Raw genomic sequence first — 72,089 nt, forward strand, 5'->3', positions numbered from 1 at the left:
TTATAGGTCTCCTGTTTGTTATACTGAGGTGGGCGAGACAACCGCCTTAGGACCCGACATAGTACTGAGACTACTGAGAAGATTAAGCTGATCAGACAGAGGTTGCTCACAGCTTAGAGCCGACAGAAGAGTTATGCGGATAGACGGCAACGACCATTATCCTTTGAGGTGGGAGACCACATTTTTCTTCTGGTTTCTCCACGGAAGGGGTTGATAAGGTTCGGGAAAAGTGGAAAGTTATCGCTACGATTCATTGGACCTTTTGAGATCTTGGACCGTGTAGGAGAGGTTGCCTAAAGACTTGTTTTGCCACCGTAAATGGACAAAATCCATAATGTCTTTCATGTATCGATGCTATAGAAGTACGAGTCGGATCCATCTCATATTGTGAGTTGGGTTGATGTAGACATTGATGAGGATGTTTTTTACGAGGAGGGATTAGTTCAGATCCTTAACACATAGCAAAAGGTGTTGAGGAATAAGACGATACCATTGGTGAAAGTTCTCTGGAGGCATCATAGGGTTGAGGAGGCTACTTGGGAGCTTCAACAGGAGGTTCGCTCCAAGTATCTAGAGTTATTTTCTCCCTCAGGTATGGCTTGATTTCGGGGACGAAATCTTTTAAAGTTGAGGAGAATGTAATGTTAAGATTTATTTTATATATATATATATATATATATATATATATATATATATATATATGTATTAAATGGAAAAATGGTGGGACCCACCACTTTATACATTTATGGCTAAAAGGCATTTTGGCCTCACCTTTCTCTTTCTAATTCTCTCTCTCCCCGGCAGTTTTCTCTTTTCCTCTCTTTATTTTCATTTTTGTTTTCTTTTTCATTCAAATCTTCAACTCTTGATTAATCTTCAACCGGTGAGAATTTTTGGGTGCCGTTTGTGGCAAATCGAAGAGCTCGGCGAGATCTTCAAGTGGGTGTAAGCAATTTCAGTTTTGGTACATCCTAGGATTTGTGAAATTAGGGCACAAAATTAGGGGTTTTGCATCTAAGTGAGGTAAGGGTCTCTAATCCACATATTATTGGGCTTTTATGAATTAATTTTAAAAAAATTTGTGTTTTAGTATGCTTAAATTGTGAAATTTCATGTAAATTTTACTTACTTGCTATGTAAAAAGGTGTGGCTATGTGTTATGTGATATATGATAGTGAAAGCATGCTTAATTGATGAATTTTCATGTTCATGGTATTAAATTGTTATGTTTATGTGATAATAAAACATGAATTAAAAAAAAAAAATTTCTTACGAAGCATGTTAATTGTTGATTAATTCAAGCCCTTTGTGCCTTGAGTGCTAGTTTGGTGATTAAAAAGCATAAAATATAATTTTAGAAATTTTTATGTTGTAAAGCATGTCTAAGTATTAAATTTCCATGCCTGTGGTGTTTATTAACTTGTTGGAAATTGCTATAAGAAAGCTGTTAATTTGTATAGTATAAATTCTTCATTTTCATAGTATTGGCAAAGCATGTGATATTCATGCATAACATTGGGCATGGAAAGGGGAAAATTATTTTGAAATGAAAAAGAGGAATTCTTGGAATAAAGTTTTGATTAAAGAGTTTTGTGAAAAACCCGGACACCAAAGGGGTACTGAGAGTCCGTGGCATTAATGTAGTATAGAGGGAACTAGGAAAATTGCCTTAGCGTGGTTGAGCTATCTGGTCCCAAATGACGCCGCGGGGTTACCAAGGGTCAGGGACAGTAGCCAATTATTCTCTCGTGTCGCCAAGGGGTCACCGAGGGACGGGTTACGTTAACGGTTTGAAAAGTGAAGAAATGGAAGAGATTTTGAAAATGGGGAGCGACATAGCATGTCATAGCATTCCATAGCATCACATTGTCCATTTTGGCCATGTAAATGTTGTATTTTCTCCTGACATAATATAATCCCGTTTTCTATATTTCTATTCATTGTTTAGATTTACAGGGTCACAAAAGGTGTGTCTTAGGAACCACCTACTGAGCTTTATGCTCACCCTATTATTTAACATTTTTTTGGGAACACGGGAAAGAAGTGGCGGACGACGTTCCACCACAGGCCTAATTTGGATTAGAAGATTATTTTGCTATTTTTGTATCTAAGTTCCATCTTTTTTTTTGTAAAACTTTAGTTTGTTATATTCGGTATAGAGACTTATGAATTCTTGCTATTGTAATTTTACTTCATGGACTGTAAGTTGATGTAATTGGAGTAAAATTCTAGTATGTGAGCATAGGACTATGTATAAGACAGGTACTCCTTTGTCCTAGATGAATGGGATGATCATGATGGGCTATTTTGAGGAGGTTATTGATGTTGTTGTTTTGAGAATGTTTTATATTATTTGCATTGTGTGTTGGGACAGGTTAGATAAATTTTGAAGGTCCAAGAGAGGCTATTACATTTTTATGCATTGAAGCAGGTTGTCGTAGGACCCTTTTTAGTAGAGGTCATGCCGATTTTTTTTTATATAATTCGTATCATTTTAGGGTCGTTACAAGCCTATTATCTACATTTTTCCTTGAGAGTAATTTTATATATTGAGTTTATGAGCAACTAGACTTGTATATACTTGGACCTAGTCTTCCTGTGGTCGTGCACATGGAGGAGACACCGTTGCGAGCTGATTGGGTTGTATCTTGGAGTTGACTAGTCTTACCAATACCTGCATGAAGGGGAGGAGTATTAGCTTTAGGTCAGTGTGTTTATCACGTGCCTCTCTATATTAGGCTAGCACTTTCTTACCTATTTTAATGTTGTTTTCCTTTCATAATTTCTATTATTATTATATTAATTTTTTATTACAGAATTATTATATTGTTAAATCCTTATTCATCTTTATATCCATGTTATTCAAATGATGTATTATTTAGTTTAATAAAAGAATCGTTATTTTTGTTATTGTTCATTATCTTGTGTATGAATATTCTACTTTATATATTTCTATAATTATGAGGAATTTCCACAACATTTTGTTCTTACAAAACTGAAAACAGGAAACTGTAAACAAAAAACTCTATTTCGTTTAGTTTTATGAAAACATAGTTACAAAAATGTATGTTTTCAGATAATTATAAAGATTATTCTCTAAGAACTGTTTTTATTTTTTGAGTTCTTGAGAACTGTTTTTAGATTTACAAATCAAGCAAGCCCATAGTGTAACGTCCCGAACCCATAGGTCCGAACCGCTAACTGAGTCCTTACCCGAACCCGAGGTTACCTAAGTAAATGCCATCAAGTGTAATGTCAATACATCACTCTTACATCATAATTATACTTCATAAAAACCCTAGACAAGATTCCAAGGCTTACGGTTAATTATATCAGAAGAAGGAATGAAATTCACAAAACAATGGCATTTCGGTCGGCTGGAATGGAACCTCGGCAGGCCGAAATAACCCCTATACCGGTAGACCGAAATGGCCATTCCAGTGGGCCGGTTGTGACCCCAATAGTGACTGAAGCTACTGGAATAATCGGTCGACTGAAATGGCTCTGCGAGCTGCTAAAACTACAATGAGCTGTTATGTACATGGAAGTGAAAAAAATGTCTCAATAGAGACCTTGAAACTAGTCCAAACCCATCCTAAAGCACTGCAAAATGGTGTGCCACATTCTATACATTCAAAATATAAAATTTACATATCCTTTACAAAATTCCAAAATCATTTACATGAATTATACCATAAATACGTCGAGTTTACAGTTCATGAAACAAAATACAAGTACTAGAATCCACAAGTCCCATTACTAAATACAACAAGTTGGAGTTCACTAGGTTCTTGTGAATTAGATACAAAACAACAAAGTGTTCCCATAGTCCAAGCTAGGCCTGTGGTGGAACATCATCTGCCATTTCTTTTCCCAAACCTGAAAAATGTTAAATAATAGGGTGAGCGAAACGCTCAGTAGGAAGTGTCTAAGACACACATCTTATAACCCCGTGAATCCACATAGAGAATAGAAAGCAAGAGAACAGGATCATATATCGAGAGCCAAGTAAAACCATTATATCATCAACAAACATACGTATATCAACCAACTACCAAATGCACAAAGCATGCCAATAATGTGCCATGCCATGTAATGTCACTCCCCATTTCCGAAAACTGTTGGTGTAATCCGACCCAAGGCGCCTCCAAGGCATCACGAAAGGAGGATTGGCTAACCATCCACGACCACAAGGCACCTCCAAGGTGTCGTATCCGACCTAGTTAGCTCAACCACACTAGGGTCTCTCCCTAGTCCCATCTAGACTACACCAACACCACGAACCACTAGGAGCCTCCTAAGCGTCCGGTTTTCGTAAACCCAATTCAAAATCATTTCCCAAAGAAAACAAGTTCCCATTTTTACTCTTCAAAACATTTTCCCCTTTCTTTTCCAATGGAATGCATGAATGTATCATGCCTAATACAATCATGCCAATGTATATAATTTCCATACTATACAAGTCAACAACCACATACAACAAGCCTTAGGGGAAATCTCAGAAAAATAACATGCTTCTATATCATAAAATATAGTAATTTTCACATGATAGGCATGTAATACAACCACTTATGTAGTGACCCGGTCATTTTCCTTCATTTCCTTTTCTCAGATTTTCACGGATATTTTTTTCCCGTTGTTCTTTTCCTTTCTGAGCTTAGTTTTTCATCGCATAGTGTCATCTTGAGTGCTCAGAAATAGTTTCTGAGACTCTTTTCTTTGGATTGACAACTTCCTTTGAGGATTGAGTCATTTCCACATTTTCATTTTTTGGACACTATTCACTTTTCGTCCTTTTCCCTATTTTGTCTTTTCCCTGTTTGTCACTTTGTTGGCTTAAACACACTTATTGTGTTCAGAGTTGGTTTTTGACTTCATGTATCTTCATTCTAAGTGGTTTCCATGAAGTACGTATCTTTACTTTTGTAGAAAAGTACTCTGGTTGCTCCCGGTGTCCCTACACGGATGCAAAGTTCTTTGAAAACTTATTCTTTTCTTGGGGTGTTTTTCATAAATATCTTTTGAGGATATTTTATTTTAGGGGTTTCTAAGAAAACATTTTTAGAAGATATTTTCATTTTGGGCTAGTTGTGCAGTTTTTACTTTTTGGAGGGACCATTATGCAATTAATGAAAGTTATTGCTAAATGCCTTGTTTTGAGCCTGGATCCTCGAAAGGGATTCATTTTCACATTTTGTCGAGTCGTGTACTCTTAGAAATTCGTTCTAGTCATTTTTCTCTAATTTCAGAGTTTCTAGCCCGATTGCCGCTGAACTTGTTCGGGGCATATCTCTCTGCTCGGGACTCGGTTTCTTCCGTTGTTCATCTTTTCTCATTTTGGTTCTTTTTCGTTCACGGAGTTTTGCTGTTTGAGCGCGTCTGCTCAAATTCCACTTTTCCAGACTCGGCAGGGCCCGTTCGGGGCACTTTTTGAGATTTTCTATAAATAGGGGGCCTTAGAAAGAAAAATCAAATTTTTCTCTCTCTCTCCTCTCTCTTGGCCGGATCTCATAGCAGCCATGGCTGCCATCTGCCATCTTCTCTCTCTTCTTTTGAGCTTTTTCCCTTCAATGAAAAGTCATGGTGCCTTAGTGTTTTATGTTCGTCTTGGCGAGGCCTTTAATTCCACCGATTGGAATCTCATTTTGGCCATTTCTTGAGTTCGGGTTTGAAGTCAAGTTGTGATTTTCATTGGGCTTCCTTGGGGTTTTATTCACCGTGTTGTCCCCGACAGAACCTAGAAGTTTCGTCGGATTTAGAGCCGTTTCATTTCGGTGGGGATTTGAGATTTCATCTCAAATGGAGGTAGGGGATGTTTTAGGATTTTGTATGTGTTGTAATGGGTGTTTTCCATGATTATACAACTTGTTTGCATGACTTGTATCAAATCTAGGAAATTAGTAATATTTAATTCTTTGTATAAGATTAAATTTACAATGATGTATATAGCTTAGAATTGAAAAGTGGCATAATGATAAATTATGTTTTGATATGTGTGTTAACATATATTAAATTGGAATTATTTGAATAAGAATTGTATTTTTTATTTAATAATTATCTTTTGTGGAAGTTTAACTTTCATTGGTGTACCTTGCATGAAATTAAGTTGTGATATGCTTTTAAATTAAGTCTTGGCATGCTTGTTAACATACTTTAATTTGAGAGCATTTGAACAAATATGAAAATCTAGAGATTTTAAATTAAATGATTAATTAAAATCTGTTTAATGGTTCCCTTGGCCTAATTAAGTTTTTAACTTGATAATCATGATGACTAGGACTTGTATACTAGTATATATTAAATAGGGACCATTTGAAGTTGCTTTGAAATTTAGAAGTTTAATTATCATGATATAATTAAATTCTACCTTGTTGTACCACTGGCCTACTTGAGATTTTTGTGAATGTGTGTGGATACGATGCTATGTTGGTTAACATGTATGAATTGCGGGCCATTTGATTGAGACTTGAAACCTAGGGAAATTAATTAGTTATTTGATTAGTTTCCATTTCTATTGCATTATTGATTAAATCATGTATTTGACATTGATAATATGTTTAAAGCATGATTTTAGACTTATAATGGATTTATGAATTATGTTTCAATATTGGATTATATTGTTATAGCGTGTAACGAATGGCACACTGAAGATTCGACATGTGATGTTATTATAGCGCGTAACGAATCGCGCTCTGAAGATTCGACATTTGTCATCCTATAGTAGTTGTGGATTTAGAGCATGTGTTGTGTGGCTTCAACCTACTTGTGAAGGTAGTTTCGTGTACTATTTAATGCGTATATAAGTTGTTAACTTATTTATTTTGGAGTCTTGGGACATTGTTACTGTGATATGGCTAAAGTTTGGCTCTAGTGCGGGAGATATGAGTTCTCCCCATTGAGATAGTGTGCACTAGGGTGGTCTTCCCAATGGGTTAATACCCGGAATAACCATTTTGTTCTTAGTTTAGTCCGAGACGTGATGTCCAAGTCTTCCACTATTTGTTTTCGCATTCAATTCCAAGTTGACAACCAATGTTTAATTGTGACTTGTGGTTTTGGTTATTGGCGATTTAATGTTGTTAAGTACATTTACGCATTATGGTTTTGAATGAATCATAGCATGCTTTTAATGTTGTTAAGTACATTCATGTTTTTTTGATTTTTGATAAATCAATGTAAACCTTGATGTTGTTAAGCACATTATATTGTATTGTCCAAATGTAGCTTAGGAATGATCCTATAAATTCATTTGGAACGTAAACGTTAGGTGGCATGATCCACTTTTGTCATCTTTGTATTTTAGATTTCAAGTTGATAACTTTAAGAATCTATGTCTTGTTGTTTTATATAGCATGCATCTATGTTGGTTAAATTGCATAGATATGGTGAATTATGCTATATTGTTCAAATGTAGCTTAGGAATGATCCTATAGATTCATTTGGAACATAGACGTTAAGTGGCATGACCCACTTTGGTTGTTTTCGCATTTTAGATTTCAAGTTGATAACTTTGAGAATCTATACCTTGTTGTTTTGTATAACATACTCCTACGTGGTTTGAATTGCATGAATGGTGTGATTTGTGCTATAAATGATCTAGGGTAGCTTAGGATGCTCCCTAAGTCTCATCTTGACATAAACGTTAGGTGGCATGAGCCCCTTTAACATGTTTCACCTTAAGGTGATAAAATTGTAAAATGCTAGGTCGATGCATGCTCATTTCCTATGAGTAGCTTTATGTTACTCACCCACGTAGTGGGGACATTTTTCAGGTACAGGAATCAAGGTTGAGTTTCTCATTATGCTTGGATGATTTGTGGACTTGAAGGTTCCATTCTCGTAAAGGTTGGCTAGAAATGCCACTTGTAGCCTTATGTGTAAAATGTGTATTTTTTATTCTAAATATGTAATATGTACAAGAGTATACTCTTTTCAATGTAATCGACATGTATGAGATGAGGCCGGAGGCAATGACATGTATTTTGTATCCTATGTAATTTATGACTTCATGAAATATATGAGAATATTAAAAAATGCCAAGTTATTGTTTCACTATGTTTGCATCGGGTGTGGGAATTTCATTTTCATTCTTTCATAGGGTCTTACTAATCATGCATGAAGTGTGGCCAAGGGCTAAACTACATTTCAAAACCATTTCATAATTTTGAGTTCCAAGCTTTATTTTTGTCATTTTGGCCGTTAGGAGGTCATATTTTGCATCGGTGGTATTCTTAAACTGTGGATCATTGTAGCGCATCCTAATAGGTAAGTTACGTCTGTGTACATGGTCGTTTTTGGGAAAAACTCTTTCGTTGGCGAAATGAGCCTCTTATGGATTCATTTCACACTTTTGTTGAAAAATCTTGTTTAAGGGCATTTTGGGGATTTTCTTTGGGAAATAAATTCTGTTCTCGACTCTATCACATAGAAAATGTGATTTTAGGGGGAGTTTCTTCACGACATTTTTCCAAAAAATGTCATATTGATCTCGAAAACCGCGCTTCAAACTCATTTTTCTGCTAAAACACTGTTTCTGCTGTTTAAGTTCAACTCTGGTCAAGTTGAACCAGTTCAAGAATAGTTGAACCGGTTCAAGGTGTCATTTTGGTTCAGCTTAGGCATACTGCCAATGTTGAACCGGTTCAAGAATGTTGAACCGGTTCAAGTCTTCCAGAGTTTTCAGTTTTGGACTTCCAACTTTGAATTGTTGTAACTTCTTCGTTTCAACTCCGAATTGGTCCCTTCTTGAGTCTAAATTGACCGCGTCGAAATAAGCTTTCTAATGGTACTAATTTCAGATTTGGATTTTTCTCCTATCTCAAGATATCCTCGTTTTAATGAGAGGGTGTCGGATTTAGTTCGAACCGAGAGAGGGTTCATCTGGGATTTTAGTTCCTTTGGACTTGGGACTTCAGGTGAAGTTACCAAAGGATGTTTTTGGACATTTTTTTATCTCATTTGACTTGTTGAAAGTCAAATTCCTTCCTCTTAGGGTAAAATGACCATTTTACCTTTGGTCCTTCTTTTGGTAGGGTTTTGATACCCTTGTCTTCTTTTTGCTTCTGCTAAGTCTCAAAATTCCTCAAAGGGCCATTCTTTTGTCTTAGGAATGATGTACATCTCTAAGGACTTGGTTTCGTTTTGCTTCCGCATTTTGGATCCGCTTCAGGTCATCACAGAACACACTGGGTTGAAAAATCCAGGGTCGTCACAACTTAAGCATGATATTCCATATAACATGAACTAACACATATAGTGACATGCTTCAATTACAACAATTAAGTCATTTTAAAAGGAATCAACACAAATGATCATGCTAGACAACAAATTCATGAAGAGAAATTCACATAAAGCCTAAGAAGTCATGAATTAGAAACCCCTACCTCAATGGAGAGGAAAACCCCTAAAATCAAGCCCAATTTTGAAAATTCAAAGGATGATATGTAATGACCCGAACCCGGGGTCCGAATCGTTTACCGGGTCCTTACCCGAACCCGAAGTCATCTAAGGCATTACCTGTCACGACCCAAAAATTCTAATAAAATGCTTTGTTAAATCAAAACCAATATCTCTTAGTGGGGCCCAAAAAAAAAAAAAAAAAAAACACTACCATATTTCTTTCTTTCCACCCATTTTGGCTCATTGTGCCTTGTCCCTATCTGATGCCACAATGTTATATATATAATATGCAACAACAAAATAAACCCATCATTAGTCCAAATGATACACAACAACCACTTGAATTGCACCAAATAAAATAATAAAAGAATTAATCTTTCACTCTAAATAAATCTCATCCAATGCAAAATAATTGACGGAACCAAAATAAATAATCTTTCCCAATTTCTTAAAAATAAAAAACCAGCCATAAAAATTTGGGTTGTCACATGATAAAATAGTGCTTGGCTCCTATCAAAATAACGGCCTCGTCGAGCTCTCCGATTTTGCCTAAGGGAGTACTATCAAATTCCCACAATTGTTAGGTTTAATCAAGCTTTAAAATTGAAGAAGAAAAGAAAAAGAAAAAGAAAAAGAAATATAGAGGAAGAGAGAGCCTACTGGGGAGAAAGAGAAACATAGAGAGAAAATGAGACCAAAAATGGCCTCTTGGCCACTAATGAAAGTGAGTAGGGAGTGGACCCCACCACTATGCAAAATACCACTTTTCTTTTCTATATATATATATGTATAAATAATCCCAACCACACCTTTTTAACCCACAACAATACAATTAGGCACAAAATAAATATGCATGGAATGCAAATAGGCCCATGACATAACCCCCGTGCACAACAATTCTGGCAGTAGGTCCTACCCGGGACCTTCCTGCCTGAAAAATGAAAAAATGCCAAAAATGACAACCATTACATTTCTAAGAGTTCTAAACTCAAGGAAATGCCCAAACCAACTCTTGGACACTCCCGGCACACCCTACGGTGTCCGTAGGGGTGGCAATTTGTGTTGGCATGTTGTGTTTGTGTCGACACGATCACGACACAGACACGATTATGGTTGACACGAACACGACACAACACGCATAACCTATTTGATAAATGAGTCAAGACTTGACACGACACAAAAAGACACCTTTAAGTCATTTTTGACACGAATACGACATATTTATTCTACACGTTTTGCTAAGTGGGTCATTTTTGAAATGAACATGACACGTTTATTTGACACGTTTAGTTAATCGGGTTAATCGTGTCATAATCGTGTTTATAGGTTAAATACGAACACGACGCGTTTAGTTAGCAGGTCAATCCGTGTCGACACGATTATGACACTAACACGATTAGCTCAAACCCAAACCTGCTTATCTCGTGTCGTGTCAAATATTACCACCCCTAGGTGTCCGGCACACAAAACAAGAAAAAACGAAAATGCCCTTGCAAAAAAAAAAAAAAATTTTGCAAAATGAAAAATGGTGAAAATTGGAAACATTACACGTAGTTTCCGGGAGAATCATGCTCATGACTTACTAAATGGACATTTTCTAACCATTAGTTGCTACTACATTCTGTTTTACAACATTTAAAATACTTTAGGTCTTCATATATACACAGTGTAACAGAGGTTATACGACAAGATGAATAAAAAGGTGTTTTTTTTTTTTTCTTTTTTTTCATTTGCCCTTTTATTATATTTTATTTTATTTTTTTGCTAATTAATTATAAGCCAATTTCACATGGTTAATCACAAAAATTCCTAAGTCTCTAAAATTATTGATTAATCAATATAAGTAGAGGGTTGTAATAAATATATATGTATATAGAGAGTAATATGCAGAGAAAGAGAGATGAAAGAGCAAAGGAGCTTTTATTAATGTATTTTTGTGAAGTATTTAATAGAGCAATAGTTACACTAGTATTTATAGGTGCAAACAGAAGCTTTCAAAGTAAGCTCAAAGTGCAGCCTTCCTCCACACGCCAAGATATAAAGATTACTTTGGAAGTCATCATTTACTTTATTGTGGACCCCAAGGGGGAGTATAATATATATATATATATATATATATAATACTCCCCCTTGGGGTCCACAATACTACACTAAGAATATGCCTCGTTAAAACCTTGCTAAGGAAAACCCAGTGGGACAAAACCCTAGCGAAGGGAAAAGAGTACAGTATTCTTATGTATCTGAAAATGGTATTGTATAGATTAAAAACTACCTCATTAAAACCTTGCCAGGAAAACCCAGTGGGATAAAACCTGGACGAAGGAAAAAGAGTACAATATGCTAATACCTTTTCGATCAATCGCTCCCCCTCATTAGTTCAACCTTGAAGATCCTTTAGTTGACGCATTCCAATGTTGTACACCAGCTTCTTGAATGTTGTAGTTGGAAGCGTTTTAGTGAATAGATCTGCTAGATTTTCACATGAACGTATCTTCTGAATATCAATATCACCATTTTTTTAGAGTTTATGTGCATAAAAGAATTTTGGTGAGATATGCTTGGTCCTGTCACTTTTAATATACCCTTCTTTCATCTGTGCAATGTATGCTACATTATCTTCATATAATACTGTTGGGCTATCTTTTATTGATGAGAGACTACATGTTGTTTGAATATGTTGGATTATTGATCTCAACCAAAAACATTCCCTACTTGCCTCATGAATTGCGAGTATCTCAAAATGATTTGAAGAAGTGGCAATTATTATTTGTTTCATAAATCGCCATGATATAGCAGTGCCACCCACAGATAAACACATATCCAGTTTATGAATAGGTTTTATGTGGGTCAGAGAGATAGCCGGCATCTGCATATCCAACTAATTGAGAATTTGATGCTTTTGAATAAAACAATCCCGTATCAATTATGCCACATAGATATCGTAATGTGTTTGATTCCATTCCAGTGTTCGCGGGTTGGTGCAGAACTGTACCTTCAAATAAATTGACTGAAAAAATTATGTCAGGTCTTGTGCAATTTGCAAGATACAAAAGAGCACCAATTGCACTGAGATAAGGTAATTCAAGACCAAGGAGTTCTTCACCATCCTCTGAAGGACAAAAATGATCTTTCTTGATGTCAAGTGATTGGACAACCAATAGAGAGCTCAATGAATAGGCTTTATCCATATCAAAAAATTTTAGAATCTTTTCTATATATGTTGATTGATGGATGAGAATACCGCTCAAAAAATGTTCAACCTGCAGCCCAAGGCAAAATTTTGTCTTTTCGAGATCTTTCATTTCGAATTCTTTCTTTAAATAAGTGGCCGTTTTTTCAATCTCGTCTAATGTTCCCACAAGATTTAGATCATCAACATATACTGTAATAATAACAAAACCAAATTCTGATTTGTTAATAAAAATGCATGGACAAATATGATTGTTTACATACCCTTCTTTGAGTAAGTAATCGCTAAGGCGATTGTACCACATTCGTCCAGATTGCTTCAATCCATATAAGGATCGCTGTAATTTTATCGAGTACATATTACATGGTTTTGTTTTAGGCATTTTAAATCCTTCTGCAATTTTCATATAAATATCACTATCTAGTAATCCATACAATTATGCTGTAACCACGTCTATGAGATACATATGTAATCTTTCAATAACTGCCAAATGTATTATGAATCTAAATGTGGGTGCATCAATCACAGGGGAGTATGTTTCCTCATAATCAATACCAGGTCCCTGTGAGAAATATTGAGTTACCAGTCAGGCTTTGTATCTCACGATTTCATTTTTCTCATTATGCTTTCGTACAAATACCCATTTATACCCAACAGGATTAACACCCTCAAGGGTCTGGACTGGACCAAATACTTCACGTTTAGCAAATGAATTTAGCTCTGTTTGTATTGCTTCTTTCCATTTTGGCCAATCATTTCTTCGTCGACATTCTTCGACATTTTGAGGTTCCGGATCCTCATTATCAATATCAAGAGCAACGACATATGAGAATATGTTGTCGACAACAATTTCATTTTTATTCCATCTCATTCCATAATTTAATGAGATCTCATCATTTTCAGGTACCTGTGCCTCATCAAGGGCATGTGCCTCATCAAGGGCCATATCATCATCTGTTGCCTTTGTCTCGTCAATATTTATTATTTCATCATTTTTAGGTACCTGAGACTCATCAAGAGCCTTTACTTTATCAGGGGCTATTATCTCAGATTGATCAATAATATCTGTTGTTCTTTTTGTGGCCTCTTCAGGAGTGTCAGCTTTTCTTTGTGATTTCCTTTTACGAGGAACAATATCTTTTGCACCAACTGGTCTACCACGCTTCAGGTATATTTTAGATACATTTGCTGTATTACTGACAGAAGGTCCCTCAGGGACAGTAATTCATGTTGGTACATTTGCAACTGGTATATGCGATTTTATTACTTTTTTTGTATTAGTAAATGCATCAGGTAATTGATTTGCAACATTTTGTAAGTGAATGATACTCTGAATTTCTCATTCACATTGATTTGTACGAGGATCAAAATGAGACAATTCCAGGGCATTCCAAGTAAAATCACGTTGTTGTTGTGACTTTTCTCCCCTTAATGGTGGAAAAACAGTCTCATCAAAATGACAGTCAGCAAATCGTGCTTTAAAGACATCACCTGTCAGAGGTTCAAGATATCTAATAATAGATGGAGAATCAAAACCAACATAAATTCCAAGTCTACGTTGAGGACCCATTTTAGTGCGTTGGGGTGGTGCAATTGGAACATATACAGCACAACCAAAAACTCGAATATGGGAGATATTTAGTTGTTGACCAAAAACAAGTTGTAATGGTGAGTACTTATGATAAGCAGTTGGTCATATATGAACTAATGATGTAGCATGTAATATAGCATGACCCCAGGTAGAAATAGGTAATTTTGTTTGCATAAGCAAAAGACGACCAATTAACTGAAGTCTTTCAATAAAAGATTCGGCCATACCATTTTTAGTATGAGTGTGTGCAATAGGATGTTCAACTTTAATTCTAACTGACATGCAATAATCATCAAAAGCTTGAGAAGAAAATTCAGCGGTATTATCAAGGCGGATTGTTTTAATTAGGTAATCAGGAAAATGTGCCTTTAATTTGATGATTTGAGCAAGTAGTCTAGCAAATGCAACATTACGAGTAGCAAGCAGACAAACATGTGACCATCATGTTGAGGCATCAATTAAGACCATAAAATAACAAATGGTCCACAGGGTGGATGAATTAGCCCATATATATCTTCGTGAATTCGTTGCAAAAATGAGGGAGATTCAACAATGGCTTTTGAAGGGGATGGTCTGATAATCAACTTACCTTGTGAGCAAGCGGTGCATAGATGATTATTTGGTAAGATGATTTTTCGATCCATTAGTGGGTGTCCATGTGAATTTTCAATAATTCGACTCATCATTGTACTCCCTAGGTGACCAAGTTGATCATGCCAAAGCATAAAAAGTTTTGGGTCACACGATTTTTTATGTAACACAACATTTGACTCAATTGTCCTAATGGTTGTATAGTATAATCCAGAAGAGAAAACATGAAGTTTTTCTAATATCTGTTTCTTGCATGAGGTAATGGAAGTAATGTAGAGATATTCTATATTTCTTTCATTTACGGTCTTAATATGATACCCATTATGACGCAAGTCTTTAAAACTCAACAAATTTCTCTGAGATCTTGTAGAATATAAGGCATCATTGATTTGTAATCTTGTTCCATGTGGTAAAATGACGTTGGCTCGTCCGGAGCCTTCAATCAAGTCAGTGGGACCTAATATTGTACTGATAATAGCGTCTGTCAGAGTTAAGTGGGAAAAATATTTTTGATCTTGAAGGATTGTATGTGTTGTCCCACTATCTGTAAGACATATGTCTTCACCATTTATTTTGGAACTAGTTAGATCCATTCCTATTCATGCAAATTTCTTTATCAGAAAAGAAATATTTATAACAAAAGAAACTTTAATACAAATTAGAAGATAAAAACTTTAATACAAGGAAAACAAAAACATAGTAGACAGAATATGAAAGAAAATAGGATTAATTGGTGTGGACATTTCCATCACCAATCAGGAAGTCTATCTTTCCATCACGGTCCTCAAAAAAATCTGATACATCCAGATTTGTGATGTCAACTGGTTTATCATGATTAATAAAATTCATTTCCAGATTTGTGATGTCAATTGGCTCATCATGATCTATAAAATTCATTTCTTTTTGTTTCCCCTTTTCTTTCATTGAGGCTTGGTAAAGTTCAGCTAGATGCTTAGGTGTACGACAAATACTTTGCTAATGCCCTGTCATGCCACACCGATAACAAGTATTATCATGTGCCTTGGAAGGTTGAGCCACATCTTTCCCTTTTACTTGTTTCATTTCATTATAATCTATCTTTTGGGGATATGGTGTGGATCTCAGATTGCATAAATGTGAGGATTGATATCCTTCACGGTAATAAGAATGAGTTCTACCACGACCATAATCATTATTATGGTAATTATTTTTACCACAACCATATTCATTTGGACGTCCACAACCACGTCCACTTCCACATCCACGACCACGGGATGAGGCAACATATGTTTTAGGGATCGGTGTCGATCTAGTTGGACGGGACTGGTGGTTTCTTAACAAAAGGTCATTATTTTGCTCTGCCACTGTAACGACCCAAACCCGTGGGTCCGGACTGTTACCAGGGTCCTTGCCCTGACCTGAGGTTAACTGAGTCCTACCACTTAGTTCCAGTATCCATGCCAGCCATAAGAATCAATTTGAGTTTCCAAAGTATAGTAGAATACAGCCTTACAAAGATGATCAAATAATACAGGTCAAAGGGATGATTAGCCGGCTGATGGGCTTTTATCGGCCGGCTGACCTACATGGTTGGTCAGCCGAAACGGTGATGAAGTTTATAGGCTCTCGAGACTTTCACTATAGGCATTTCGGTCGGCTGACGATGGAAGTTCGATCGACCGAACCTGGGGTTTCGGTCGGCTGATGGTGAGGATCAGTGGGCTGAAACATGACTTTGGACCCTGTACCTCACTGGAATGATCACTAAGTGTGTCTACTACCTCTTTAGCTCAAACTAAACCTGTCTTGCAACCTCTTCTCAAATTCACGGCATCAATATACGATAATACACAGTTAAAGGACCACAACAACAGATTAAAATATGATTACCCTTCCCATTCATCAGCAAGTGTTCACATGCTATCAAATTTACATCCATAAATCATTAAGTATCTTAATTATATTACATGACTATGATTTACCAAAATAATTACACTTTTCAAAAACATAGGGCTTTACAAAAATGGGAAATATACAAAAGTTACAAAATAACTCCTATTCATCCTTATGCTTATGGAAGGTCGGCGTCCACTACCTCTTTTCCGAGTCCTTAAAAATGTTAAATAATGGGGTGAGCGTAAAACTCAGTAGGTGGTGCCTAAGACACACCTCTTGTAGCCCCATGAATCCAAATAGTGAATAGATCAATAGAAATGGGGTCATACAAAATAGGGTAAAAATACCATATCAATCCCAAATTCAGAATAATTAAATGTCATGCCGTGAATGCAATGTTATGCATGTCACTCCCCATTTTTAGGAAAATCTATCACTTCACAAACTATTAATATAACTCACCCTTTGGCAACTCCGTAGAGACATGAGAGAAGGATTGGCTACTGTCCCTAACCTTTGGTACCCCCGCAGCGTCATTTTGGGCCCAGATAGCTCAACCACGCTAGGGCAATTTCCTTAGTTCCCTCTAGGCTATAGTAACACACCGGCCCTTTGGTGACTCCACGGCGACCGAGTTTTCTCAAAAACCATTTATCCAAAATTCTTCCCCAAAATACCTTTTTCATCTTTTTCAAATCATTTCACCATTTTCATGCCCCTTGCTTTGAATGCATGTTACCTGCCCTTTTTAATACCATAAAATTTAGGGAAAATTAATGATACATAACTAGCATGCTTCCTCATAACCATCTTTAACAATTTAATGAACACAACAAGCATCGAAGATCAACAATTAGGCATACTTTCCATGTAAGGCAACAATTACACATAATAGCATGCTTCACATACACAATTAAAATCATTTAAGAGATAATCAATTCAAATATAGCATGATTGGCAACAATTAAAGTAGGGAAACTCACAAAGGAACAAGACTTTGAGTATTAGAGACCCATACCTTAAAATTGTGCAAAACCCCCAATTTGCTCTCAAACCCTAAAATTTGAGATCCTCTAAATGATGGCCAAAAAGAGATTGGCTCCGATCAATTTGAAGCCCTCGATGCACTCTTTAATTTGCCACAAATGGCACTTGAAAATACTAAGAAATGAAGGAGAGATCTTGGATTGAAGATTGAACTCAAAAGAAAAAAGAAAAGTCAAGAAAGAGAGGGGAGAGGGTGCACCAGCGAGAGAGAGATAGAAAGTTGAGAAATGAGACCAAAAAAAAAATTGATCTCTAATCTCTTTTTGTGATAATGGTGGGTCCTAACTTTTTCTTTTTATTTTCTCTTTTTCTTTTGTCTTCATTTCACACCACACACCAGATATATACACGTGATAATTCACATCCACATAAAATACATCAATAAAAATGTGTATGATGCAAATGAACTCAACTAAAATCCCCGTACTGGACAAACCAGGTAGCGGGTCCCACACGGGACCGTCCGGCCTGAAAAATTGAAAAATGGCAAAATGATTACTCTTGCATTTCAAAGAGTCCTAAACTCAATGAAATGTCCCAAACAACTCTAGGACATAACCGGCATACTCCGTAGTGTCCGGTTCACAAAATGGCAAAAGGCGAAAATGCCCTTGCAACAACAAAATTCTAGAAAAATGAAAAATGCCGAAAATTGGAAACATCACAATCTCCCCAACTTAAAAGGATTTCGTCCCCAAAATCAATCCATACCTAGGGAAGGAAACAACACTGGATACTTGGAGTGAACGTCCTGCTTGAGCTCCCAAGTAGCCTCCTCGACTTCGTGGTGTCTCGAAAGAACTTTCACTAAAGGTATCATCTTATCCCGTAACACCTTCTGCCATGTGTCAAGGATCCGAACTGGTCCCTCTTCATAGGAGACATCCTCATCAACATTTATATCAACCCAATCCAAACATAAGATAGATCTGGTTCATAATTCCGTAACATCGACATATGAAAAACATTGTGCGCCCTGTCCATCTGTGGTGGCAAAGCAAGTTTGTAGGCAACCTCTCCTACTCGATCCAAAATCTCAAATGGTTCGACGAACCGTGGCAACAACTTACCATTTTTCCCGAATCTCATCAATCATTTTCGTGGAGAAACCCGTAGAAAGACATGGTGTCCCACCTCAAAAGATAACGGCCGTCTCTGCTTATCTGCATAGCTCTTCTGTAGGCTCTGAGCTATGAGCAACCTCTGTCTGATCAGCTTAATCTTCTCAACAGTCTCGAGTACAATGTCGGGTCCTAAGGCGGCTGTCTCACCCACCTTAGTCCAGCAAACTGGAGATCTATATGGCCTGCCATACAACACCTCAAATGGAGCCATCTCAATGCTTGCCTGATAACTATTATTGTAGGCAAACTCAATAAGCGGTAGATGATCTTCCCAACTACCACCCAAGTCAAGCACACATGCCCGAAGCATATCTTCCAAGATCTGGACAGTACGCTTCGACTGGCTATCTGTCTATGGATGGAATGTCGTACTATAATGCAACGCTAAACCAAATGCTGCTTGAAGTCCCTCCTAGAACTTCGAAGTGAACTTAGCATCCCGATCTGAGACAATGGTTACTGGAACCCCATGTAACCTTACAATCTCTTTCACATAAAGTACACTAAGTGCCTCTGCATCATTTGTTGCTGTAATAGGCAAAAAGTGAGCCGTCTTGGTCAATCTATCAATAATGATCCATACGGCCTCATTGCCTCTCCGTGACCTTGGACGGCCTGTCACAAAATCCATAGCAATATATTCCCATTTCCACTACGCTATAGGCAATGGTTGTAACAATCCTGCTGGTCTCTGATGTTCAACCTTCACCTGTTGATAGGTAAGGCACTTAGCCACAAACTGTGTAACATTTTTCTTCATCCCGTTCCACTAATACTGACATCTCAAATTGTGATACATTTTAGTACCGCCTAGATGAACTGCAAAGCGGGAAGTATGAAATTCACGTAAGACGTCCTCACGAAAAACCTTGGGAACCACCAACAAACCCCTGAACCGTAGACCCCCCATCTGTATGCAAGGTCCAATCTTTCACTATCTCACCACTAGAGATCAAAGCATGAATGGCATCAAAATCTGGGTCCTGTCTCTGTGACTCAATCACTCGTCCAATAAGAGTAGGCTGAGCCACAAGACTAAATAAGAATGCTGACTCACTGCCAAAATCATCATCAAAACAATACAATCCTATATCTACCAAATCCTTAAGCATTTTCCACTTCCAAATAGCCAAACAGGTCAGAGTTCCACGAGATTTTTGGCTTAAGGTATCTGCTACTACATTTACCTTGCCTGGATGATACTGCGAGTCAAAATTGTAATCTTCCAAGAATTCAACCCATCTTCTCTATCTGTTGTTCAAGTCCTTTTGGAAGAAAAGGTACTTGAGGCTTTCATGACCTCGAATCTTTCACCATACAAGTAGTGTCTCTAACACTTCAAAGCAAAAACAACTGCCGCTAACTCCAGGTCATGAGTAGGGTAGTTGTACCCATGAGTCTTCAACTGCCAAGACCCATAAGCTACTACTCTACCATCTTGCATCAACACACATCCCAAACCATTACGTGAAACATCATAATAAATCACCTAACCCAAGCCACACTCAGGTATCACCAACACTGGAGCTGTAGTCAATCTTGCCTTCAATTTCTGAAAGGATGACTCACAGGCTTCATTCAATGCAAACTTAATCCCTTTTTTGGGTCAAACGAGTTATAGGCACTGCCAAGCGAGAAAAATCCTTCACAAATCTTCGGTAGTAACCCACTAAACCAAGAAAACTACGGATTTCGAACACATTCTTGGGTTACTCCCAATTCAGAACTACTTCTATCTTTGATAGATCAACTGACACTCCACCTTCTAAAACAACATGCCCCAAAAACTTCACCCCTTGCAGCCAAAACTCACACTTCTCATATTTGGCATACAATCGGTGCTCCCGCAAAATTTGCAATACAATACTCAAATGGACCTCGTGCTCCTCCTGAGATCGTGAGTACACGAGAATGTCATCCACGAAAATGACTACAAACTGGTCCAAGTAATCGTGAAAGATGCAGTTCATCAAGTCCATGAATGCCGCTGGCATATTAGTCAAGCCAAAAGGCATAACAAGGAACTCATAGTGTCCATACCGTGTACAGAACATTGTCTTTGGGATATCCTCATCCCGAACTCGTAACTGATAATAGCCAAACCTCAAGTTAATCTTCGAAAAACAATTGGCTCCTCTTAATTGATCAAACAAATTATCTATCCTTGGCAAAAGATACTTCTTCTTGATGGTGGTATGATTCAACTTCCGGTAATCAATGTATAACCTCAAATAACCATCTTTCTTCTTAGCAAACAAGACCGGTGCGCCCCACGGTGACACACTCGGTCGGATGAAACCTTTCATCCTTAAATCATCAAGCTGCCTCTTTAATTCTTCCAATTCAACTGGTGTCATATGAAACGGTGCCATAGAAATTGGCGCGGTACCTAGCATTAAATCAAAAGTGAACTCCACTTATCGGTGTGGAGGTAACTCTGTGAAATCCTCTGGAAACACGTCCAAAAAATCACGAACAACTGCAGGATAATCTTTTTCCATAATATCATCTTCTTCGGCTATAAAGCTAGCCAAGAAGTAATCATGATGACTCCGTCCACTAACTCCATAAAACGATAAAATGTGGGAATCACTCCGATCTCCCACGAAAAAGAAACAGTCTCCCTCGGGAGTGCAAACTATGACTCTACCTCTAAAATAGTCGATCGTGGCACAAAAGGAAGCTAACCAATCCATCCCGAGAATGACATCAAAGCTAGTCATCTCCAGGAGGATAAGGTCAAACACAAAGGTTCGCCCGGCTGTTATAATGGAACAATCCTACACAACTTGGCTTAGGGACACTGAAACCCCAACTGGCATATCAACATACAACGCCTGATCCATGAAACTGACCTCTAACCTCGATGCAAGTGCAAATGATGAAGAAATGAAGGAATGAGATACACCAGAGTTAAATAAAACAAGGGCCCAAAAACCAAACACCGGAAATATACCTCAAAGAACTGACGATCCAGGAAATGCATCAGTCGGTGCAAGTGCAAAGACACATCCCTACGGTGCCTGTGCCTGAGAACTACCAATCTGAACACTAGACTGCTGTGCCGACACAATAGGAGTATCCCTCCTAGCTAGTCATGAACCCTGAGAAGACATGGCAGGCTATGGTGGTGGCGGTGGTCTGAAACCTGACAGAACTGTAGCCGACTGTGACGGCCTCTACCGTGACCCTCTACCACTAGTGGTGCCTACTCCCTGACTCAGACAGTCTCGAATCAAGTGGCCTTGCTGGCCACACCCATAACAAGCCCTCGGAGCTAAAGAAACTGAAGTCAATCTCATGGGACAATTGGACTTGTAATGTCCAGGCTGCTGATACTGAAAGCAAACAACTCCACTTCTATCAGACCCAGCTGGCATAAGAGTGGTAGGAGTGGATCATACAGACTGTTGCCCCTAAAACTGAGATAAAATACCCATGTTCCTTTTCCCTGAAGGTCCCTCTGAAAATGGTTCTACATTCCTCTTTTGTTTCCACTGCTCCCTTCTTACATCTTTATCTTTGGCCTCCGCCTCTAGCATCAATGCCCTTTCTACTACCTCAGAATAAACCTTGATGCCCTGTGCTATTAACAACGGTCTCATCTTGTAGTCAAGTCCGGAGATAAACTTCCGAACCTTATCAACTTCATCTTTCACCATCTCAGGAGCAAAGCTGGAAAGAGAAGTGAACTTGTTCTCATACTCCATTACCGACATGTTACCTTGGATGAGACCAATAAACTGATCCTTTAACTCCCATCTCTTAGAGGCAGGGAAATACTTCTCATAGAACAGCTCCTTAAACCTATCACAACTCATCTCTTCAATCTTATACTGATTGGTAACCGATTTCCACCAAAACTTGGCATCCTTTGAAAACTTATAAGTGGCTAGGATGATCTTCAAGTGATTATCGTCACATCCATAGCAGTCAATTGAGTTTCTACTTGATCTATGTAGTCATCCGCTACCATGGGATCCGTACCACCCTCAAACATCACCGGCATCAATTGAGAAAACCCTTTTATAATCTTGAGACATTTCTGTGCTGGTATCTCTTCAACTTGGGTTACAGGTTGTGGTACTGGTTGAGGTACCGGCTGTGGATGTGTAGCAATAGTGGCCATCAAGGCCTTCTGCAACAATCGATTCAACACTAGTTCCACCGAACTTTCACCCTCTTCAACAGGTGCTTCCACATTATCTCTCCTTGTAGCAACAACTCTTGGGGCAATTAAATCCCTAAGAAGTGTTTCCTCATCAACTGGCTCCGCCGGGTTAGAGCTGGAACTTTCGCCAACATTACCCCTTGTTGGCCTAGGACCAACTCCTCTTGGTTCCTCACGTCGTGACATCGTACTAAAAAAAATGAGAAAACACTTCAATGACATGACACAATGGTCCACTGTGAACAGGTCAACATGACATGATGCCGCACTAACACTTAGCATGTAAAACTATACAATAAAGCCTTAACATAAATATATAACCACATAAACAAATAATCAGTTAAGCATGCCTCTTCAAATAATAAAACATGTAGCAATTAATCACATAAATAATGCAAACAACTCCCCTTACAACCCCATGTAAGCCTCTACCAGTCGTCCTAATGGTTTTCGAACCATCGCTCCGATACCAGCTTTGCAACGACCCGAACCCATGGGTCCGGATCATTACCAGGGTCCTTACCCTGACCCGAGATCAACTGAGTCCTACCACCTAGTTCCAGTATCCACTCCGGCCATAGGAATCAATTTGAGCTTCTAAAGTACAGTAGAATACAACCTTACAAAGATGATCAAATAATACAGGTCAAAGGGATAATCAGCCGGCTGATGGGCTTTCATCGGCCGGTTATCAAGGCTTGATCGGCCAGCTGACCTACATGGTCCGATGGCCGAAACGATGATGAAGTTTACAGGCTATCGGGACTTTCACTGTAGGTGTTTCGGTCGGCTGACGATGGAGGTTCAGTCGGCCGAACCTGGGGTTTCGGTCGGCTGATGGTGAGGATCAGCCGGCCAAAACATGACTCTGGACCCTGTACCTCACTGGAATGATCACTGAGTGTGTCTACTACCCCTTTAGCTCAAACCAAACATATCTTGCAACCCCTTCCCAAATTCACGGCATCAATATACAATAATACACAGTTAAAGGACCTTAACAATAGATTTAAATATGATTACCCTTCCCATTCATCAACAAGTGTTCACATGCTATCAAATTTACATCCATAAATCATCAAGTATGTTAATTATATTACATGACCATGATTCACCAAAATAATTACACTTTTCAAAAACATGGGGCTTTACAAAAATAGGAAATATACAAAAGTTACAAAATAACTCCTAGTCTTCCTTATACTTGTGGAAGGTCAGCGTCCACTACCTCTTTTCCGAGTCCTGAAAAATGTTAAATAATGGGGTGAGCGTAAAGCTCAGTAGGTGGTGCCTAAAACACACCTTTTGTAGCCCCGTGAATCCAAATAGTGAATAGATCAATAGAAACGGGGTCACACAAAACAGGGTAAAAATACTATATCAATCCCAAATTCAGAATAATTAAATGTCATGCCGTGAATGCAATGTTATGCATGTCACTCCCCATTTTCAGGAAAATCCATCACTTCACAAACTGTTAATATAACCCGCCCTTTGATGACTCCGTAGCGACACGAGAGAAGGATTGGCTACTGTCCCTGACCTTTGGTACCCCTGTAGCGTCATTTTGGGCCGGGATAGCTCAACCACACTAGGCAATCTCCCTAGTTCCCTCTAGGCTATATTAACACACCAGCCCTTTAGTGACTCCGTGGTGACTGGGTTTTTTCAAAAACCATTCTTCCAAAATTCTTCCCCAAAAACCCTTTTTCGTCTTTTTCAAATCATTTCACCCTTTTCATGCCCCTTACTTTGAATGCATGTTACATGCCCTTTTTGATACCATAAAATTTAGGAAAAATCAATGTTACACAACTAACATGCTTCCTTATAACCATCTTTAACAATTTAAAGAACACAACAAGCATCGAAGATCAACAATTAGGCATACTTTCCATGTAAGGCAACAGTTACACATAATAGCATGCTTAACATACACAATTAAAATCATTTAAGAGATAATCAATTCAAATATAACATGATTGGCAACAATTAAAGTAGGAAAACTCACAAAGGAACAAGACTTTGAGTATTAGAGACCCAAATCTTAAAATTGTGCAAAACCCCTAATTTGCTCTCAAACCCTAAAATTTGAGATCCTCCAAATGATGGCCAAAGAGAGATTGGCTTCGATCAATTCGAAGCCCTCGATGTACTATTTAATTTGCCATAAACGGCACTTGAAAATACTAAGAAATGAAGGAGAGATCTTGGATTGAAGATTGAACTCAAAAGAAAAAAGAAAAATCAAGAAAGAGAGGGGTGAGGGTGCACCAGCAGGAGAGAGATAGAGATTTGAGAAATGAGATAAAAAAAAATAAAAAAAAATGATCTCTAACCTCTTTTTGTGATAATGGTGGGTCCCGCCTTTTTCTTTTTATTCTCTTTTTCTTTTGTCTTCATTTCACACCACACACCACAAATATACACATGTGATAATTCATTTCCACATAAAATACATTAATAAAAATGTGTATGATGCAAATAAACTCAACTAAAATCCCCGTACTCGACAAACCCGACAGCGGGTCCCATACGGGACTATCTGGCCCGAAAAACTGAAAAATGGCAAAATGATCACTCTTGCATTTCAAAGAGTCCTGAACTCAATGAAATGTCCCAAATAACTCTAGGATATAACCGGCACTGTAACGACTCGGACCCGGAGGTTCGAACCGTTAGTCGGGTCCTTACTCGAACTCAAGGTCATCTACGTCAAACCCATCATTTCTAGAGGTGTGACGACACTTATGGGATCATAACTAGGCTTTCACATTGGCTCAAATAAAATCCCCAAGGATCAAGAGTGGAGAAACAAGTGAGGAAGAGCAAGCAACCCAAACAGATGCACTTCGGTCGACCGAAGTGGAGCTTCGGTCGGCCGAAGTAAACCCTCTGGAACTGGTCGACCGAAATAACCCTTCTGTCGACCGAAAGGTGAGATCCCGAGAGTTGAAAACGGTTCAGTCGACCGAACCCCGTTTCGGTCGACCGAAATGGAAGATACTGAGAGTGTGAACTCAGTTTGGTCGACCAATGAGCCATTTCGGTCGACTGAAACAGGTTCTTCGAGCCTTGGTCCTGAATTTGACATACTGCTTTATGAAAATGAAAGGGAAGCTGTAATGGAGACTGAACGATGGTTTGAACTCGTAATAGGTCTTCAATCAAGAATTATTCTACGATTACAAACGAAAGAACCAACCCATGATCACATTAAACATCATCGAAACCAATTTCATGAGTTTTAAACTTAAGCTTTACATCATGGACAATTTACAACAAAAACGAGTTCAACATCTTGTTACATCATTTAAATACCAAATGAACTTAATACATCTTGTTACATATGCTTTACAAAAAAAGTTCAAACTCTACAAAAATACATCCAAAATGTTCCCCAAGTGCCCTCAAGCATGTGGTGGATTATCATCCGCCAACTCCTTGCCATGTCCTGAAAAAAAAATGTTAAATGTATTGGGGTGAGCGAATCACTCAGTAGGTGGCACTTAAGACATGTCTCTTGTGTCCCAGTGAATCCAACCAAAGAATATAATAAAATAGTTCAGGGTCATGCTATGTCAGGAAGATACGACATAATCATCAATCTCAACATAAATAATAGAATGTCATAGAATGCAATGCATGCCAATGTTGCTCCCCATTTTCAACATTCAAATCCGTTACTTTCAACTGTTAATATCACCCGCCCTTTGGTGACCCCGCAGCCACACGAGAGAAGAATTGGCTAGTGTCCCTGACCCTTGGTACCCCCGCGGCGTCATTATGGGGCCCGGCTAGCTCAATCACATTAGGGCAATCTCCCTAGTTCCCTCTAGGCTATATTAACACTCCAGCCCTTTGGTACCCCCGCGGCGACCGGGTTTTTCACAAAACACTTTTCATCAAAACACTTTCCCCAAAATTCCCCTTTTCGTATCAAAACAATTCTTCCCCTTTTCATGCCCAATGTCAATGCATGAATATATCAATATCATTTCTACACCCATCATTCTACAATCACTCAAAATTAATTAACAAAGCACAATTCATAAAAATTTTTAAAAAACCACAACATACTTTTATACAATAAAATCTAGCATGATAGGCATATAAAGAATCAACACATAGATATGTTCTTCACATAGATCATTTAATATCACAATTACTCAATTAGCAAATATACACATCAACTAAGCAATTGGTTTGATTCTATACAAATTAAGCATGTTAATAACCATTTATGAAGAATTAACTCACTAAAGCACAAGATTACATAGATTAAGGACCCCTACCTCAAATTGATGCAAAACCCTTAAAATGGGTCTCCAATTTTGAAATCCCTAAGGAGACTCAAAGTTGAACTTGTTGGTACTCAAGCGTAGAGCTCGTCGTGCTCTCCGTTTTGCCTCAAACGACACTCAAAATTCCAAGTATTGAAGATGGAATCAAAGCTTGAAGTTTGCTTGAGATAATGGAAGAAAAATGCAAAGAAATGAGAAGAAAGAGAGACACGGGAGAGGTGAGATTTGAGACCCAAATATGGTCTCTAAGTCACTAAGTGAGTGGGTGGTGGGTCCCACCACGATTTTGATTTTTCCATTTTTCTTTTACTTCCATTATACACCTCAACACATATAAATGCACATCTAACATGCAATTACTTTAAACACAATAAATAAAATAATTATGATGCAAATTGACCCAACCAAAATCCTGCACTCAAGACATGAAAAGACGAAAATGCCCTTGCGGCGACAAATTTTTGAAAAAAATGAAAAATGCAAAAAATTGGAAACATCACAATCTCCCCAACTTAAAAGGATTTCGTCCCCGAAATCAAGCCATACCTAGGGAAGAAAACAACTCTGGGTACTTGGAGCGAACCTGCTGTTCAAGCTCCCAAGTAGCCTCCTCGACTTCGCGGTGTCTCCAAAGAACTTTTACTAGCTAAACTGTTTTCAGGACATGGCAAGGAGTTGACGGATGATAATCCACCACATGCTTGAGGGCACTTGGGGAGCATTTTGGATGTATTTTTGTAGAGCTTGAACTTATTTTGTAAAGCACATGTAACAAGATGTATTAAGTTCATTTGGTATGTAAATGATGTAACCAGATGTTGAACTCGTTTTTTATGTAAATTGTCCATGATGTAAAACTTAAGTTTAAAACTCATGAAATTGGTTTTGATGATGTTTAATGTGATCATAGGTTGGTTCTTTCGTTTGTAATCGTAGAATAATTCTTGATTGAAGACCTATTACGAGTTCAAACCATTGTTAAGTCTCCATTATAGCTTCCCTTTCATTTTCATAAAGCAGTATGTCAAATTCAGGACCAAAGCTCGAGGGACCTATTTCGGTCAACCGAAATGGCTCATCGGTCGATCAAACTGAGTTCACGTTCTCAGTATCTTCCATTTCAGTCAACCGAAACAGGGTTCGGTCAACCGAACCGTTTTCAACTCTCGGGATCTCACCTTTCGATCGACCGAAGGGTTATTTCGGTCGACCGGTTCTGGAGGGTTTACTTCGGCTGACTGAAGCTCCACTTCGGTTGACCGAAGTGCATCTGTTTAGGTTGCTTGCTCTTCCTCACTTGTTTCTCCACTCTTAATCCTTGGGGATTTAATTTAAGCCAATGTGAAAGCCTAGTTATGATCCTATAAGTGTCGTCACACCTCTAGAAATGATGGGTTTGATGTAGATGACCTCGGGTTCGAGTAAGGACCCGGCTAACGGTTCGGACCTCCGAGTCCGGGTCGTTACAGACACACTCCGTAGTGCCCGGTTCACAAAATGGCAAAAGACAAAAATGCCCTTGCAACGACAAAATTCCAGAAAAATGAAAAATGTTGAAAATTGGAAACATCACAGCCACCAGTAAACATGATATCAGCTCTGCATATTTTTTAAATCTACGCTCTCGATATTGTTGTTGTAAGAGCACATTTGAGGCGTGAAATGTGGTGAATGTTTTGTCCAGTAAAAGTTTATTAATAATAGTATCACCACATAATTTCAATGTAGAGCTGATTTTGAATAGGGCAGAGTTATATTCAGCCACAGTTTTAAAATCTTGTAACCTTAGTTGCTACCAATCAGCCCTGGCCTTTAGGAGGATAACTGTTTTTTGATGATCATATCTTTCTTTCAAATTGTTCCACAAACACAGTGGTTCTCTTTCAGTGAGGTATTTAGTTTTTAGCTCCTCACTAATATGGCGTCGCAGGAAAATCATGGCCTTCGCTTTATCTTGTAATGATACATCATTCTCATCTTTGATTGTGTTTCCGAGGCCTATGGCATCTAAATGGATCTGAGCATCTAGAATCTAAGATAAATAATTTTTGCCAGATATGTCTAAGGCCACGAATTTCAACTTTGTTAAATTTGACATTTTCAAAATAACCTTTGGAGTCAGAAATACTATTTTCTTCGATAAAGCAAACCAACCCAACAATATATCAAAACTAATATCACAAAATAGATATATAGTTGGGATAGAAAGAGGGAGAGAAAGTTTCTTCTTCAAATCTCAAATGGATAGAGTTCGTACTAATAACGTGTAATAAATATATATATATATATATATATATATATAGTAATATTCACACAGAGAGAGATGAAAGAACAAAGGAGCTTTTATTTACGTATTTTTGTGAAGTATCTAACAGAGCAATAGTTACACTAGTATTTATAGGCGCAAACAGAAGCTTTCAATGTAAGCTCAAAGTGCAGGCTTCCTCCACACGCCAAGATATAAAGCTTACTTTGGAAGTCATCATTTACTTTATTGTGGACCCCCCCCCCCCCCCCCCCCCCCCCCCACACACACACACACACTCTCTCTCTCTCTCTCTCTATATATATATATATATATATATATATATATATATATATATATATAATAAGGGCTCCTTTATTTCATGTCTAGTGTGATTGTGCCCCGGATGCAATAAACCTCAGTTTGACTTTGATCTCGAACTAATGTTATTTAATTCATGACAAATGAGTCAAACTACAGACTCAACCGTAGAGACCTGGAATTTTATTTTTTTAAAAGATTCCATCACGAAAAAGTCATGATTGTTGCCAAAAACTTTTTGTCATTGATTTTCGAGTTTGTTTCTGGATTTGTCCATTTTGTTCCGAAAGCCTCCAAGTGGGATTCCCTCCTTCTTCGGGGTCGTTCGTTTTAGTCGAGCAAATGAGCCCGGGATGACGGGCATGTGAGTTGTGAGCCTAGGTCGAACCAAGTGCTTAGGAGTTGCAAGGACCAATATGAGATTTGTTAAGGGCCTAGTTGTTCAGTGGGAAATAGGATTGGGACCCTGTGTATAAGAGTGTGATTTTATAAGAGTTGGGGTAAAATGGTAAATAAAGAAGAGTAGAGAGTATAAATACGTGGAGTTGGGGATTAGAAGCAATTGAGCCATTTCGGGTCCCATTTTGGCGAAGGCACAACAGAGAGAGTTGTTCCCTGCATGATTCTTCTACACAATTGTACGGTTTTGGATTTTTGATTGGATCATTTTGGTTTGGTGAAAATGGGTTTTGCATTACGAGGACATCAAGCCTTAATTTGATCCACTTGGAGAGAGTTTTTGAATGAGCTCCAAGAGAGAGTGATTGTCCTCGACCTCCTCTTCCCCGCCTCTACGCGTTGATGGGCGGTGTTCTCTCCAATATGGCGAAGTTGGTTCCGGTGGAATTTCTACCCTTCTTGAGGTGGGGGTCTGTTAAATTTCACCCTATTGTTCTTAAGATTTTATGAGCATGTGGCTGCGTCAAGCATGTTATGGATGTAGCTTATATATGTTATAATGTTTCATATGATAATATACATGGGTTGGGATGTCATAGTTGATGGGTTTTGTGCTTGTATTTAACTAGATTGGTAGACTTGATGGATTTCATGCTTCACATGATTTTAGTGCAGTATATATATTGTTCACATGCCCTAAGTGACTTTTATGTGCTATATGTGATGGGTTCTTGTTTCATATGTTCTTGAAATATCTTGTCCTAAGTGGGTTTGAATGTTTGATATACAAATTCTGTTGTGTCTTTTATTCTAAAGGTTTTGTTTATAATTTCTTACATAAAATTGTAATAGAATGGGACTTGTGTTATATGTGAATATCACTCTTATGCTTGAAATGCAATTTGAAGGATGTAATGTTCAACCATGATTGGTTAATGAAATTGATTGCAAGGTGTTTGATAAAATGCTCATGTGATATTTTTAGCACCTTGAATGAGTACATGATGATGATTATTGAACTTATTTTGCATTAAAAGCATGTCATGGTAGTAGTATGTGGTATAGCATGTTGTGGGTATTCAAATGCATTACTTGGTGCGCTTGTGAAGTACTATAAATATGGTATATGTGACAATAAACTACCTTTTGAAATTGGGTGTTGATTTTTGGGATTGTCTTGGGTAAAAGTAGGGGGGAAAGATTCCTCCGGGTTGGAAATCCCCAAACTTGGCCAAGCGGTTTGTCACCGGAGGGTTAATAGCCTTGGAACCACAACTTACGGTACGGGGCTCTGACATGTATTCAAGTATGTGTTCAAGTACGAGAAAATTAGGATGTGGTGTGATAGCCCAGTGGTGGGGCATGTGGTGCTTGTGGCCAAAGGCCTAAGTTCGAATCCCCACTCCATCAGTTAGTTGTTTTGACTTCCAAAAAAAAAAAAAAAAAAAAAAGCAGTGCGAGAAAATTCCAGTCGGTTTGATTTCGGATATCATTTCCTTGTTCAAGTTGTATAATTTGGATTTGAAATTACAAGTTGGTGGTTATGATTTGTGGCTATCTATTTGCTCATTGTTAATAAATGTGGTGGTTATGACATATGGCTATCTATTTTGCGTTGAAATGCTTATCTTGATAGTATGAGGTTGATATAGTAACTTGATGACATGATAGTTAATTGACGTATATTTGCTCAACATTTATGATATAAATTGCTTAGGAGTCGATGTTACTGACTCATTGAGGCCTTGCATGAAACGTTTAAGTAGAGTTCAGGGAGCATGAGCCTCATTTGCTTTTCATGATTTCATGCTTAGTTGATTCGTCGGACGTAGGTTAAGTTGTTTACCATACATCCTACTGGGTACTATTGTAAGGGACACGCCACGGGCGATACTTAGAGTTCCTACGGACCTTGAAGCATGATCTTGAATTTAAATCCTAAATTGTAATTTGATCTAGTTGCCTTCTTTGGATTATTCCTCAAGGACGTGAAATTCAGAACCATGAATATATGTACTTTTTAACTGATTTGCTTGGAACTAATGTATGTTGTTCATACCATTTTGGTGCCATTATTATTTATTGATGTTTCACCATGATCCGGGGTTGCCTCAGTTTTATCTTAATTCATGTCGTTGCATGTTAATTGTGAGAGTTGTTGACATCAGTGGCACTTTTCCATTTTTTTTAAGGTTATTTCGTGGCCATTAGCTGTCAGCATTGGTAAACATTAAGGTTGCCTTGAGTTGGTGTGTAATTGCATTTACTGATTCAGTGCCTTATTCATGTATATGGTGCATGAGTTACACGTTGTAAAGGCAGGTTGATGGCTGTTTGGGATCAAATTTAAGGGCTGGTTGGAGGGACTGTCTTAGGGGCTGTTTCGTAGCTCGTAGGGGAATTTTAATTGATTGTTTTAGGCATAAAATGAGGCATTTTAAGCGGTGTTTGGTTACTTAAGTTTACTTTCTTTCCCTCTCTTCTGCATCAAGTTCTTTCCATGAATGCTTTGGAAACTTGTTTTACTTCGATTGCAAGTGTTTTTTTATCTTCGGTTTTAAATAAGATCAATTGTTATTGATTCATCTTAAGTGTTTGAAAACCTGAATGGGCAAATTTTAAGTGGGTTTTGAATGGTTGATTTATGCTTGGTTAAGATTGTTTTAAAGCATGTTTGGGAAAACCAAAACTCGTTTTCTTCTCTCTTTTATAAAACCATCCTTTTTTTTTTTTTTCATACATACAAATTGTTGGTACAAAAATTCACTTGGTATCCCTTATGCTCATGAATCCTTTTAAATGATGTTTTGGAATTTGCAATTAAATCATATTTTTTTTCTCTTGCATTTAGACTTTCCTCTCTCTTGTGATGGGTTAGTAAACCAAAGTGGAACCTTGACTATTCATTTCATTCCCATTGTCTAAGAGATGTTTTTAGCACTATGATATTGAAGCGAGGTCGACATATGTGTGGTAGATGTAACACTTGTGATCTCATTAACCATGGGGTTAACTTGGGTTTGGCTTTGCCTTTTGGACTTCAGTGCTGGGTTGGGAGTCTCGTTTCTTTTCTTTTCCTTTCCTTTTCCTTTTCATCTTGTCCTCGTGAACTAGGTCTTTGGAATTCGGGGTGTGACACCAACTAAGAATTGTATTCACTTGAATATTTGGGCAACAATTACACTTGACCCTTACAAAATCACTGTTCAATTAATAGAGATATATATACATACTTGGAAATCATAGAAACGAATTTCTACATAGATGATTACAATGTATATTAAATAATTACAGTAAAAGAAGAAGCTCAATTAATTTCACCATCTGACGGGTCATTTTCTGCTATAAGATCATCATCGTCATTGTCTTCATCACTCACAATGCCTACATTATCATCATCCTCATCATCAATGTCTTCATTGATATCATCATCATCATCAATATCTTCATCATCATCATCATCCTTTACAAGATCATTTAAAAACTTAAATCTCCTGGAATACATTTGTTGAGGAACAACCACCATCTCATATGTAGAAAGAGTGTGCTCCTCATAAGACCAATAATGGCATGGTCCAGCTGTCTCGTCATAACATTTTCTTTTACCTTTCTCCACCGCAATGCTGGGTCCTGCCTCATCATCACAACCGCCGCCACCACCATCATTGTCATCAGATTTTCGTTTTCCCTTGTTCATGTCATATCCGCGCCCTTCTTCATGGACAACCTTACAACTATCATTTCCAGACGACGAGTTGACCTCGTTCAGCACTTCTTCAATGTCCATTTTAGTCTTCTTAGCTTCAATATACACCGGGATGAATCCACACTTCTTCACAATCAACTCACAACCTGTATCTATATCAATTTCCACTTCGTCTCCACTATCCACCTCAAAATCTTGGAGGGGTACATAACCCAATGATAGATGGTCAAGTGGGGTGGGTTCTGCAGGGTAAACTGGAGTGCGAATACAATCAAGAAAAAAATTCTTGGTCACATTAGTAACATAAACAATAAATTCTGATGATCTTTTGCTTCGTATTTCGAAGTCATGTGCTGCAAATATAATGCATAAAACCAATCCTTTCATCATACTCATATCTGGAGGCACTTGAAATGACAACACATTACCCATCCCCTGATTGAACCAGTCAGGAATTTCAGACGAGGGGAATACAATCTCATCGCATTCATTACCGCCATATCTTCCATACCATCTCTGCACAATTAGGAGGATAATGTGTGAGTTACACGCATGCATAGAGTCATAGTTACATATAATATGTATAAATATATGTCAAAGTTAGAGAGAGACCTGTAGGAGATTCTCTGTGAATGGGAACTCAGCTAGTTTGCTGCAATCTGATAGAAGTATCATGGGGGCGTGTGAAAGGTTTGATAGATCAGGCAATCTTTCCAATGATGAATTTGGAGCACAAAAGAAGGTCACACTTGGGGGAAGCGCGGGAAGTGATTGAAGATTTGTACATTGCTCCAACAGGAAGGTTTCAAGGTTTGAAAGCTCGCTGATGCTAGCCGGTAGACTGGAAAAATTGTTGTCACCCAATGCTAAATACTGTAAAGAGGACAGGCTCCCAAAGTCATCTGGAATTGCACCCTCTGATAGATTGCAGCCTTGAAGGGACAATTTCGTTAGAGAGGTTAACCCCATCAACGAAGGTGGCAATAAACTCGTGGAATTAGGGAATTTTTTTGGTGACCCCCATAACGAAAAGAGTGAAAGCAATGATGACTCGGAGGGTGATCCTTTGCATCCACATAGAGACAAATACTGAAGGTTTTTTAAACGCACTATGGAAACTGGTAGTTGTCTTATAGCAGTTCTGCTAGCAAAAAGCGCGGCTAACGATTCAATCTCCCCAATCTCCTCCGGCAAGCTGTCAAAATTCAAGCAGCCAGAGAGCACAAGAACTTCAAGAGATTTCAACCTACTGATGCTCCTTGGGAGATTAGTAAGGCTTGCACAGTCTTTCAGGTTCAGTAACATGAGTTTATCCAACTCTCCAATGGATTCATCAATCGTTTCCAGACTTACGCAATCTACAAGAATCAATTCCTCGAGGTTTGGGAGCATCAAGAAGTTGGTAGTGATTCTAGTCAAGAGATGGGAATGACTTAGATCAAGGATTTTCAACTTTTCAAGAACCTATTGAAGGAAATATTTAGAATGCAGAATTAGTTCAAAGTAAAATATACAGTTCAAACAAAAATGAAAAAGGAAAAATCAACAAGTGTAGTAGTTAATTCAAAGTGTTAATACTACCTTGTTATCCTTCCAAACTTGTCCCAGGTTGCTGTATTGCATGTCAATAACAACTAACTTCCTTTGACAGAAGTTATTTGGTATAGAATTCAGAGGGAATCCATGCCAACATAGCCACCTCAATTTTTTAGAAAGACGTTCATAGCCTCCAATGATGCTTACATTATTCAGTTGCAGCAATCTTAGATTGTGCATCCCAGCAAATGCTTCAGCACTGGAAACAATTTTATTTGGTCCATCCATATTTAAGGCAAGGCCTAAATTTTTGTTTGTTCCCTGATAAAAACAGAGGCATTGGTAAAAATTGAGAAGCGTAAGCGTTTTTGTTTGTGCAAGTGAAAGTTAATTGATATAATAAACACTCCTTGAACTCTTACCCTGCGATATTTTAGAACATCAAGAACATCCTCACAGTGCCACAATCTGCTACGTTGTCCAGGGTCATCAATGGATTCTTGGCAAACAATTTCTCTTCCCATGTCTCTGAGCAGATCGTGCATCATTATTTTGTTATCTTCGTTGATTGTTAAAAGGCACCTACAATTGAGGGCACCAATATTGCTTGTTGCAGAAAGACCACAACCATCTAGTATTTTTGTGACGTAGTCGTTGTCCATTCCAATAAAGAAACATGCAATATTGAGGAATATACTTTTTCCACAATGATGCAATGCATCGAAGCTTATTCTAAGCTGCTCTTGAATTTTGCCGTTAGGAGTTCTTTTCAATTTCTCCAATGCATTTTCCCATTCAGCTATGGTGTTGAACTCTCTCAGATACGAACCCAAAACTTCAAGGGCTAAGGGCAATCCTTTGGAGTAACCTACTACGTCTTTCGAGAGTTGAGCATAACATTCCACAGGATCACTTCTCTCAAAGGCATGCCAACTAAACAGCTCAAGAGATTCATCATCGTTCAATTCCTTAACCATATAATTTTCACTTACATCAACCTGTCCTAGCAAATGCTCATGTCTTGTTGTTATGATGATTCTACTTCCCGGACCAAAGCAATCTTTTCTGTCCCGATCTGAGTGGCAGCTAAACGCAATTAGTTGCTCCAGTTGATCCACATCGTCAAGAACAAGAAGAACCCTTTTACTGCGTAGCCTTTTTTTTATCATCTCAATTCCTTGATCAACACTGCCCACTTCTCCGACTTCTGTCCGTGATATATCCGAAATAAGCTGCTCTTGCAAATGGAGTTGCTTCTTGTGCTGCTTTGAATTCTCTCCAACATTTCTCAGAAAACTTTTGCATTCAAAACTATGGAAGAAATTGTTAAAAACTGCTTTTGCAATGGTTGTTTTACCAATTCCACCCATCCCACATATTCCCACCGTGCGGACATCATTTGTTCCAACACTCAACAGATAACTCATGTATTCCATATGAGTATCTATTCCAACTAGGTGGGTTGGTACATATAAGTATGTGTGATTCAATACACTCAAAATATATTCAACAATTTTCTTGATGAACTCTCCTTCATACCTGTTTATGATGTTTCAACATAAGATCATTATATATATATATATAAACAAAAATCAATAAAAAATTAACATTACCCGTCAGTGTCATCTAAACTCCACCCTGATAATTCCCCGGCCTCCGCCAAAGCTGCCCTCCAACTTGACACCTTGTTTTTCTCCTCCTTTTGATCATGTTTCAGAAATGCGTCCCCAAAGCTTCCGGTTTGTTTCCGAACATCTGATGGTTTGACCTTGTAAAATATGGGCAGTACCCATTGACGAAGTTGCTCTCTGCATTTCATTATTTCCACAAGTTCATCCAGACACCATTCGGAGGTGGCGTAGTTCTTCGAGAAAACAATTATGCGAATATTGGATCCATGCATTGCTTCCAAAAGCTCAGATGAGATTCTTTCGCCTCTCTCCTGCTCATATTTTCCCCTGAATGTAGTGATTCCGGCACCGTTCAGTTTAGAATAGAGGTGATCAGTAAAGTTTTTGCCCGTGTCTTCACCTCTGTAGCTTACGAACACGTCATACCTCCAATTTTTAACTCGTGCAGAGGAGGAAGAAGCTTCATTTCTGCCTAGCATTGAATTTGCCATGGAAAATCAATTTACAAACTAGGCAAGATGAATCAGGTAGGAAAGCCAGAGAACTCAATACTACTTAAATTAAAGGTCAATTGGCACCTAAGTCAACTTATTAAATTCGAAAAATTTAATATAAAATATTATCCCTTGAACAGAAGAAAATTTAACAATACAGCTTGAAAGTGCTTTGCACCTACTTCATTGAAGACTCCGTCATGGATGGACAATTTGCTCATGGAAATGTCCATTTGATACCAAGATAGAGATTTGTTTTATTTTACCGAGAAAAATGATACTCTCTCGGAAGAGTCGAACAAGCCTCTCCCTTGGAAAAATATATTTACAAAGAGACGTTTAACTTGTGTTCCGGACTATACAAGCATACATCTCACTCATACATAAACATAGATATACATATATTAGAAAGATAGAAAGTATTTGGTGAGGAATATATATGTGTATAATTTTAGATCAATATACTACAACCTCTAAAAAATAGTGGATTCTTCGTATACATTATATATAAAACAAAAATATAACCGTTAAGGCATTATAATGATAGAATTTAACTACTATAATAATATTTATCATTATAAATATAATAAATAATTATTGTAAATATTATTTTTATTTTTATTAAAATATCCATAACACATTTAACAGTATTCCATCATCTCAAAAGTAAACATAAAAAATAAAAAGACTAAATATCCACTGGATTGGTTTTACCGTTCTTGTGGTGCTTCTGACTACCGATTCCATCATGTCAAAAGTAAACATAGAAAATGGGCAGATTTTTTTGCTACCCTGCTAACATATCTAACTGAAAATGATCATTTGAGTGAAGGGGCCTTTTCTGAGAAACAAGTAAAGTTTAGTGAATTCTTTAGGACAACCAAACAGTACCTATTAAACACACACAATAGTTCCTATTTACCATTTTCATAAATTTGATTATGCTAAACAAGTATGTGTGTGATCAGATTACCGAGACTTTTGTGTCATTTTTTTTTATCCTTTTTCATTTTTCTATTTTATTGTTGTAAAATAATAGTCCAAAGAAAATTCAAATATATATATATATATTAATATCTCACAATGAATGTAAAGTGGTGGTTTGCATGTACTAACCAGAGCTTTTGCAGGCTCTATAAAGCATTCATGTGTCGGGATGACAAAATAGCCAATACTGATCCGATCCTCTTTTGAATTTGTCACCACCCGATGTTCAACAACTCTGATCTTCTCATTACCAATAATCTATACCAAATAAAATAAATAAAGTTAGAATCATTAGGCAAAACAATAACAACGTACTGAAGAAAATCTCTGAATAACAACATATAACCATTGTGGTACATAAGATTCAATGTTCAATAAGACATGTAATCATAGCTGCAGAAAAATGTCCAATAAATATTGACTTTATGTTTGTGATTAAGTGCAATGTCCAATAAATATTGGTTTATGTTTATGATTCTTCGTATTAGTAATATATAAGTACATTCTAAGTAAAAGAGATGAAGATATACCTAAATTTGAACTTTAACCAGATTACCTAAATTGTTAGCACAAGGGATGAAGATATACCTGTAACTGGAAGCCAATTAAGACCACAAATGCATTAGGATAGGCTCAACACCCATCTATTGCCCATTTTTGCAGACTTGAAGTCCATAGACCCCCACTTGATCTAGAAAGGTTATGAGGTTATTGTCACAGTGTCTATGAGCTCCCAAGGCCAGGCTTGGGTGAGGGCAACGAGGGTGAAGATTAGTTGATAGTAACTCAATCTTGCTCAGGTCCCCTCCAAAGTACCCCTCTTCGAGTCCCCGTCCTTCACATATCAGATCCGAAATCCTCAGGTTCATCTTCCTCACTCCAACTGTATATATCCCGACAACTTCTCTAGTAATTATAAGAGAAAATGAAAACCATAATTTAGTTATCTTAGTAATTAAGTCTTTTGGCAATCTATTACAGCATAGATTTATCATACTACATTATAATTATTACACAAAAATATAATGACTAATGAAACTGCAGTGTTTTACCTGTATCTAGTAGGCTTTTCAAGCCAAAATTGCATACAATCCTCCCAAGCATGACAAGGGTGTGTCAAATTATCCCTCCAATAATGAACCTCCTCATTGGGATAATATAAGTTGCTTGTGTAGAGCCTGCACCTCTTACTGGCATCTGGAGTGAAGACGCTTGACTTGACCTCATCCGGCATGTCAAAGAACTCTCCTTCATCACACTCCGTGTCATGCATTAAACTTCCTGAAACACCGTGGTTGATCACCTCCTCCACATCATTTAAGTGCAACATTTTCATTAGCATCTTATAGCGATTTCTTTTATTAGAACCATCAAATTGAATGTAATATATGTGATATTTGGTGGAAATTAAATTGAATCTGAAAGAATCCGAATTCCTGACTAGCTTTTATTTTTTGCTGTATTGTTTCAGCTCGGTCATTACCCACGGCTTTGCCGAGATCAAATACCGGACCACTGTTTAAGGGAAAATTAAGCTCCCCTGGTCTTTTATCCGGTGGGAATACATAATTTTTTGGTAAGGATTGAACATCTTTACACCAGCTTGAAAGAAGTTTCACCATCCTGCTGATCGAGCTTGATTTCTATTTTTCTTTTTAAGTGAAAATGGACTTAGATAGTTATGAGGAGGGGATTATAGTTGCCGAATCGCATCTTGCAAGCTTGTATACTACAATTAGCCAAACCCAAGCTTCAGAAGTCTGAATCATGTTTATGGGTGGGGGAGTTAGGTTTTTCATTCTCCAGGATAAAGATTGATATACGAAAAGGTGTTAATATAATGAGTATTACTGCAACAAAATCTACCAAGTAATCGAAGAAGTTAAATACAAGGACAAAAACATCTTCACAAGGATCAAAGAAAATTAGATTCCATACAATTCAATTAACTAATGATCAATTGGTGTTCTCTATTGAATTTCGAGTAATCAGTAATATATTTCGCAACCTGTACAAGTGTTTTTCTTGGTCTTAGATGCACATAGACAACGACCTTAACCTTAACGTGTAATCTACAAGTTGGATTTGCTAAAGATTATATATTGCATTGTCCCTTAATATATCCATCAGCAGCACATCACAGATGAAGTGTCGCATAGGTTTGGACTCGTGAAGGATTATCTGAGGCTGCCATTTTTAAGAATCCATCCCTTTCAATGAACATCAAGAATTCCTAGTTTCTAATACAAATTTATTTTCTTTACACATAAAAACTAGCTCATGCTTTAATGAGTCCAAATTTAGCAGGTCCTTTCCTTATTTATAAATGTTATTTTATTTTGGATTTTTGATGTATTTTAATCATTTATTTAAGATCATGATGATGTTAAACTAATTAAATGAAGATCATGGTAATGTGAAAAGGAATAATTTCCTTTCCAAGTCCTCAATGTGGTAGGTATACAAAATTTTCAGGCTAGGATGGAACATTATATCACATACCAGTTTGAAATAAGCACCGCAATCCTCTTGACATTAATCTTCCAAGTGCAGTACGAGTTTTAATAGTTACCGGGTGGGATGAACATGACTTCCAAAAATTGTGGATTATAGGCAGCTAACACAACCACACAAGCTTCACATTTCTATACCATTAGGAAGAATGATTATATATTTTCATTTTCCAAAATAAGTGTCATTGCTTGTTGTAAAGCGGAAATTATACGGGTTGTCTCCGGCCTTTTCCGACACCTCTTGTAGGTTTGACCAACACTTAGCACTTGTCATCTAACCCCCAAAGCTTAAGCTGTTGGAAGTGCTACATACCCACCCTTATATGCCCAAGAACTTCTCCATGTGGGACAAGACCCCTCTAACATTCTCCACAACCAGTCCTCGTTCTAAATGGAAGTTGCGAGTTCCGGTAAAGTATAATATAGAAGTTGGATATGCTAAACATGTCCTTTAATATATCCTCGTCAGGACAACTTCGCAAATCAAGTATAGCATAGGTTTGGTTCTTGAAAGATCGAAGGCTACCCTTTTTTATAAATCTATCCCTTTTAATGCAACATTAGGGATGTGAGATATTTAATTTTATATTGATAAATTTTGGTGTCAAAATGTGTTGAATTGAGTTATAATTTTGTTTTACTTTGAATCTCGATATAGGAAGTTGAACAATGAGCGCATGGATTGTCACACCTGAATCCCAAAGATCCGGTTAATGAGAAAAGAAAGAAAGAAAAAGGAATCTAATTTGAATTTGAAACCAACAACACAACGTGGAAGTAACCTCACACCGTCAACCCTTAGGGGACCCCAAGCCTCACTATGGTTAATGAACCCCATTGGCCCTTCATACAAATCTCATTAAATCGTTTCTAGGTCACGTGAATGAAGAAAGCTTAAAATGAGCTTTACTTTTAAAGTATCGTGCCTTACAAGAATGGAAGAAAGATTGCAACTTAGTAAAACAAGCTACAATTTATCATGAAAATAATTTAATACAAAGGAGGGGGGGGGGGGGGGGGGGGGGGGGGAAGGAACTTACCCCCCCCCCCCAACAGATTAAAACCCCTTAGGGACTGCCCAAACAGCCCCTAAGACGGTCCTTTAAAACAACTTTATTCAAGCTTCAAATAAACAAATTAAAGTCCCTCAAACTCTGTCCAAACAGGCCCTTATCAAGTTATCATACTTCAATTAATCAAACTAAAGTCAATTCCAAGCAGCCCATAAAAGTGTCCGTCCCACTTCACACTTAAAATATTCATTTTAAAGTCCAAGAATCCATCCCAATTTTATTCCAATATCCAATGAACACACAAAAATGATTCAAGGAGAAGTGAATGACTTAGAAACAATATGGGATCATAGGATAGCATCATATAATGATAAAAATATGATCTAAATTAAGGATGAAATGTGGGATAACTTCATTTACATTATAAAATATTTGTAACGATCCGAATCCGAGGGTCCGAATCGTTAACCGGGTCTTTACCCGAACCCGAGGTCAACTAAAAACGTTATCGTCTTTTCCTATATCAATATATAATATATGTGTCATTCTAGGGTTTATAAATAATAATAATAATAATAAATGAAATCATAGCTACAAAATATGTCAAACAGTCCACTAACCTATCAAAACCTGTGGAGGAACGTCATCCGCCACTTCCTTCCCGTGACCTAAAAAATGTTAAAACGATGTGGTGAGCTAAACGCTCAGTAAGAAATGTCTAAGACAAACCTCTTATGACCCCATGAATCCACATAGAGAATAGAAAGTAAGAGAATGGGATCATATCTCGGGAGTTAAGTAAAACCAATGTATCATCAACAAACATACATATCTCAACTAATTACCAAATACACCACGTATGCCAATGATGTGCCATACCATGCAATGTCACTCCCCGTTTCTGAAACCATATCGTTTCAACTTCCCAACCGTTAGTGTAATCCGACCCAAGGCACCTCCAAGGCGCCACGAAAGGGGGATTGGCTAACCATCCACGACCACAAGGCACCTCCAAGGCGTCGCATCCGGCCTGGTTAGCTCAACCACACTAGGGTCTTTCCCTAGTCCCCTCTCTAGACCACACTAACACCACGAACCACTAGGCGTCTCCTAGGCGTCCGGGTTTTCACAAATACTTTCAAAAACTTTTCCCCAAAACAATTTCATTGGTTTTACAAAAATATATTTTTTCCCTTTTCCTTTCCCAATGGATGCATAAATGTTTTATGATTCCAAATGCCAAATTCAACAACTATATTCTATACATTTTACCCATATCAAAATTGTAATATTTCTTATTTTTATTTTTCTGCTAGGCCACAAAGTACTAACTTATTACATTGTTATATCATCTTTTGGCTAATCTTTTTTCTCCCAAAATCGTGACCAAGCTTTCTCTCACTACCAGAACTCTTTATCTCTCTATATCTACATCCTTAAGGCCTTGATTTCTCTCTCATTTTTGAGAGATTTTTGGTGCCGTTTGCAGCAAAACGGAGAGCTCGACAAGATCTTCAAGTTGATGTAAGCAATTTCATCTTTGGCCAACCATAGAATTTTCGAAAATTGGGCTTAGAATTGGGGCTTTTTACATCCATTGAGGTAGGGGTACTCTAATTCATAATTTCTTGGGTTCTATGTGAATTTTTCCCTCTTAATTTGACTATATGCACGTTTAATTCCAATTATTTTGACTATGTGGTTATGGTTGCTTATATACAAAGTGATGGATATATGATATGTGTTAAATGAGTTTGTAAGCTTAATTACCTTTTTGTAGTGAGGAAGCATGCTTAGAAACGACAAGTTGTATATTTTGTGAATTCCTATTGCCATGAAACCTTGATGTTATAATTGTAGAAATAAATGTTTAGAAATTTTCTTTATAAGATGTGGTTATGATATATGGGTGAAATGTGTGGAAATTTGGTTATTGAACTTAGCATTTGGAATTATGAAGCATTCATGCATCCATTTGGGAACGAAAAGGGAAAAGTGTTTTTTTAGAAAACAAATGAATTTTTTTTTTGGGGAAAGGTTTTTGAGATATGTTTGTGAAAACCCGAACGCTTAGAAGGCGCCTAGTGGTCCGTAGTGTTAGTGTAGTCTAGAGGGGAGTATGGTTGAGCTAACTGGGCTGGATGCGACGCCTTAGAGGTGCCTTGTGGTCATGAATAGTTAGCCAATCCTCCTTTCGTGACGCCTTGGAGGTGCCTTGGGTCGGATTGCACTAACGGTTTGGAAGTTGAACGGAAATGTTTCGAAAATGGGAAGCGACATGAGCATGGCATTGTACTTCATTGGTATACATGGTATATTTGTGGTTATATGTAACGACCCAAATCCACTGGATCCGGATCATTAAACAGGTCCTTGCCTGACCCTAGATCATCCAAGGGTAATATGGTCCTTTCACGTTAAATTTGTATATTAAAGTCCAACAAGGACAAGATAGTCATTTGTCACAATTCTAATGTTTTGAGACTCCGGGGGTACAATAGTCATTTACTTATGTAGCATAATAATTAATGTAAAAATTCGGGGGGCCAAACAGCCATTTCCATAATTAAAATAGAATTAATATATTTTATTTGGGTCATAAAGTAAATTCTCACAACTTTAGATAGGTGGTAAGAAATAATTAGGGCAACTAAATAAAAAAATGTATGGAACAAGAACCGGTCAACGTGTATACATTACACGTCAACTGGTTTGGGACGTGTACAGTGGAAAAGCCCACTGCCAGGATACCGGTCAACGTATGGAAGGCTACACGTCGACTGGTTCAGGTCATCTGGTCGAGTATGGGATTTTACGTTGACTGGTTGGGTTATCTTCACCCAAAGTGCCATTGTCCAAAGAAAACCGAGATACATCAACTTTGATAACCAACCACCTACACCACTACACTCACGTACATATTTAAATACATTTCAACACTTAATACAATAACAACTACCACATTGTTAACACAATTCACAACACGCTACTTAAATACACTAAAGGATTTAGTGTGATTAAAAGTTAATTACATTCCCCCAATGGCCATATACAAAAATGAACCTAAATACATCACATGTTGAAAAATAATACATTTTGAATCAATATTTTACAAAATTAAGCCCAAATACAAAATTTAGCAAAAAGAGACATTTCCCTATTCCAAGCTAAGGCTGGGGTAGATTATCGTCCGTTACTTCTTTTTCGTGTCCTGAAAAATATTAAATATAAAGGGGTGAGCAAATTGCTCAGTAGGTGGTGCCTAAGACACACCTCTTATAACCCCGTGATCCAAATAATGAATAGAACAATAGGGAGCGGGGTCATACTAAGCCGGGGAAAATACAATATCAATATCCAGTTCAAAACAGGTAAATGTCGTGTCATGTTTGCAATGTCATACATGTCACTCCCCATTTTCAGAAAATATCAATCACTTCACAAACTGTTAATATAACCCGCCCTTTGGTGACTCCGCAGCGACACGAGAGAAGGATTGGTTACTGTCCCTAACCTGTAATGTTACCGATTTTTCCTATTTTCTATTTTCGGGAACTTCTCCCACTTTTGTCATTTTAAGAAAAGGGCATAATGGACTTTTCTCACATATATTTATACATCTATATCTATTTATTAGAGTTTGATATTTATGAGGCAAATGAGGCAATGTATGGTTTGAAGGAGGATAATATTATAACTTTGCACAAAGCTAGAGATCAACCAAAAGTTGACACATGGCAAGCCAATGACCAAATGTTGAGATTTTTATCTTACCATCACTGTTCCTCCTCCACCATTTTCGGCACTATGCTCTTTCTCTCAAAACATTCTCTTATCTCTCTATATCTACCTATATTCACTAAATGTCTTCCACCCATTTGATCTTGATTTTGGAAAGGTTTGAGTTAAATTTTGAAAGAGAGTAAGGAGGGAAGTTGGAGAGCTTGGCATGAGCTTCAAATTGAGGCCAATATTACTAAGGTTTGGAGAAATTCGAAATTGTGGTTTTTCTTCTATTTGGGGTAGAGCTTGTCTAATTGTTAAATTCCTTAGTTGTGGTAGCTAATTGGATGTTTTTCCCTCTCTCTAACTTGTCAATTTGAAGTTTAAATGCATGATTTAATTTTAGGGTTTTTGGTTTATACATGGATTCGTGAATTGAGATGTTTTAAGTGATTGGGTGTTTATCTTGTGTTTAAATTGCAAGGGACATATTGTTGAGCTTCTATAAAATGATTTATTTATTTCCCCTCATGTGATTGTTGCGATGTTTTTTTTTTTTTTTTTTTTTTTTTTTTTTTTTTTTTTTGATTATGTACATGTTAGAGAAATATTTGAATGTTGTAATATGCATAAATTGTCAAATTATCTTGTTGAGGCCCTAGAAATATCAATTACATTATGAAAGCACGATAATAATTACATAATTGAATTTGGACATTTCAATGTGCATAGCATAATTTTGTTCTTGGGTATGAGGGTGGTGTGGAGGTGATGGAGGGGTATGTAAAGGTATGGATGTGGTGGATGGATGCATTGAGCATTTTATATAATTCATTGCATATGAATATAAATGATTGATGGTTATGGAAATTGGAAGTGATGCATGTGAACCCTTGCATGATCCCCGACTCGTTTTCCTATTCATTATTCGTAAGGCATGTAATTACTTACCTTGCTTGAGGAGATGCCACTTAAACATTCTCTACTGAGCCTTGTGCTCACTCCTCTACTTATTATCATTTTTCAGGGCATGACCATGACGTGGTTGAAGACGAGTTTCCCAAATATAGTTATGAATAGCGGACTACAATCCACCGCAGTCTTAGCCTAGAGTAGAAGAATGTCTCTTTTTGCTATCTTTTGTAATTGGGCCTAATTTTTTGTAAAGTGTTGACTAAAAATGTATTATTTTGCAACAAGTGATGTATTTAGGTTCATTTCGTATATGGCCATTGTGGAAATGTAATTATGTTTTAATCACAATATATCCCTTTATGTATTTTAAGTAACGTGTGGTAAATTACGTTAACAATGGTTGTTGTTGTTGGATTAAATGTTGAAATGTATTTTAATTTGTACGTGAGTGTAGTGGCGTTAGTGGCTGGTTATCAAGTGTGGATGTATATTGGTTTTCTTTGGACAGTGAGTAACTGACTGTAAATAACCTAGAACCAGTCGACGTAAAGTCCCATAATTCGACCGAATGACTTGAACCAATTGACGTGTAGTCCCCATACGTCGACCGGTAGCTTGACAAGGTGTTATTGTTGTACACGTTCCAAACCAGTCGACGTGTAGCTTCCCACATGTCGACCGGTATCTTGGTAGTGGGTTTTATCACTGTACACGTCTCCAACCAGTCGACGTATAACACCCACATGTCGACCGGTATCTTGGCAGTGAGCAATATCTTGTGTGTGACCCAAACTAGTTGACGTATAATGTGTACATGTTGATCGGTTCTTATTCCATATATTTTTTATTGAGTTTCCCTAATTATTCTTTTATTTAAAATCATGAGTATTTATTTTATGACCCAAAAATATTTAGTAATTATATTTTAACCACAGAAAGGATTATACTGCCCCGGGTTTTTATCTTATTTGTTATGTGATACAAGTAAATGACTATTATACCCTTGGGGTCTCAAACCAATAGGAGTGCAATGAATGACCATCTCGTCCTTGTTGGACTCTAATATATGAATTTGATGTGAAAGGACCATAATACCCTTGGATGATTTTGGGTCATGTAAGGGCCCGTTTAATGATCCGGATCCAGTGGATTTGGGTCGTTACATAACCCTTGGTATCTCCGCGGCATCATTTGGGCCCAGATAGCTCAACCACGCTAGGGCAATCTCCTTAATTCCCTCTAGGTTACATTAACACACTGGCCCTTAGGTGACTCCGCTGCGGCCAGGTTTCATAAAATCTCTTTAACCAAAACATTTTTCCCAAAATCCCTTTTCATTTGTTCAAAACCATTTCCCTTCATTTATGCCCCATAATATGTATGTATGTCTCATGTATGCAATACTAGGGCAATAAGGAATTTCCATCCAACACCATAAAGCAAACTTTACAAGAATTCTAAGAAAATTTACTCATACCTTCATATATCATCTCTAACAATTTATCAACACAATGAACATAGAAAATCAATATTTAAGCATGCTTTTCATACAAATTAACAAATACATATAATAACATGCTCCATATTACACAATTAGGTCATTTATAAGATAATCAAATCAAATTAATCATGCTTAACAACAATTAAAGTGAAAAAACTCACAAAGGAACAAGAAAAACATGAATTAGGAATCCCTACTTTAAGCTAGATGAGAATCCCCAATTTATACCCTAAAATTTTGAAATTTGCAAGCTTAGCCAAACAAGAAATTATTTACATCAACGTGAAGGTCTCGCCGAGCACTTCGAATTGCCGCAAATGGCTTCCAAAAATTCCAAGTAATGAAGGAGGAATCAAGTTCTAAAGTTTTGATTCAAAAAGAAAAAGAAAAAGCAAAACAAAGGGGGTGAGAGGGAGAACCAGCGGGGAGAGAGAAAGGGAAGCAAGAAATGAGGTCTAAATGCCTCTTGGTTCAATCTTTAACATGATGTGTGGGCCCCACCAAAAATTAAATTTATTTTCCCTTTTATTATTTATTTTAGTCTCATTATACACCACATATGTATACTTATAAATTAATTCACAATCACTTAAAACACATTAAATAAAATAAATATGATGCAAATGAATCCAACCAAGATCCCCGGATGCAACAATTCTAGTAGCGGGTCCCACACTGAACCGTCCGGCCCGAAAAACAAAAAAAATGCAAAAATGGCAACCTTGGCATTTTAAAGAATCCTGGACTCAATGAAATGTCCCAACCAACTCTTGGACACAACCGGTACACTCCATAGTGTCTGACACGTAAAACGAGGAAAGACAAAATGCCCTTTAATGGACGAAAAATTTCAGAAATTAGAAAATGACGAAAATTGGACGCGTTACAATCTACCCTCCTTAAAGAGATTTCGTCCTCGAAATCTACCCTCCTTATGGAGAAGGCCCACAACCACACACTTCCCGAGAATACTTCACAAACCCCGAGACTATGAACTCACCGGCATTATTGCCTTTGATACCGGATGTCACCAGTCGATCACACGCCACTGCCACTAAAACCTAATGTGGTTACCTATCTCTCTCTTCATGAAAACACAAGACTAACAAGACCTTACGCTTGACTCAAAACGGACATCAATCTATTCTACACAGTCACAAAATGCTCCAAAGTCTGAGAAAAGAACAGTCACCAGACCACCGAAAAGACAATATCTAACCTTAACACATCCTTTAAAAAACACACTAAACCCCAAACAAGGAATCATGTCCATCTCTTAATCAATCTCAATTCTAATCTACACATCCTTGATAGACCAAACACTTGCTATCTAATATGTAGCCACACCACTATATAACCGTACCAACGACTACTAACCACACTATATGATAATCATTACTCTTAATAATTTCAAGATGATTAAACAATGAGTCCCCCAATGACTACATAAACATTAGTCACTAAATAAGTAAAATGCACCATCTTACACCCAGGGCACAAATCCTCAAAAAAAAATCCTTAATAATCAAACAGATTGGACACTTGGTCCCACCTAGCATACCTTGTCATACGAGACAAACTGCCTGTATTCACCCCACCACACTGACACACGCCCAACACTATACTCTCACTATTCGTGTCAACATAAACAATCATTAACCTTTGACCCGACATCGTGCTAGAGAGGGATTAATTTAAGAGAAATGGTTAGCCAGGCCATCCTCATTCTCGATCCGATCTCAGCACAGATGTTGTTTTTGTCCTCAGGTCTACACCTCAAATATAATCGCACACAGTCCATAAAACAACAATGAGATCCACTCACTATCAACCCATCACTCTACATAACTTCAACAACTATACAGTCATATACCTATTCTCATAATCTCAATCATACCTCAACCATATAACCATAACAAACAAAACGACAAGGCACCAAATGTCTCAATCATCGATCAGCATCAAAGCTTCCTAATCTTCTTATAATACCCATACCAGGTAAACAACTCCATAGCATCATTCGATTCAATTCTTACCTCGTCAAAATGCACAATGCGACTATCTCATGCTTAAAACCTCAAAACTAAAGTTAATCATCCCATCATTCCTAAATGGAGCCTCACATTCACCAATCACGTAATTCTAAGGCGACGTCGACACTTATCCTCAAGACACTGCTCGAATCAAACGCCTATAAAACATCTGAGTACATGGCCCACATCACATCACCTAATCATCCTCAGCTGCCGTTCAAGACACATCCCCTAGCCATCACCGCTAGTACAAGACACTGGAAACATAATCTTTATTCGGCAACTCGTGCCTCACACACCACCGGTCAAGACCACTCTCAGAACAGACATTACTAAAACCAAAGACTACACCTCCCTCCGTGGGAGTGAGTCAACCCATTTACCCAAACCTTTACCACTGAACTCTAACAACGTCACAAACCACACACAAGTTCGTCCTCCCACGGACGCGCACAACTCCAAAAGGGAGAATAAGACTCACGATAATGACGTCCTTGTCAGGACTAGAACAAATAGAAGGGTAGTGACCACGGTCTCACAAGAGACTAATGACTCGTACCTAAATACAACCGATACCCTGACATACGTTACTGACCAATCGCCCAACTTTGGACACCTAGTCTCACTTGCGATAAACTAAACCCCTTACACACAAAGAGAAGAACCAACCGGATACTCGTACGGAACTATGAACTTAATCCTAGGTGACCTCTCCACTAACGGACCGTCATACACCATTGGAACCTAGTACAGAAAATGCTAAAATGCTAATGCAAAAAAAACCAAATCCATCATACCATACATGCACACCAAGTGCCAAGAATGCCATGCACAAGTAAAATAAAAGAAATAATATAGTAAAGAGTGAAATAAAACAATTACCCCCACGTAAGGACATCAACACACACAACATAGCAATAGAAGGGAGTAACTAATACTACCCAGGATAATGCATCATACTTAATCTAAAAAGAATATTCTATTCAAATAACAACCTCCATCACGTAAAAACGATGACCTACCACCAACCCATGCTACCACAACTCCCCAAGGTAACCTCAGCACCTACACAATGTACAAACATCATGATAATCGTCACCATAACCTACTGATTCATCATAAGGGGGGTGCACCTATGTGGCAGCACCGTCTTAACTTGGTCTAAGAGAAACTGATAAGCCACAAATGTCGCCACAAATGTCACCACAATGCTAAACCACGTCACAAACATACCATGGACATTAATCAATCACTACTTCCTACATGAATACTGGGGTCACCCCTAAACCGACTTACTCTTCATTACAAGAACCTCAAGTTCTAACACTTCATGTTCGTCCTTCCCAAAATAACTACATAAACTCCAATCCCTAGGAAACAACGAGCATCCATTAACCAACCGTTCATTCAAAAGTGATACCAACCCAACATGAAGCACACATCACTCATGATACCCGACACCATAGTCAATAACCCGCTACAAGAAAATAAGAATCCTACGTGGCAACACTACAAGAGTAATCCCTAAAAGGGACAACAGACACCATGTCAAACGGTCAACCACACAAACTGTACTCCACGACGATTATAAGACAATGGTCTCTCATTAGTATCTAACTGGACACCCGAGTCATTCCTACAACTAACATATCCAATCAAACAAAAGGGTACACAACTCCTACGCCCCTAACACCATTATTTCCCAACCAATCGCCATGACTACCATCCAACATAATGGAATGTCCACATTGATTTCATCTGAGTTGTGTGCCTGCAGCTCGCCCAGTGTGGTACCCTTCTGGTGCCACCTGCACACGCTCACGCACACCCGCCCACAGGGCCACAAAACAAAGAAATCAAATAAAACAGGTAACCAAGCCCAAAAGGTTACTCCTCACACTGGCTCAACACAATCTATGACCAACACTCTATGGTTACCAAACAACATCATACTAAGCTTTTGCCTTCTTTGTTGGGGATCAAAACAAAAAATGCAACCTACCCATTTCATCGCGAACTCCAGGTTAACCTCTACTCTTATTTCTAAAGCAGCAATCTAAGAGACAAATTCGCAACCTTCAACATCAGTGAACTTCTAAATGAGAATCCAAAAACAAACCTTGATCAACCCGCATAACACCCGAACGTCACAAGTCATACACTGCATACACTACCTCACGTTCTGTGACATCAAATCAACTCTGCTCACATGTAAGGAACCCATGACTCACACACCATACCCCACTAGCCCATCATCCCAAGAGTCCACTCACTATACCGAGGAAGCACACCATAAACTCTCTCCCGAGCAAGAAAATGAGGACTTCCGTCCCAGAGAATACCTAAGATCAAACCTTTCACCGTTACCAGTCTCTAAGGAAAAGACTCATAATGGAACGATGCATCCAGATCAAACTGGACTCAAAAGATCGTGCTACTCACATCACCCCTACTCAAAATGCTGATACCTTTTCTAGTGATAGGTGACAACTTACAGAACTAATACAACATAGGCGCATGTTATACAGTTACATACTAAAAACATAACACATACTCATAGATTATTTAAGTTAGTACGACACACCTATAACACATAAGTATGCATAGTACTTAGCACATAGTCATACTCATCATATAATATATTTCATAATTTAACACTCGTCATCTTAACACATATAACATGCTTGTATAACAATAAACAACTTAGAAAATAAGCAAATAATCGGGTAAGTATACCTATATACATGATAAACAACTCAATTAATAGACATCTTATCATTTTAGTATGCTTTAAAAAATTTAACCATAGGATTAATCTTATAAATATTATCACTTATCATGAAAAACTTAAGCATGCTTCAACTTAACAAGTAATTAACACATAAACAGGTAAGGAGGTAAACAATTAGGCATGCTTCTAAAAAAAAAAAAAAAAAAATTAAACACTTAGTATATAAGCATATAAACTTAGGTAGGACTCTACTCGTTGTCCTAATGGTATTCGAACGATGGCTCTGATACCAAATTTGTAATGACCCAAATCCACTAGATCCGGATCATTAAATAGGTCCTTGCTTGACCCTAGATTATCCAAGGGTAATATGGTCCTTTCACGTTAAATTTGTATATTAAAGTCCAACAAGGACAAGATAGTCATTTATCACAATTCTAATGGTTTGAGACTCTGAGGGTACAATAGTCATTTACTTATGTAGCATAATAATTAATGCAAAAATTCGGGGGGCCAAACAGTCATTTTCGTAATTAAAATATAATTAATATATTTTATTTGGGTCATAAAGTAAATTCTCACAACTTTAGATAGGTGGTAAGAAATAATTAGGGAAACTAAATTTGGTGGTAAGAAATAATTAGGGAAACTAAATTAAAAATGTATGGAACAGGAACCGGTTGATGTGTATACATTACACGTCAACTGGTTTGGGACATGTACAGTGGAAAAGCTCACTACCAGGATACCGGTCGACGTATGGAAGGCTACACGTCGACTAGTTCAGGTTATCCAGTCAACGTATGGTATTTTACGTCGACTGGTTGGGTTATCTTCACCCAAACTGCCACTGTCCGAAGAAAATCGAGATACACCAACTTTGATAACCAACCACCTACACCACTACACTCACGTATATATTTAAAAACATTTCACCATCTAATACAATAACAACTACCACATTGTTAACACAATTCACAACACGTTACTTAAAATACACTATAGGATTTAGTATGATTAAAAGTTAATTACATTCCCCTAATGGCCATATACAAAATGAACCAAAATACATCACATGTTGCAAAATAATACATTTTGAATCAATATTTTACAAAATTAAGCCCAAATACAAAAGTTAGCAAAAAGAGACATTTTCCTATTCCAAGCTAAGGCTGTGGCAGATTATCGTCCGCTACTTCTTTCCCGTGTCCTGAAAAATATTAAATATAAAGGGGTGAGCAAATTGCTCAGTAGGTGGTGCCTAAGACACACTTCTTGTAGCCCCATGAATCCAAATAATGAATAGAACAATAGGGAGCGGGGTCATACTAAGCCGGGAAAAATACAATATCAATTTCTAGTTCAAAACAAGTAAATGTCGTGCCATGTATGCAATGTCATGCATATCACTCCCCATTTTCAAAAAACATCCATCACTTCACAAACTGTTAATATAACCCGCCCTTTAGTGACTCCGCAACGACACGAGAGAAGGATTGGCTACTGTCCTTAACACTTGGAACCTTCGCGGCGTCATTTGGGGCCCAGATAGCTCAACCACGCTAGAGCAATCTCCCTAGTTCCTTCTAGGTTACATTAACACACTGGCCCTTTGGTGACTCCGCTGCGACCGGGTTTCATAAAATCTCTTTAACCAAAACATTTTTCCCAAAATCCCTTTTCATTTGTTCAAAACCATTTCCCTTCATTTATGCCCCATAATATGCATGTATGTCTCATGTATGCAATACTAGGGCAATAAGGAATTTCCATCCAACACCATAAAGCAAACTTTACAAGAATTCTAAGAAAATTTACTCATGCCTTCATATATCATCTCTAACAATTTATCAACACAATGAACATAGAAAATCAATATTTAAGCATACTTTTCATACAAATTAACAAATACATATAACAACATGCTCCATAATACACAATTAGGTCATTTATAAGATAGTCAAATCAAATTAATCATGCTTGACAACAATTAAAGTGGAAAAACTCACAAAAGAACAAGAAAAACATGAATTAGGAACCCCTACCTCAAGCTAGATGAGAATCCCCAATTTATACCCTAGAATTTTGAAATTTGTAAGCTTAGCCAAATAAGAAATTATTTACATCAACGTGAAGGTCTCGCCGAGCACTTCGAATTGCCGCAAACGGCTTCCAAAAATTCCAAGTACTGAAGGAGGAATCAAGTTTTGAAGTTTTGATTCAAAAAGAAAAAGAAAAAGCAAAGCAAAGGGGGTGAGAGAGAGAACCAACAGGGAGAGAGAAAGGGAAGCAAGAAATATGGCCTAAATGCCTCTTGGTTCAATCATTAACATGATGTGTGGGCCCCACAAAAAATTAAATTTATTTTCCCTTTTATTATTATTTTTAGTCTCATTATACACCACATATGTATACTTATAAATTAATTCACAATCACTTAAAACACATTAAATAAAATAAATCTGATGCAAATGAATCCAACCAAGATCTCCGGATGCAATAATTCTGGTAGCGGGTCCCACACGAAACCGTCCGGCCCGAAAAAAAAAAAAATGCAAAAATGGCAACCTTGGCATTTCAAAGAGTCTTGAACTCAATGAAATGTCCCAACCAACTCTCGAACACAACCGGTACACTCCACAGTGTTCGGCACGCAAAACAAGAAAAGACGAAATACCCTTGCATGGACAAAAAATTTTAGAAATTGGAAAATGACGAAAATTAGGCACATTACATTATATTTGACGTTGTGGTTACATCCTCAGTATAGTATGATCCCGTTTTCATGTTTTCTATTCTCTATGTGGATTCACGGGGTGTCATGGGCACCTCCTACTGAGCAATTTGCTCACCCCTTATATTTAACATTTTTCAGGACACGGACGGGAAGTGGCGGACGACGCTCCTCCATAGGGTTTGATGGGTTAGTAGACCGTTTTGACATACTTGGTAGTTATGATCTCATTTTATTATTATTTATTTATTATTATTATTATTATTTTATATAAACCCTAGGATGACACGTATATTATGTATTGACTTATGATAGGATGGTAGTGTCCTTAGTTGACCTCGGGTTTGGGTAAGGACCCGGTTAGCGATTCGAACCATCGGGTTCGGGTCGTTACAAATTTGGTATCATAGCAATGGTTCGAATACCATTAGGACGACGGGTAGAGGCCTATATAGGGTTGTGTGGGAAGTTATTTGCATTATTTACGAGGCTATTTGCTAAAGTGTTTTGTTAATTAGAAAGCATGTTTAACTGTTACTTGTTTATATGTTTATGTGCTTACGATTTTGAAAGACATGTGTGATACCTTCGAATTTCCACGTATAGGTTGGCCAGGCCCACACCAGAAAATACGGGAATATCAAAACAATTTAGTATTTAAATAAATACAGAATACAAGAAGAATAAAAAGAACGAATAAATCACTTAGTGAAATTCTATTAATAAAATAAAACCTCCTTTACAAAAATAAATTCGATAAATTTAAAATTCTAAAATACTACTCAGAAATCCTATAAGTCAATGACCCCTAAAGCATAAACTATTAATTTACCAGACATCTAATAGTAAATAGCAATACTAAAAAGTAAACAAGATGAGTAGATGAATGACAGTCTCCTAGCTATAGATCCTCAATCTCGAGACTGGAACTTCTAATAACCTGAAAAATAAATCGTGGGTTAGACCCACGAGGAAGTTCCCTCTACCAAGCCTTTGAAAACCAATAAATAAAACATCTATAACCAAAATCATCCTAATTAAAGCTTTAACCTTTAATATAGGAAGATACATATATATTATATATATAAATATATAAATAATATGTTCATTAATATATTCCTTGAAATCCAAAATTATAAATAATGATAAGACTACATCTATATTTAAACTAACCATCAAGTACATTCCACTTTTAAGAGAAAACTCCTTTAAACCTAAATTCTATATTTAAATAGTTATTTAACCATCTAAATAATAAATAATAATCCAAGAAATATTTTCCTTCAATCCAAATCCCAATTTCCACCAATTTATGATTTTATTTATAAAGATCACATAACAAAGATTTATATACACTAGTATTATTTTATTAATACTATAAAATAATATATTACCCTTTAAACATTAGTTTATTCTAATAAGAATATTCATCACCTCCAACTTATAAACACAATATCCATAGATGTATATTTAATCATCTAACTTACCTAGCAATTTATTTATAATTTGGCAAATCATCCATGCCTCCACAAATATTTATTTATGTTTTGGCAAATCAACCATGCCTCTAGAAGTATGTTTATTTATACGATAGCAACTCAACCATGTCTTTACAAGCAATACATTTATACTTTGGCAAATCAACCATGCCTATTAAATAACAATCTGTTTATATCTTGGCAACTCATCCATGCCTCCAAAAGTATATTTTTATTCATACCATTAATTAACAATTCATTCATGTTTCCCATGTATGTATTTTATTCATACAATTAATAAGACAATTTATTTATGCCTTTAGCAACACATCCATAGTTCCAATTTAACCATTTACCAAACTTTACAATTAACTATGAAATAAATCATACATAGGCACTCCATGCAAGTTATAAGTATATAATTAATTTAAATAAACAACCTATTATGATTTCATCAACACCACCATCACATATATAAACATGATAAATATCAATGAACAACTTATTAGTTGATTAGGTTATATTTATTTATTTATATGTAGCAGTATAACACGTAGGCGTATATAACACGTAGCTTACATAATTTAGCAATGTCCAAATAACATGTTACATGTTAAATATAAATATTAAGAATTATTTGGTCAACACCCAACCAATACAAATTATCTAAATTGGTTAAAACAATTATGGGATAAGACCAATACAAATTATCCAAATTGGTTAAAACAATTATGGGATAAGATATATATATACAAAATTCGTACTATTTTCCAACCCAATTTTGACAAAGTAAACATCCATTTTAGGAAATTTTTGTGAAATTCAAAATTGTAGATAATCGAATTTCCATTCAACAATGTTAGATTTGAGCCGTTTTGACACTCAAGGAAAGAGATACAAACAGAATACTAAAACAGTAATTGGAGCAAGTTTCCTAGTTGAAGAAGGATTCTTCCTTTTTTTCTAATCAATTTTTTCACATGCATTTATCCTATGTCTAGGTGATTAACATGCTAATTTAATCTATAGATTTTGATACCCAAGGTGATAAACTTATGGGTTCTAAGAGGAGAGTTAGAAAAGAACTTGCTTGAAGGTTTCGAAACGAAACCGACGCTTCAATCTTGGTTGTCTCTTCCAAATACGATGTCCTCTTTCTCTGATCCGGCCTTCTTGTTGTCAACCTTCCCTTCTTCTTTTTCTCTGCTTCTTTTTTTTTTTCTAACGTGAAAAACCTTTTAACAATATAACCTTATGTGTATATTTATACATATTAATACCCTAATCCTATTCCTAGTATGATTACCCAAATAAAAATAATAATAACCGTAAATAAAATATATACACTTCTATTATATATATATATATATATCTATACTTCACACAATAAAAATAAATTCCCTTCACCCTCCACTATGCTGTAGTTTAGCTAGCTTTCCTTCTATATATTGCCAATTCAAATCCTCATCCATGTAGGACTCTAGTTATATTAATATACATGACACATATAAATATAAATAAATAAATAATATATATTGTCAATTCAAATCCTCCTCCATGTAGGATTCCAACTATATTAATATACATAAAACATATAAATATATATATATATATATTATGTAATATATATTTATAAATCCTTTTTAACTATACTTACCATATATATGCATTAAGTCCTATACATATATACTTACTATAAATATATAATTCTCTATATAATTCATTTAATATGCATAATATATATTTATATATTAATATATATACTCATGCATAAATCCATGGGTCTTTAAACCATCCCAAATCCTTTAAAGCTTCCTTCTCCAACCCAAGACCCAAATTCTTTGGTCCAAATAATCCAAACCGAATCCATTAAATTTAAACAAATAATTAAATAGATAAACACTTAATATTAAAACAACTAAATACATGTAACATATAATCAAATAAGAATTAACAACCAAGTCATATCATACAAATAAAAATCAACACGCCAACAAATCAATCAACAATCAAACACATCATCATACTAATAAATCAAATAAACAAGTAAACAAATAATTAATTTAAAATAAAGAAATCCATTAAATTCATTTAAAGGCAATTAATTTAATTAAATAATTCTTTAAAAGATAGGGGTATTACATTCTTCCCCCCTAAAAGGAATTCCGAGAACGAATCCATAAAATGAAAACTTTGATTATTTATTCCACTTTCCATTTTTCACTTTTTCAGTGTAGAAAATAACTCATCCACACTTACCCATAATTTGCAGACATATCTCATAATTTATTAAGAATATGTTAAGCTAATCCATGCTTGTTGCATTTCTTTGCAACCTAATCTCACCAATTTATATGCGTTGGTAATTATCCCCATTGCTGTATTTTCTTGCAGCAAAATACATGAAAACTCTTTTTTCTACACATGGCGCAAAATACATATTTATATCCTTGCCAACTATAGGCTATTGCCTAGAAATAAAATATAAATATTTACATAGTGAGGTGATAACCTCCTTTCCTTTCCAATCAACATTACTCCCTCTATGGGAGATAATTTGGGTAAAGACTCACTTTTAAACTTCCAAACTCTAATATGCGAGTTTACTATTAATACAATTATTCTGCCTACTCAGGTAGTGCACACAAAATCTTGAATAAAATTAATCCCTTTGATTGTATCCTTTAATATATGTAGGACCCAACAATAATTACTATCCCTGCAATTACATAATCACCATACAAATCCTTTAATTGTGCCATACTATTGGTATAGACAAACTCTAAAAATAGTAACTATTATTCTCAATTGTCTATGTTATTTAGGACTCCTTTTTGCCGCATGTAAATGTTATAACGAGTAAACCACTTTATCAATTTACCGGTGATGACCCCAAATGGAAATAAACCTCCAACACCACCTTGGTACTCTCAAGTCTACCCCATTCTAAGGTAGCATTCACTAAAAAAATTTCTTCTGAAATCAATCTTATAAAATTGATTCATATAATTTTCTTTCTTAGATTCGCAAGAAATCATTCAACCTTGAATCATAACCCTTAAACATAAACAAAGGCAGATTCTATTTTCCTACCCGAATACTAAGAGCTTAACCCTTATCCTTATTCTACCCTTATGGTAAAATATCCCACATGACTTTATAAAGCCAATCATGCTATAATACCGTGGGCGAGTGCGAGAGACACTGACAGGCTACCACACTAGCAAGCTACGGGTGCACAGTCCCACATCGCCTGGGTAAAGGAAAGGTGAAGTGCTTATATGTAGGTGTGTCACTCCAATTGGTATGAGGCCTTTAGTGGTAAAGCCCAAGAGCAAAACTGTGCGGGCTCAGGCTCAAAGCAGACAATATCATACTATGTTGTGAAGTGGGTCGTTACAAATGGTATCAGAGCCTGACCCAGCCGGAAGTGTGTCGACGAGGATGTCGGGCCTCCAAGGGAGGTGGATTGTGATGACCCTATAGGCGGGTGTGCCGTGGGCGGGTGTGAGAGACACTGACAGGCTACCACACTGGTGAGCTACGGGTGCACAGTCCCACATCACCTGGGTAAAAGAAAGGTGAAGTACTTATATGTAGGTGTGTCACTCCAATTGGTATGAAGCTTTTTGAGGTAAAGCCCAAGAGCAAAATCGTGTGGGCTCAGGCCCAAAGCGGACAATATCATATGTGTTTACACGTTTATATGTTTATATGGTAAAGTTTATGTTACATGGCCATGTATAAGGAATAGTTAGATGATCTAACCGTGTAAATGAAATGTAAAAGAAAAGGAAAGCATGTTGATTGTGTATGAGAAGTATGGTGACGAAAAGTGGTAGGCACGGTGTGTGCAGTTCTAAATTAAATGCTAATGCGACAAGTAATGAACATGGTATATGCAAACATGTTTTGTGTAGCATTGTGGGTTTCATTCATTTTATATATGTATATGTCTATATTCATATATGTTTATGCGGTTGAGAATTGGGGTGGTTGCTAGTATGGTAGAGTACTTGTCACAGCATTGATGGTTATGTGAGTTTTGACCTGAGTAGGCGAGGAGCTCGGTTGCTCCAGGGTTGTTTGGGTACCAGTTTTTATCCAATGAATTGATTGGCTTTTAGCTCGTAGATTGAGTTATTTGGTGTGTAGTCATTTTAATTTTCTTGTTGTATTTGTGCGTTGCTTAGAGCACGACTTCAGAATGGGTTTGTATTTCATGGCATAGTGGCTGTGTTGTGTGTGAGTTTCATGTGTTGGTGTATAGGTTCTTATGACCGTGGGGTCAGGTGTATGAGTGAGGGTTTCGAGGGAGAAAGGTATGACCTTAGGAGGTTAGTGTTTGTAACTTAGGTCACGGTTTGGTGCGGAGGTTCTTTTCGAATCGGTTGTGGTAGGTGAGACAGAAGTTGTTTGAGTCACGAATGTAGTCTATGGGATGTAGATGTGCATTATTTGGTATGGTCTAAGGAAGTGTGTTGGCTCTGGTGGTTATGGGGACTTGTTGGACTCTATAAGTCTAGGGTGATGTAGGCATTAACTGGATTCATGCCAGTGTTGTGTGATTGACCATTTGATTTGATTCAGTTCGTGGAATGTAAAAGTTTGTTTTAGAAACTGGTTTGTTGAGGAGTGATTCCCATTTCAGAGAGCTACAGAAGTGTATTGCGGGTAATTGACTCTCGGTGAGTTGATTGCATGGCTTGGTGGATGAGTAGGGTTATGGGTTGTCTCGGTTGTCAAGAGAGTCTCGAAGTGGTGTATAGTGGTTAGTTTTAGCCATGTAGTGCAGGGCTGCACAATAAGATAGGTAATATGGAGTCATTGAAGTGCTTGATCATTTGTGGGTGAATGATAGATGATAAGTATAGTGTACCAAATGGGTTGTGTTTTGAAAATTAAAAGTTATGGGCTGGAGTTGTATTTCGGGTATGTTTAGAGTATCAGGTGATTGTGCTGGGTGTTGAGGATTTAAGTGGTAGATTGTTGATTTGAAATGATGGGGACGAGGTTGATCTTGTAGGTTTAATTAGTAGCCCTATTTGGCTTTTGTCGGGGCCAAGGGTGTTTTGAGGAACGAAAATGATGAGACGTAATGATGTTGAACCTAGGGCGTGAAGTTTTATTGTTTAGGTATGTTGATTGCCTTAGAATGAGTGGTTTGAGTAACTGGTTAGGCGTTAGTGATTTATTACATCGTTGATGGTTTTAAGGAGACAGTTGGGTGTTCAACATTCTGGATTTTTGTGCTCATTTTTGTTTTAAGGATTTGTCGGCATGGTATCACTATATGGATGTTCTTTTCTAGTGGTAAATAGTGGTCGTTGTAGGGAGTGTCGAGCGTAATGCTTATTTTCTTGTTATGACGGTATTATCTTAAGGATGTTGGAAAAAGAATTAATTGGTAGTGGCTTGATGGTCCAGTGGGATGATAGGTTTAAGCTGTTGTTTAGAATGAGTGACAGTAAAGGTGTAATGGTGTGATGTTTAGTACGGATGAGCATAATGGTTTAGGGTAAGATCCGAGGGTGGATTTGAAATTGTGAGTTATTTGTTGTGTGTTGTTGGGTAAGTGATGGGGGATTGTACATTAGTAGAGGTGATGGTGGATAACTAGTCTTTAGAGCCAGTAGGAGCGGTGTTGCCATATAGGCACCTTTTTCTTTTGACGAGCAAGTGGATTGTTGTGATTGAGTTCACTGGTCTGGTGTGCATGGTGATCTAGAAATTATTGCCTGGGAAGGTAGAGATGGTATGGATGGTAGAGTGTCATTTTATGGCACAGGGGTTATCATTTGGGAGTGACGGGTTCCAGGTAGAACGGGACATGGTGTCTGAAGGGCTGCAATTGTTTCTAGTGTCAGTGTGTCGTGAGCGTGGGTGCTCTTATCTGAGTGGTTTTGGTTAGCATGTGTGTTGTGGGGTATCATATGCGAGGTTTTTGTGTTAATAGTGTATGATGGTCCGTTAGAGGCGAGGTTGCCTAGAATTGAGTTCGTAGTCCCCTATGTGTTTCCATTTGGTTCTTCTCTTTGTGTGTAAGGAGATCAGTTCATCTCAAGTGAGATTAGGTGTCCATGGTTGGACGGTTGGTGTGTAACATGTGACAAGGTGTCGGGTGCATTTAGCTGTGAGTCATCAGCCTCTTGTAAGAGCGGGGTTTGTTACCCTTTCCATTTATTAGTCCAGGTAATTACGTCGTTTGTCGTGGGTCTTGTTTTCCATTTAGGAGTTTTGCGCGTCCGTGGGTGGATAGACCTATGTGTGATTTGCTATGTTGTTGAGTTCATCGGTAAAGGTTTGGTTGATTTGGTCGACTTACTCCCACGGAGGGAGATAAAGTCGTCGGTTTTTAGTAGTGCTTGTTTTGAGGGTGGTTTTGACGGCATGAGTTGCCAAATAGGGATTGTGTTTTTTGGTACTTTCAGTGATGGCTAGAGGTGTGTCATGAACTGTAAGCTTGAGGATGGTTAGGTGATGTGATATGAGTTATGTACTCAGATGTTTTTATTGATGTATGATTTGAGCAGTGTCTTGAGGACAAGTGTTGGTATTGTTTGAGTGTTAAGCAGCTAGAAAGTGATTATGGGATTCCATTGAGGAATAATGGGAAAGATTGAATTTGGTTTTGAGATCTCAGGCATAAGATAGTCTCATTGTGTGTTTTGACGAGGTAAGAGTTGAATCGAGTAATGGTACAGAGTTGTTTACCTGGTATGGGTATTATGAGGAGGTTAGAGAGCTTTTATACTGGTCGATGATTGTGGCGCTTGATGCCGTGTTGCTTTCAGCTTGTTATGATTATGTGATTAAGACATGATTGGGATTCTTAGAGTAGGTATATGACTGTACGTATAGTTGTTGAGGTTACGTAGAGCGATGATTGATTGTGAGTGGGTCTCATTGTTGTTTTGTGGATTGTGTGAGATTGTATTTGAGGTTTGGACCTGAGGATAAGAACGACGTCTGTGTTGAGGTCAGATCAATGATGAGAATGGCTTGGCCAACCATTTCTCTTGAATCAGTTCCTCTTTAGCACGATGTCGGGTCAAAGGTCAATGATTATTTCGACTTGCCAGGGACAGTGAGAGCATAAAATTGCGTGTTGTGTCGGTGTGACAGTGTGGATTCGGATGATTTATTTTGGGTGAAGAAGTGTGTTGGGTTATACCTAGTGTCTGGTATAGGGTTTGCGATTCAATCATTAATTATTGAAGATTTTGTTTTGAGGATTGGTGACCCGGGTACAGGATAATTTGTTTTATTGTTCTGGTGATTTATAATTATGTAGTCATTGAGATATTCATTATTTAATCATCTTGAGGATGATAAGCTTAGTGATTGCTGCTTGGTGTGGTTGGTAGTTGTTGTACGGGTATGTAATGGTGTAGTTAAGTGTTAGGTAATGAGTGTTTGGTCTGACAGAGATGTGTAGATTAAAGTTGAGCTTGATTGTGAGATGGATGGGGTTCTTTGTTTGGGGTTCTGTGCATCTTTTTAGGGAGGAGTTGAGATTAAATGTTGTCATGTTCGGTGGTGATAAGCGCCGAATATTGTATATTCAAGCGCCCTAAATTACATTAACAAAGTCCAGTTATTAATTATTTTATGTAGATTAACTCCATTTGCATGTTTTTATGCATTTTCAGGTTGAAGTGCAAAAAGGAAGCAAAAAATGAGGCCTTGTGGAATTTTGAACAAAAAGGATGCCATTTCTGATTTTCTGGCAGCGGTGATCCTGACTTTTGTCGCCATTTTTCGACCTAGCAAACTCAAGAACTAGACTTCCATCATAACATGAAAGATTTAGATCTCTGAATCATCTTTCCAAATCTTCAATTGGTTCATCATTCGGAGTTCGGAGCAGAGAGTTATGATCTTCACAACAGAGGTGCGCAGAACTGCCTAGCAGCACTGATGTACTGCCTTTCTCCCCATTTTCGGCCAACCAGACTTGAGAATTGGGTCTTCATCAAAACATGAAGTTTTTAAAGCACTGAATCAGCTCTCCAAATCTTCAAACAGATCATCATTCGGAGTTCGGGGAACAAAGTTATAGCAGTTTTCCCAAAATAGGTCAGCGCTGAGCAAGAGGAGCATGTTGCACATTGCACTAAGTTAGAGTGCTCGAGATCACCAAGCGTGTGCTCGAAAATCAGGCAGAATGCCCTTCGAAAATGGCTCATTTCAGCCCACTTGCACATTGGTTTCCTCAATGCCATCTTCCTTCTTTATGAAGTGGTTGGAGGTGTTCCTTGGAGGAGGGAGGGTATTGTTGGAGCATAAAAGGCTACCCAAAGGCCACATATATCAGGAAGCTTCATCTTTAGCAAGATAGAGGAGAGAGAAGAGAGCAAGGAGAAGGGTGTTCTTGAGTGCTACAGTAGGAGCTCGAAAATGGAGATGAGGATGATGCTTCTTCCTTCTTCTAGCTCACCAATGGGCAACTAAACCTCATCTAGGGAGGTGATGAAACCCCTCCCTTGTAAGCATGTGTTAGTATAATTTATTTTTGGGGATTACAATGTATTTTTGATAGTCTTTCCATGGTCAAGAGCCTCATTTTTGTTGTAATGAATGTTGAATGTTTTAAATGATTATTGTGAGTTATTCATCTTGTCTTGGATGGTTGCTTTTCTTAATCATATTGCTTGCACTTCCATGGTGACAATGGAAGTTAGATCATGGAATGGTTTTAATGGCATGGAGTTGGAGAACCTAGATAGTTCATGGCTTAGGGTTTCCCTTTGATGGGCTATACTTGATTCTTAGCTTTATGTGCATTCACCATTTAAATTAGGGCTTGATAATCCTTGGCTTAGTAAGCATGTTCTAAGCTACATTTTAGTTTAGGTAGTTGATCATGTGAACCTTTGATGGTTTATTCTTGCCTTTCTATTCAAATGAACTTCTTAAGGATATTATAGCAACCTAGTATTGTTATGTATCATGACTATCATATATGTTGTTTTCCCCTTAAATTAATCTTAACCTAGCATGTGTATAGGGATGGAGGTGGATTCATTTCCCTAGCCTTCTTTACTTGTACTTCACTCCCTTGAATTCTTGCAATTTATTGTTTTATACACTTTTAATTTCCTAGCTTAAGTGACATCCAACAAAACCTCTATACACCCTTCATCATTCTAAGAATGATTCTAGACATTTAGGTTGTATTAGACTAGCGCAGTCCCTGTGGTTCGACTTACCCGACCAATAGCCCTATTTTACAATGATTCGTGCTATTGCGAAGGTTGATGTTAATTGACCAACCGATCAATTTTTGGCGCCGTTGCCAGGGACTGCAAACGGTTTAGCAACCGAAGTTTCTAGGGTTAAATTTAGTTTGATTGTGAATATTGTGTCTTGTGAATATTCCTTGTGTGTTTTGACCACCTTTGTGTTTTAAGTGTTGTAAGATTCTAGGGACTCGAAGCTCGCCGTGGGAATGCTAGCAAATTGTAAGTCTAGAGGACCCCAGGTAAGTCTCGTGACTTCTAGTTTCGAGTTGTGAATATTATGCATGTGTTAAATTTAGTTTTAGTTTAGTTGTGAAGCCCTTGTTGAGGCTCTTATCCTGTTTAAATTTTGTGTTAAAGCATCGGTCCTTGTCGTGGCCATTTACATTTTCCGTCTTGATAATTGAAGAGAAAGGGAACATCGTATGTGGAGTTGTGGTTGATGAATTGCTTTGTTGAGTATATGCTTTGTTGTTGATGTTCGGTCGTAGGTCACTTTCCTTACCCACAATCGATTCGCCCATTGATATCAATTCTCTTGAAAGAACTCTTAGACGGAACCTTAGGTAACCCACTCTTACAAGGGACCTTGAAACTGAATTCAATATAATGGGGGATAACGTAGGAAATCCGGGGAATGAAAGGGCTGAAATTCCTAATATCGAGCCAATGACTCTTAGAGATCATTTCATCCCTACCACCTATGCTTCTCTATCTTGCATAGTGATGCCAAACATCGATGCAGCTCAATATGAGATCAAGTCTAGTACCATTCAAATGCTTCCATCATTTCATGGCTTTGATAATGAAGATCCATATAAGCATCTTGATGAGTTCCTTGAAATCTGTTCGACCATCTGGTTGAGAGGTTTTCCGGACAATGCACTTCATCTCCATCTTTTCCCATTCTCCCTAAAGGATAGGGCAAAATATTGGTTGAACTCCCTCGCTCCCAACTCTATTACTTCTTGGGCTCAATTGCAACAAGAATTTCTTAAGAAGTATTATCCGGTGAGTAAAACCAACCAAATGAGGCGTTCCATTCTAAGCTTTTCTCAAGTTGATGGAGAACAACTCCACGAGACTTGGGAAAGGTTACAAGATCTTCTTCGGAAGTGTCCTCATCATTTGATCCCAAAATGGCAATTAGTGCAAGCTTTCTATGCTGGCTTGACCGAAACCCATAGATTCATGGTTGATTCTTCTTGTGGTGGGATGTTCATGTCCAAGAATGCGGATGAGGCTTGGACCTTACTTGAGAATTTGAGTGAAAATTCACTTCAACACAATTCTCGTAGGGCTCCGACCGCAACCACTCCAAACAACACCAACCCTTGTCAACCAAAGTCAATAAGGGAGGAATCATCTCAAGTGGATGCCATCGCTCATAAATTCTATCAATTGATGGCACCACATCTTCCTCCTTCATTGTCTCAAAATTCGGCAAGTTCAGTTTGTGCTTCATGTACTAGTCCATTCCATCTCTCAGAAGATTGCCCCACACCGGAGCAATTTCCTAGTCCCAACCAAGAGCAAGCTAATGCCATGTTCTCGCGGCCCGGGAACAATCCATATTCCAACACCTACAATCCGGGTTGGCGAGATCATCCGAATTTCTCGTGGCGGCAACAAGCCCCACAGAATTCCCAATTCCAAAACCAAGGGCGGCAAAATCAGCCCTCTTCTCAATATTAAGGTAGACCTTTCCAAGCCTCTTCAAGCTACCGTCCTCCTTACAATCCAAATGTCTCCAATCAACCTCCTGTGTGTCCAACTGACGAGATAGTAGCTGCAAACAAGCAAATGATGGAATCATTAAATAAGCAAATGATGGAATCATACTCAATCCATAGCTAATCTCGAAAATTAAGTGGGCCAAATAGCTAACTCGGTGAATCAATTGCTTCAAAAGGACAAGGGCAAGCTTCCCTCTCAACCTTTTGAAAATCCTAGAGGAATGCATGTGATTGACGAAACCCCTCCTCCGAGTGGGCCGACTCATGAACAAGTTCAAGCTATCACCACCCTTCGGAGTGGTAGAGTGGTGGACAACAAGGTCGATGGAGACAAAAGTGAGGAAGTTTCGCCGTTGAAAAATCCAAATTCAAGCTCTTCTAATCCAAATTCTTGTCCCAATACCATTCACGGATATCCCACACATGTCTCCCCAAATGTGGAAACTACTTATGAGCCAAAAGCTCCGTTTCCTCAACGTCTTCAAGAGTCGACACATTTTGGGAACAAGAATTGTAAAATTCAAGACATGTGGGAAGTTTTCAAGCAAGTGAAGATTAACTTGCCCCTGTTGGATGCTATCAAGCAAATCCCTCCCTATGCAAAATTTCTCAAAGATTTGTGCACTCAAAAGCGCACTTCTAAAAATCATTTGCCAAAAAAAGTGAGGTTGACTGAAAATGTTAGTGCTATTATTCAGCACAGCACTCCCCCGAAGTATAAGGATCCGGGTGCCCCCACAATCTCGTGCGTCATTGGTGACAGCAAAATCGAGAGGGCCCTCCTTGACTTAGGAGCTAGTGTGAATTTAATTCCATACTCGGTTTACCTACAACTTGGTTTGGGCGATCTTAAGCCGACTTCCGTGGTTTTGCAACTTGCCGATAGATCGGTCAAGCATCCACGAGGTATTCTTGAGGACGTCATCATCAAAGTGGACAAATTCTACTTCCCGGTAGATTTTGTGGTTCTTGATACGGAACCAGTCCATGACCCAAAAAAGCACATTCCCGTGATCCTTGGTAGGCCATTTTTAGCTACGGCTAATGCATCAATTAATTGCCGAACCGGGGTGATGGACATTGCTTTTGGCAACATGCAAGTCAAACTCCACATCTTTCATGCAACTCAACATCCCTCCAATGAGGATGATTGTTTTCTTGTGGATGTCATTGATGAAGTGGTTGAAGAATCTCTCCCTTTCATCCTAAGCAAAGATCCCCTTGAAACTTGCATGTCTCATTTTGACTTCTCAAACTTTGATGTTGATCAAGCCAATCAAGAAGTCAATTCCTTGCTTGATATTAATGCTATCATGGATGTACCTCCTTGGAAAATTCCAAAAGAACCACTTCCCCAACTTTCCACCACTCTTCCGGTCCCATCATTGTTATCTCCGCCACAACTTAAGCTTAAGCCGCTCCCGGCCCATCTCAAGTATGTGTTCCTTGGTCCAAAGCAAACCCTTCCGGTCATTATTGCCTCGGACCTTCAAAAAGACCAAGAGGCCAACCTTTTAGCGGTGCTCCAAGAGCATAAAGAAGCTATTGGTTGGACAGTGGCAGATTTGAAAGGAATTGACCCCTCCATTTGTATGCACCGCATTCATATGGAGGATGACGCAAAGCCTACTAGAGAGGTCCAGCGCCGGTTAAATCCAAACATGAAGGAAGTGGTCATGAAAGAGGTGATCAAATTGCTAGATGCGGGAATCATCTATCCTATCTCTGATAGCAAGTGGGTGAGCCCCACACAAGTTGTCCCCAAGAAATCCGGGCTCACCGTTGTTGAAAATTCAGCGGGCGAGCTCGTGCCACAACGAACCACCACCGGGTGGCGTGTGTGCATTGACTATCGTAAACTCAACTCATCAACTAGGAAGGATCATTTCCCACTCCCATTTATTGATCAAATCCTAGAAAGGTTAGCCGGCCAAAGCTTCTATTGTTTTCTTGATGGTTATTCCGGCTATAACCAAGTGGCCATCGCCCCCCAAGATCAAGAGAAAACAACATTCACATGTCCCTTTGGTACTTTTGCCTATCGACGCATGCCTTTTAGTCTATGCAATGCACCGGCAACGTTCCAAAGGTGCATGATGTCCATATTCTCCGATATGGTTGAAAGGTTCTTGGAAGTTTTCATGGATGACTTTTCCATATTTGGCTCCTCCTTTGACTCGTGTCTCAAAAATTTATCTCTTGTGCTCCAAAGATGCAAAGAGACGAATCTCATTCTAAGTTGGGAGAAAAGCCACTTTATGGTCCAAGAAGGCATTGTTTTAGGACATGTCATTTCTAAGCGGGGAATCGAGGTAGACAAGGCAAAAGTTGAGTTAATCTCTAATCTTCTTCCTCCGAATTCCGTCCGTCAAATCCGTTCTTTTCTTGGCCATGCCGAATTCTATCGTCGCTTCATCAAAGATTTTAGCAAAATCTCACGGCCCTTGTGTAATCTTTTAGCCAAGGATGTTCCGTTCAATTTTGATGACGCTTGCATGGAAGCTTTCATCAAACTTCGCATTCTCCTCTCCTCTGCCCCGATCATGAAACTCCCTAATTGGTCTCTTCCCTTTGAGATCATGTGTGATGCATCCGACTATGCATTAGGGGCGGTTTTGGGCCAACGTGTGGATAAACTTCCGCATGTCATTTATTATGCTAGCAAAACTCTCTGCAATGCCCAATTGAACTACACCACCACTGAAAAAGAATTGCTAGCTGTGGTGTACTCCTTGGATAAATTTCGCTCCTATCTTCTTGGCTCCAAGGTCATCGTCTTTTCAGATCATGCCGCTCTTAGGCATTTGTTAGCGAAAAAAGAGACAAAACCCCGCTTAATTCGATGGATCCTTTTACTTCAAGAGTTTGACATTGACATCCGGGACAAAAAAGGGACCGACAATGTTGTCGCCGATCATCTCTCTCGCTTGCTTATTGAGAAATCTTCAGAATTTGCAGCCATCCGTGATTCCTTTCCGGATGAGCAACTTCTTCAAGTTTCACATTCTACTCTTCCGTGGTTTGCGGATATTGTCAATTATCTTGCGGTTGGCAAAATTCCAGCTCATTGGTCCAAACAAGAGAGGGACCGGTTTTTCTCCCAAGTCAAGCATTTCTTTTGGGAAGATCCGGAATTATTCAAGTATTGCCCGGACCAAATCATCCGGCGATGTATACCTGAAATCGAGGCCACGAGCATTTTAAATTTTTGCCATACTCTTGCTTGTGGAGGCCATTTCAGTGCCAAAAAGACCGCTAACAAAATCCTTCAAAGCGGATTCTTTTGGCCTACCTTGTTCCGGGATGCATACAATTTTTGCAAATCGTGTGAACGATGTCAAAAACTTGGATCCATGTCCCGAAGAGACATGATGCCCCTCACCAACATTTTAATTGTTGAAATTTTTGATGTGTGGGGGATTGACTTCATGGGACCATTTCCATCTTCTTATGGCTATGAGTACATCCTTGTAGCGGTGGATTATGTGTCTAAATGGGTTGAAGCCGCGGCTACCAAAACCGATGATCATAAAGTCGTGATCCATTTCATTCAATCTCACATCTTTAGTCATTTTGGTACACCCCGAGCAATCATTAGTGATGGCGGATCTCATTTCCGAAATCGTTATCTCAAATCCGTCCTTGCTAAGTATTCAGTCATTCATAAGGTTGCTACACCTTACCACCCTCAAACGAGTGGTCAAGTAGAGATTTCTAACCGGGAGATTAAGCACATTTTAGAAAAAACGGTTAGACCGGACCGCAAAGATTGGTCATTAAGGCTAAACGATGCACTTTGGGCTTACCGTACAGCTTATAAGACACCCATTGGCATGTCACCATATCGACTTGTCTTTGG

At 37.8% G+C, this 72,089-nt stretch overlaps 2 pseudogenes; both read right to left on the minus strand.

Moving 5' to 3' along the window:
• Positions 1-33,564: 33,564 nt before the first annotated feature.
• LOC132309448 (disease resistance protein RUN1-like) lies at positions 33,565-37,621 on the minus strand (annotated as a pseudogene).
• A 128-nt stretch (positions 37,622-37,749) lies between these two features.
• Positions 37,750-39,953, minus strand: LOC132309450 (hyoscyamine 6-dioxygenase-like; annotated as a pseudogene).
• Positions 39,954-72,089: the final 32,136 nt, after the last annotated feature.

Source organism: Cornus florida, unplaced genomic scaffold, assembly GCF_030987335.1.
Source record: "Cornus florida cultivar Cherokee Brave unplaced genomic scaffold, ASM3098733v1 CherokeeBrave_3.0.0_Hap2_Chr05, whole genome shotgun sequence".
Taxonomy (NCBI): domain Eukaryota; kingdom Viridiplantae; phylum Streptophyta; class Magnoliopsida; order Cornales; family Cornaceae; genus Cornus; species Cornus florida.